At 38.7% G+C, this 58,343-nt stretch overlaps 2 protein-coding genes across 3 annotated transcripts in view; both read left to right on the top strand.

Annotated features, from left to right (window-relative positions):
• Positions 1 to 644: 644 nt before the first annotated feature.
• KLHL23 (kelch like family member 23) lies at positions 645 to 16,883 on the top strand (the record flags this gene model as incomplete). Of its 2 annotated transcripts, XM_079135485.1 has the most annotated exons (4): positions 645 to 1,183; positions 2,071 to 3,285; positions 7,050 to 7,202; positions 14,847 to 16,883. In XM_079135485.1, 3 exons carry the CDS (start codon positions 2,073 to 2,075, stop codon positions 15,155 to 15,157), a joined length of 1,677 nt encoding a protein of 558 aa, XP_078991611.1. In that variant the 3' UTR covers positions 15,158 to 16,883. The 2 variants fall into 2 exon arrangements, with proteins under 2 accessions (XP_078991611.1, XP_078991610.1); XM_079135484.1 differs by lacking the exon at positions 645 to 1,183 and having other exon boundaries at positions 2,058 to 3,285.
• A 38,037-nt stretch (positions 16,884 to 54,920) lies between these two features.
• Positions 54,921 to 58,343, top strand: part of SSB (small RNA binding exonuclease protection factor La) — an 8,944-nt gene continuing 5,521 nt past the window's right edge. Inside the window, exons 1-2 of the mRNA XM_079135491.1 lie at positions 54,921 to 55,056; positions 56,589 to 56,663. Of these exons, the coding sequence (XP_078991617.1) occupies positions 56,598 to 56,663 (66 nt within the window). The 5' untranslated portion in view covers positions 54,921 to 55,056; positions 56,589 to 56,597. The remainder of the gene's footprint in view (positions 55,057 to 56,588; positions 56,664 to 58,343) is intronic.

The raw sequence follows: 58,343 nt of genomic DNA on the forward strand, positions 1-58,343 counted from the left end.
TTGGTCCTGAGGTGTGAAAGTAAGGGTGAAAATAGAGAAGCTGGCAGTAGTTGACCTAAATACCTGACTCTTGTAGTCCAATTGCAGGAGAGGTTCTGCTTTGGTTTCCTGGGGTTCATAGGTGGTTCAGAGTTCTGTTATGTAATGTCTGGCCATCTATTAATAAATTATGTCTCTCAGGCCATACTTAGAAACGCCCTGGTCCTCTAGTGGCGGTTCCATTCCCTGGAGGTGGCTGAACTGTAAGCTCCACGAGAGCCATGGGTCATCTCTTAATGCTCTATTACCAGTTCCCAGCCCTATCAGGTGCTGAAAAGGCACTTAATCAAATCTTGCCAATGAGCAAATGAATGATAAATGAAAATATTTTATATTGGTTTTTTATGGAACAAGAAAACGAACTTTTCTGATGCAGCACATGGGCATACTTATGTGAACAACTAGCTGTCTGTCACAGAAAAGCTTCTTCTAGCTCCTTGGGCTCCAACAAAGTTACTCGAATCCTGCAAAGGGACTTAGCCTTGGCCCTGGCTGCCCCGAGTTTTTCTTAAAGCTTCCAGGTTAACCCTTGATGTGCCTAGCCGCTCCATGGCTCCCTCCTGAGGGCTCTGCTGGAGGCGGGATGGCGTTTGTGGGAAAGGGCTGCTACTTCTAGCATTTTGAAGGCTGGAAACCTTTCGTTTTGTCCGGTTCTCTCCGCAGTTTCCCGCTCCCCACCATTAGGGTCCAGGCTGATGAGGAAAGGGACACACAACACACTCTCAGACGGTCTTCATTCGGGACTCGCTCAGTTTACCTAAGCGAAGACGCTCGAGAGCAACTGAGAGGCAGAGCCAGCCTGGAGAGGGGCCAGCCAGCGGCGGGCGGTCTGCTCAGGGAAGCCGTCCCACCTGCTGCGGGGGGAACCCGCGGGGAGGAGCCGCCCCGCCCCAAGCGCTGCGCTGCCGGGCGACCGGGGAGTTCCCGCAAGTGGACCCGCGCCCAGCCTGCGCGGGGGGCTGTTCGGGTGGAGGCGGGGGAGCAGCCGGGGCACCAAAATAGGAGCCGCTTGTGGGCTGGAGCTGCACTAGCAGGCAGCCTCCGCTGCGCTGCTTCCAAAGATGGTCAGAGGGTCCGGAGGCGCCCCCGCCCCCGCTCGCCGCTAGCCCGGGGCCAGCACCACGTCCCGGAGCCGCCAGCCGAGGTGAGTGCGGTGCGGACCCGCCGCCCGAGGTCACCAGGCGGGGAGCAAGCGAGGCAGGGAGCCGGAGAGCGAGGCCGCGCGGTTTTTCGAGCCCGCCCGCGGCTGCGGAGCGCAGACAATGGCCGCGCGAGTGCCGGGCCCGGCCGAGCGCAGCGCGTGGGGCTGCCCGAGGCGCCCTTCCCACACCTGTGCTCAGTGCTGGGCACAGGGACACCGGCACCGGCCCGCGGGCGTTGCGCGGCACCCCAGAGTCGGGCCCCCGCGCCAGGCCCGGGGCGGGGCGGTCTCCAGGCGGGAACGTGGGCCCCGGGGCCCAGGCGCGCGGAAACCCCTCCGGCGGGCGCCGGGACGGGGCGCGGGCTGGAGGCTCTGCCCCCGGGCCGCACCGCTTTTCTTCTCTCTTTCCCTAAGCAAAATGGCTTAGGATTTCTTTTCTTAAATTTCGTCTCCCCGCACATCCCTTCTGTGGCATCTCGATGTGATCTGAAAGGGAGACGGAGCGAGGGAAAAAGGTTGAATGGGGCCGAGCCGAGTCGGCCAAGGTCCGGCGGCGTGTGGAGTGACCCTTCTGACACTTAGTGTGTGTGATCTCCCCAGGGACCGCCAGCCTGAGACAGATTGCAAGCGTGAATGGGGTAGTAAATCAATATTTCAGAACCAAATCAACTGAAGAATCCGGGGACCTCATTTCCGGCTCCAACTACCCTGAATTTAAATGGACCACCATGTAAATTAAAAACAGTCCATCCACCTTTTGCATTTGTTACTTAGAATGCTGAACTTAGTCTAGTTTGAGTATATTTGATGCTAATCCAATTCTAGGGATTGTAGTAGCATTGATTATTTATGCAAAATGAAAAGACATTTGTTATTCATGTTTTTTGCAGCCATGGCTCTAAAAGGACAAGAAGATTATATTTATCTTTTCAAGGATTCAACTCATCCAGTGGATTTTCTGGATGCATTCAGAACATTTTACTTGGATGGATTATTTACTGATATTACCCTTCAGTGTCCTTCAGGCATAATCTTCCATTGTCACCGAGCTGTTTTAGCTGCTTGCAGCAATTATTTTAAGGCAATGTTCACAGCTGACATGAAAGAAAAATTTAAAAATAAAATAAAACTCTCTGGCATTCACCATGATATTCTGGAAGGACTTGTAAATTATGCATACACTTCCCAAATTGAAATAACTAAAAGAAATGTTCAAAGCCTGCTTGAGGCAGCAGATCTGCTACAGTTCCTTTCAGTAAAGAAGGCTTGTGAGCAGTTTTTGGTAAGGCACCTGGATATTGATAATTGTATTGGAATGCACTCCTTTGCAGAATTTCATGTGTGTCCAGAACTAGAGAAGGAATCTCGAAGAATTCTGTGTTCCAGGTTTAAGGAAGTATGGCAACAAGAAGAATTTCTGGAAATCAGCCTTGAAAAGTTTCTATTTATCTTGTCCAGAAAGAATCTCAGTGTTTGGAAAGAAGAAGCTATCATAGAGCCAGTTATTAAGTGGACTGCTCATGATGTAGAAAACCGAATTGAATGCCTATATAATCTACTAAGCTATATCAATATAGATATAGATCCAGTGTATTTAAAGACAGCATTAGGCCTTCAGAGAAGCTGCCTACTAACAGAAAATAAGATACGCTCTCTAATATATAATGCCTTGAATCCCATGCATAAAGAGATTTCCCAGAGGTCTACAGCCACAATGTATATTATTGGAGGCTATTACTGGCATCCTTTATCAGAGGTTCACATATGGGATCCTTTGACAAATGTTTGGATTCAAGGGGCAGAAATACCAGATTATACCAGGGAGAGCTATGGTGTTACATGTTTGGGACCTAACATTTATGTAACTGGAGGCTACAGGACAGATAACATAGAAGCTCTTGATACAGTGTGGATCTATAACAGTGAAAGTGATGAATGGACAGAAGGTTTGCCAATGCTCAATGCTAGGTATTACCACTGTGCAGTCACTTTAGGTGGCTGTGTCTATGCTCTCGGTGGTTACAGAAAAGGGGCTCCAGCAGAAGAGGCTGAGTTCTATGACCCATTAAAAGAGAAATGGATTCCTATTGCAAACATGATTAAAGGTAAGTATGAATTTTGTTTATCCTACATTTTTTAGATACTTGGGATTAGGCCAGAAGTCATTTCTCTTTCAAGTAACTTTAAAAAAGATTATCACTTTGGGATGTTCTCCAAGAACTACAGTGGATTATATAGATAATGTTGCACAGAATGTTCCAGGTGAAAACATAGCCTCAGATAGCCCCCAACTTGTCTGAGAATTATGCATGCTACTCAGGCTAGAAAAGAAATATCAGGAAACAAATATAAGGAAATGTATAACCATTCTACTAACTACATTCTTTCTCTAGATCTTTTTTCAAGCCTTAAGAATTTATATCTAAGTCAAAGGCTAAATGAAGAGTCAGACCTGTAGTTTAATTGATTTGTCTTTTAATCTTTGTATTGCTCTTAAAACCCAACACTTTTCAGTTCTACATTTTAATGTTCAACTTTTTATTTTTTTCCTCTCAAAATATACTGATAATTTCTTAAAAGGCCCTTCCTTAAAACCTTGGAAGGTTTGTTCCCTACAGGGTGTAACAAAGTACACTCTCCTAAGAACTGGAGACAGATAACCTCTACTTATGTGATGCAGGCTCATCTCATAGAATAAAAGAAAGTGGCATAGGGCTAGGGGTATAGCTTAGTGGTAGAGCACTTGCCTAGCATGTGTGAGGCCCTGGGTTCAATCCCCAGTACTCAAAAAAAAAAAAAAAAAGAGGGAGAGAGGCATTCAGTATACTCCTCCTCATGTGGCCCACAGAGCAAAGTACACTGAGTCTCAGTATCTGTCTGATAAACTGTATTTTCTGATGTGTTTGGGAGTGTATTAACCTTGCTCTACTTTTCTCCTACGGGGAGAGAAAAGTTAAACTGAAATCTTATTTTACTACATTTACTCATTGGTACTGGGGAGTTGTGCAAAAACATCTGGTAGGTTGTTACTAAGTTTGTGTCATTTTGTTCCAAATGTTTTTTTCCCAGGCCTTTCTGTTTCTTTTTTGACACTAGTGAGGGTATGGGAATTTGACCTGCACTGGAAATCTGACCTGGTATGATCCTTGGATGACAAGCAGGAAGCCTGAGAGTGCAGTGGTCTTGTGATCAGGCACACTGCTTCTGAAGCTAAATTGCCTGGGTCTAACCCTCCCCTTTCTACTCACTGGTGAGGCTCAGGCAAATTGTTCAGTCTTCTCAGGTGCTGTGGTGCACACCTATAATCCTAGCGGTTGGAGAGGCTGAGGCAGGAGGATCTCGAGTTCAAAGCCAGCCTCAGCAAAAGTGCTAAGCAACTCAGTGAGACCCTGTCTCTAAATAAAATACAAAATAGGACTGGGGATGTGGCTCAGTTGCTGAGGGCCCCTGAGTTCAATCCCCAGTAAGCCCTACCCCCTTAAAATAATTGTTCAGTCTCTCTCTGCCCCAGTTTTGCATCTGTATGATGGGGATGACATCATCTTAGCTTAGGATCATTGAAAGGATTAAATGAATTGATACTTAAGAAGCACCTAGAACAGAGTCTGCAGATTGAGCTCTCAGTAAAGGTTAGGCCTGTTTGTCATGAATGTCATTATAGAAGAATATGCTCTAACAGGGCAGAAATAACTTTTGCATGACGTCAGGACCAGGTATGCCCACAGTTACAGCAATAGCTCCCAGGGTAGGAGAAGGGAGCTTAAATCTGTTGAAGTCAGCAGCTGGTTTTTAGCTTTGCCTAAGTTTGACCACCACTTAATAATTTGAGTGTAATTCTGAATGTCCTGCCTCTCCTACAAAAGAAATAAGGAAACTTGAAATATTTAAGTGGCTATTGGAAACGTGAAGCTGAAACCCGAATGTTTCAGCTTCTGTTTTGTAATGATGAAATAACAGTTTCAAGGGTTTTATACTTGGAGTGTATTTATTTAATGGTGCAAGTTTATATTATACTACTTTATAGAAATTTTTAAAAATTTTATATTTGAAACAGTGTTGACTGAGAAAACAAGGCTGCAGCAGATTATTTACTATAAAAGAAAGCTATATGTGTTTTTTCCTTGACCTTGGGTAGAATAGGAGACCCGTGCTCCCAAACCACCCCACTTGCCAGATGGGTCTGAAATTTTAGGGATTTATTCTTTCAACTTGAAGTTTTTTTGCTGGGGATTGAACTCAGGGGCACTCGATCACTGAGCCACATCTCCAGCCCTGTATGTATTTTATTTAAGAGACAGGGTCTCACTGAGTTGCTTAGCACCTTGCTTTTGCTGAGACTGGCTTTGAATTCATGATCCTCCTGCCTCAGTCTCCAGAGCTACTGAGATTACTGGTGTGTGCCCCCAGGCCCAGCCTCAACTTGAAGTTTTGATTCTTGTTTGTATTCAGTCAACCCAGGGCATGGTAACACTTACCAGTTATATGCAATTTTGACAGCTACTGTTCTGATGAGTAGACTCATACTGAAATTTTAGTTTTGCATTTTTCCGTGGGAAGGATAACATTTTTCTCAGTTTATTTTATAGTCATAGAGTAAACTAGCTGCTTCCCCTTAATGAGAGCTTAATTTGGGTAGGGATAAATTTCAAATTCATTTCCTTTTTTGATTTAGGGATGTGATATGCAGAGAAGAAATAAACATTGGCTATGTAAGAACTCCTAAGTCTTTCTTTTTCATCATAACTACCCTGTCTACTTTCATTTTGAAGTAGAAATGAATAAGATTAAACTGTACTTAGTTGGTGCATGACAGTGCTAGATAAAAGTTGGTTGAATGATTAAACTGACATTTTCAATGAAAATGGGCCTCATCATCTTTATTCCTCTTTTTTTCCCCCACTGAACCTGTTTCCTCCTCCTCCTAACCTTTTTTTTTTTTTTTCTTTTATTTGTACTGGGAATAGAACCCCAGGACAACCACTGGTATTGAACCACTGAGCTACATCCTCAGTCCTTTTTATTTTTTTATTTTGAGACAGGGTCTCATTGTGTTGCTGAGGCTGACCTCAAACTTGTGGTTCTCCAGCCTCAGCCTGCAACTTGCTGGGACTACAGTCATGGCAGCACACCTCACTTCTCTGAACTTTTCTGTGGTGTTTGGGATTCCCAGTTTTTCCCAGTTCAGGGTCGCACAATCAGTCTGCTTTGTCTTGGATTCATCAAGGCCTGTGTGTCTGACCTGTCTCCTGCCTCTCTGCCCTTCCTTCCATCCTTAAGCCCCCTTTTAAATCAGGCCCTCAGTGCTTTTCACCTGGGCCAGCACTTACGTCTTTCTGACTTCTGTCTTCCTTCCTTTTAAGTCCTCCTATCCTCTTTTTAAAAAGCTTACATCAGGGCCCTTTGCCCTGCACCTTCAACTTACAATGCCAACATTAATTCCCATATGACAACCCTTGATTACCTCCTACCATGGTCAAACTGGGCTACTTGACAATGCCTAATAAGCCTTTATGCTTAGAATGACTTCTTCTCACCTCTGCTTGCCAAGGCCCTATTTACTAAGGCCGAGGTCAAATTCCGCTACTTTCTGCTATGATTTCCTTAGTCAAAAGCAATGTCTCTTTGCTCTTACATTCACAGTAGTTTGTCTCTTTTATGGCACTTTTTCCATTCCATAACTGTGTTCTAATTATTTGTCTCATCCTTTTAAAGAACATAAGAACCTTCCTATTTCATTCTTTTATTCCTCATAGCACCCAGCACATTATCTTGCTTAAGAACCATTAGTAGTAACAAAAACAAAAAACTTAGTATTCATTGCAAAAGGATGAACAGTTTATCTAAAGATGTGATTTTAATTGATACACAGGTGTGGGAAATGCTACTGCCTGTGTCTTACATGAAGTCATCTATGTCATTGGAGGCCACTGTGGCTATAGAGGAAGCTGTACCTATGACAAGGTCCAGAGCTACAATTCAGATATCAATGAATGGAGTCTCATCACCTCCAGTCCACACCCAGGTAACAAAATACTGTCTCAAATAGTACAAGTCCTGGTGTAGTTTATCAGCACAAGGAGGGCAAAGAGTGGGCTAGAAATAGAAAGTGTTAATTTTATCACAGACTACAGATGGGTATAATTTGTAAAAATTTGTTTGTAGTTGTGGATGGACAGCATGTGCTTGTTTATTAATTTTTTTAACGTGGTGCTGAGGATCGAACCCAGTGCCTCACATGGGCAAGGCAGGTGCTCTGCCACTGAGCTATAGCCCCAGCCCCACATGGGTATAATTTTAAAGCCCAAAGGATTCATAATCCATCTAATGGTAGTCATGATTATATTCTGACTAGATCACATCTACGAATATTTTCCTTGATGTGTTTATAGAACACATTTTAAGACTGTGGTTAAAAGTGGTAAGTCCCTTTTAAATTTTCTTCACTTGCATTCTTTCTTGTGTTTCCTTTTCCTTTGTTACATGCTTTCTCTCATTTATTATATGCACTATATAAAGTGCACTTTTTATATAGACAATTAAAAAGCATTAATTTGTCCAACAGATAGTCAATAAGGTTATCTGGAGATTAAAATTCAGCAAGTGATTGTTGTTACCCTCTTTTCAAATCGTGTTCTTTCTGAGTTTCAGTTACTGTTCAGCACTGATTCCTGTGATATGTAGAGCCCTGCACTGTGTTACCTTTACAGTCATAGAAGCGAAGTGTATCTGCATAAGGAATGGCCTGTCTTCTGTGATGGCTTTATTCTTTGACTCGTCTTTTTGTAAAAAAGCTCAGGAGAGCATAATTTTAGTTGGGGTGGGGGCAAGACTCACTGGTAGAACACACGCTCAGCATGCATGAGGCCCTGGATTCAACCCTCAGCTCCAGTAATAACAAATTTTAGCCTATTACAGTTATGCCATATGTTTAAATTATTTTCACTAGGCAAAATTTATATCATATCACCATATTACTTTGAATCATTTTCCTTGGAGTATCAGGCTTTCATGTGGATTGCTGGAGAGAGCAATTAAAATCCACAAGGTTGAATCATCTGAGAATAAGTAAATTGCTAATCTTCTTGAGTACATACTGTAGATCAGATGCTGGCTAAGCACTTTGCACATAATATTATCTTAAATTCTCATTGTGACTCTGAATAGGTATATCATTTATCTCTGAGTTACATATTTGGAAATGGAGGTTTAGAAAGAATAAGTAGCTTGGCCAGAGTCAAGTCTGAAAGTGGTGAGTCAGAATACACCTGATGATCTAATTCCATAACCTGTGCCATATTCACTAAGAGAGCAGACCCTCTTGCTTTTGACCTGTGCAGCTTCTTCCACGTCACCCATCATATGTCTCATCTCATAGTTCAGGTGGAGCACACCTGAATCTGGTGCTCCAGCTCCATAATGCTGTAGGCTGTACTTAAGAAGAAACTGCAGCTGCAGGCTGCCCTGTCTCTGAAGACATCAGGGAATATGTAGATTCTGTCTCCTAGTAGTTCAAATGCATCATCCTAGGCTCAGCACCATTTTTTTTATTACTATTTTTTTTTTTAAGTACTTGTAATTGAACTCAGGGATGTTCTACCACTGAGCTACATTCCCAGCCCCTTTTAAAATTTTATTTATTATTTTGAGACAGGGTCTTGCTGAGTTGCCAAGGCTGGCCTCCAACTTACTAACTTCCTTCTTCAGACTCCTAAACTACTGAGATTATAGGCATGTGCCACCACATCCAGCTCCCCACCACTTTGTTTTCCTGGTATGACCAATGAAATTATAATGAAAATTAAAAGTAATAGGTTACATGGAGTAATAGGTAGCACTTACATACTCAATAAAATGTGATAGGCATTAACTGTTCCAATAATTTTATATGTATTTATCTGTTTCTATGTACCAGCTTCACATTACTATAATGAGATACTTAATCAACTTATAAAGAAAAAAGGTTTACTTAACCCACAGTTTGGAAGTTCAAATCCTAGATTGGTTGGCCCATTGATTTGTCCTCTGATGAGAGCGATGGAATGACAGTGCAGGACTAGCCAGGGTTCCACTATCTCTTAGAGGGGCATAACCACATTGATCTGAGGACTTTCATAAGGCCTCACTTCTTAAAAGTCCACAGTTCCTTGCACTATGTCTGCTCTGAGCACCAAGTCTATACATATAGTTCTTTGGGGAATAGTACCGATATTCAAACCATTGCACTATTTAACCCTCAGAATAATCTTATGAACTAGGTAGGTACTGTTTTCTCATTTTACAGGCCACTGAGGCACAGAGAGAGACATTGCCCCGTCAGCCAGCTAGTGCTTATTAGAGGTGAAGTTCAATCCCAGAGTTTGGCTTGAAACCCATGTTCTCAACTTCACTATTAATCTCATCTGAACCTCGTAACTTTACAAGTTAGATATTACTCAGCCTGTTTTGTGGTTGGACATATGTAAGTTGCATATAACCTATTAGCCACTTGAAAAAGAGTCAAAAGGCTGTGTGACCTACATCTAGAATTAGAAGCAATGGAAATTTCAGTCCAAAATTATTAAATCATATTATAAATCACTAGAAACATACAATTCCTCTTGTAACATTTTGGTACACATGGAATTCTTTCCTGATAAAATGTAAAAACCAGATACCAAACTAGCACTTTGCATGATATGTTCTGTTTGGCTTTCACAGTGCTTAAAAATATTTTTGAACTGGCTTATTACCAGAATTTAAAATTCAGATTTCATATAAAAATCTGGACTTTAGAAAAATTGGAAGATCTGACAACTGGACAGTGTTCCTTCCTGGCAGCAATCACTAGAGCCGGATAATAGCTGTTGTTGTTAGCTGAGACTTGTTTTCTCCATTTTTACCCCAGTCCCTCCAATGCTGGTAACATCTCAGATCCAGGAGGCCTATGCTGTTGCTTTTTCTTAGCCCAGGCATGCTTCACTCAGACCCGTAAGCTTCTGAAGGTATTTGCATCTGCATCTACTGAATTATAGCAAGGTGTGCTTCTTACATGCACTCCAGGACACCTCCTGAGGAAGGAAAATATCAGTTTTGAGCCTGTCATATGTAGATACATAGCTTAGATGGGGAGGAAATGATTACTATTGTTTTCAAAAGGTAATAAAAATGTTATATTTTACCTTAATCCCTTTAATGGGCAGATTTTATATAATTGAAAAACATGGAACTATAACTTCATTAAATTCATGATAACATTGAGGCCCTCCATTTGGAAAGATAGAATTCTAATAGTTATATAAAACATAGAGATGATTAAGTACTAGTCTCTATTGCCACAGGAACTGAGAATCTAATAGCAAATAAACATTTAGCAGGAATACAGAACAGTCTTTAGTAAGTTCTATACAAAGAAGTGCTATTGAATTGAGAACATTGAGAACTTGATTCTAATTAAGGGAAATCTGGCAATCTGAGAATGCTCCCTGGAGGTAGGTATTTCTGAGCTGTGCCTTACAGAATGGCCACAATTAAAGAAGATAGTTTCTGAGTAAACACACACACACACATACACTGTCCTACAGGAAGTCAGTTGAGTGAAGGAAGGCAGAAGGGAAAGTTTCGGGTATATTCCACCACTTGGGAGAAGATATGAACACATGGAATGGAGATCATAGAATGGAAAACAGGATGGGAGAGTTCAGTTTAGGACCATATCTGGAGGGCTTTGAGTGGCAGTTTGGAGAATTTAAAAAGTGGAAAACTGTTGAAGTTTTCAGAGCAAGAGATGTGGTTCTTCTTCTTCTTTTTTTTTTTGTGGTACTGGGGTTCGAACACAGAGATTTATACTTCCTAAACTTATACTGTATGCTTTACCACTGATCTATATCCTCAGCTCTCATTTTGAGAACTCCTTTTAAGACATATTGGGAGGGCTGGGGATGTAGCTCAGTTGGTAGAGTGCTTACCTCGCAAACACAGGCCCTGGGTTCAATCCCCAGCACAAAAAAAAAAAAAAAAAAAAAAAAAGATATATTGGGAGAAAGATAGTAGGAAGGGATATATGCTAAGACTAATATGTAATAAGCCAGGTGACAAATGCTGAAAGTCTGAAGAACTGGTAGGAGCAGAAAAGTGGGACAAATGTGAGGAATGTAATAGATTCAAGAGCTGATTGCTTCCTTTGAAGACTAGATTAGGAGAGAATAGAATTGACAGTAATCCCAGGGTCTGTGACCAGTTGCCTGGGAGGATGTAGAGTACTGAAGGAGCCAATAGAGAGGGATAAGAGGGGAGATGTGAGCTTCATTTGAAGTGGAGGGTTGAAGGGCTAGTTGGATAACCCAAAAGGGCTGTCCAGCAATCAGTGGGAGATGTGGATCTGCATCTAAAGAGGAAGGATGTGACTGGATGTTGAGATCTGGGAATTGTTTGCTTGGATGATTCCATGAATGAGATGCCTTTCAGGGCAGGACCAACAAGACAGCTAGGGGCAAAGTCTGGGAACCAGCCTTGGGTTGGGGGATGATCTGAGGATGAAGAAGCAATACATAATAAAGGAGAAGCACCTGTACGCAGAGAGTTCTCTCCTGGCTTTGCGTGAGCAAGTAGCTCAGGCTCCTGGCCTTACTTTCCAATAAAATAAGGAAGTTAGACTCCATAAGTTTTACAGACCCTTTCAGTGAGAATAGCCTTAGGAAAAAAATTTAAATCATTTCATTTGGATGTTGTGGTTGTCTCTGAATCCGTGTCCTTTTGTACATATCACTTAGTTAACACTGGATATGGACTATCATGTGTTTATGGGTAATATTCGTGCCCAAACTCTTAGAGCCATGACAGATGGTGTCATTTCCATGCTTGATTTGAAATCGCTCATTCATTTGTTCACTCGTCCATTTGTTTTAACCGATAGTTGCTGAGTATTTCCTATATTCTGTGTCAGGATCACAGTGAACAAGACACAGCCCCTTTGCCCCACTAGCTCAGAGGAACTGACTGACCAAAAAAAAAAAAAGGAAGTTATAGCCTGGGAAGAAAAAATTCCATTAACAATAATGATACTGTGTTGACTTTAGGTAACAGGAAAAATTATGAGGAATTATTTTATTTTAAACATTTTTTATTGCTATGGGAAGATTGAGATACATCTGTTAATAATAAGATCACCAATTGAGGATTTTTTTGGTAAATCGAATAACTTAAGAAAAGCCTAGTAAACTTACAGTGGAATCATTTGCACCAACTGCTGCATCATTCTTTTTTTTTTTTTTCCTGTACTGAGGATTTAACCCAGGGGTGCTTTACCACTAATCTACATCACTAGCCCTTTATTTTTTATTTTGAGACAGGGTCTCACTAAGTTGCTTAAGGCCTCACTAAGTTGCTGAGGCTGCCCTTGAAATTGCAGTCCTACAGCCTTAGCCTCTGGAGCTGCTGGGATTTGAGGTGTGCATCCCTGCGCTTGGCCCTCACCATGAATTTTCACAGTAATTCCATAATCATTCATAGTGAAAGGATAAATATAATTTAATGTAAACAATGTTTCACAGGTACTTGAAACAACTAAATCCTGTAAGAATTCTGCATGTATATAATTAGAACAAGTAAGTTTTTAAGGGATAGAATCTTTATTTTGTTGATATCAGAAAATTGAGAACAGTACATACAAAGAAAACTGTTTATCTTCTGAGATGTTTCTTAGCCTTCAAAACCTAGATAGCAATAACTTTACTGATAAGGTATTATCTTCCATTCTGTTTTGTTTTTTTTTTTTTTAAATAGAAGTTAACCTTTTTCAAGGGGGTAGAATCTTTATTTTGTTGATATCGAAAAATTGAGAACAGTACATACAAAGAAAACTGTCTGTCTTCTGAGATGTTTCTTAGCCTTCAAAACCTAGATAGCAATAACTTTACTGATGAGGCATTATCTTCCACTCTGTTTTTTTTTTTTTTTTTTCTTAATAGAATTTAACCTTTATTTTATTTATTTGTTTTTATGTGGTGCTGAGGATCAAACCCAGTGCCTCATGTGTGCTAGGCAGGCTCTTTACCACTGAACTATAACTCCAGCCCCATTATCTTCCATTCTTGAAGAGGAACTCACATTTCTGTTTGTACATTCTTTCTAAAGAGGGGCTTGCCTATAAGCTTCTCACAGTAGTGTGGGCATGCATTGGATAGTATAAGAGGATACAATTTAGAATTTTTTCATTGATCATGCAGAGTCCTTACAAAGTGCCAGACACTTGTCATTCTCCATCTGTGAATAGAGCAGTGGGCAGGACAGAGCTCCTACACTGCTCAGAAGGGGTGAGACAACAAGAATCATGTGAATTGATGATCAGTGCTATGGGGAGAATTAAGATGTGATGAGATATGATGGGGGCAGTGGCGCACACCTGTAATTCCAATGACGCAGGAAGCTGAGGCAGGAGAATCACAAGTTCAAAGCCAGCCTGTTAAGGCTGGCTTAGCAAGGCCCTCTGCAACTTTAGTGAGACCCTGCCTCAAAATAAAAAATAATAAGCTGGGTGCAGAGGCCCACACCTGGAATCCCAGGGGCTCAGGAGGCTGACGCAAGAGGATCAAAAGTTCAAAGCCAGCCTCAGCAACTTAGCAAGACCATATCTCTAAATATAAATATAAAAAAGGGCTGGGGATGTAGCTCCATGGTTAAGTGCACCTGGGTTCAATCCCCATGCCGAAAAAACAAACAAAAGTGAATGACTGTGGGCTGGGGTTGTGGCTCAGTGGTAAAGCACTTGCCTCACACATATGAGAGATTGGGTTCGATTCTCAGCACCACATAAAAATGAGTGAATGAAATAAAGGTATTGTGTCCATCTACAACTAAAAAATATTTTTAAAAAAAAATGAATAACTGGAAGGATGACAGGTAGTGGCAGGAAAAGGTCATCTGAATCAGGTGGCAGGAATTGGATTTTTTTTTTTTTTTTTTAATTTCAGGTGTCAATAGACCTTTATTTTATTGGTGTATTTACATGTGGTGCTGAGTCTTGAACCTAGGGTCCCACACATGCCAGGCAAGTGCTCTACTGCTGAGCCACCGCCCCAGCCCCAGGAATTGGATTTTAAATTTCTGTTTTAGTCAACTTTTTTGCTGCTGCCACCAAAAGACCTGGCAAGAACAATTTTAGAAGAGAAAAAAGTTCATTTGGTGCTCATTGTTTCAAAGGTCTCAGTCTATAGATAGCTGGCTCCATTGCTCTGGGCCCAAGGAGAGGCAAAACATTATGGTGGAAGAGTGTGGTGGAAGAAGGCAGCCCAGGCACCAGCAAGTAGAGTGTTCTGCTCTCCAAAGACAAAATATATACCCCAAAGGCACACCCCCAATGACTCACCTCCTTTAGCCACACCCTACCTGCCTACAGTTACCACCCACTTAGTCCCTATCAGGGGATAAATGTATGGATTAGGTTAAGGTATTTGTATAACCTGATCACTTCATCTCTAAACTTCTTTGCATTGTCTCACACATGAGCTTTTGGGAGACACCTCATCTAAACCATAGTAGCTTCAGTATGTACTAGGGTGTGTCAGATCAAAATATCACCAATGCTCCGTTTGTGTGTGCTAAATTGTAAAGGATTATTACATCACCACACCAGGGTAACTCTTATTTGTTATCCTAATAAAAAAATTGCTCTTTTCTTTTGTCTTTAAAGAATATGGATTGTGCTCAGTTCCATTTGAAAATAAGCTCTATCTAGTTGGTGGACAAACTACAATCGCGGAGTGCTATGACCCCGAGCAAAATGAATGGAGAGAAATAGCTCCCATGATGGAGAGGAGGATGGAGTGTGGTGCCGTCATCATGAATGGATGTATTTATGTCACTGGAGGATACTCCTACTCAAAGGGAACATATCTTCAAAGCATTGAGAAATATGATCCAGACCTTAATAAGTGGGAAATAGTGGGTAATCTTCCAAGTGCCATGCGGTCTCATGGGTGTGTTTGTGTGTATAATGTCTGACTAGATCTGCCAGAATTGACCAAGTAACCACTCTTTGGAGAGGTAGTAAAAAGAGTGCAAAGTTTAGAGTCTCTTGCTTGTCATTGTGGTCTGGCATGTGATGGGAGATTGGTCAATTTTAATTCCTGACTCTACTCCCAAACCCAGTGTTTTATGGTCAAGAAAAATCTTATGTATATATAGTTGAAGCAGTGGGGTTAACCCCTATAATCTGTGCTTTTCAAAAGTAGTATGGGATATTTGACACTTGGTAAAAGGTAAAGAACGTTTATACTGAATCTTTTCCTCCTGGTAGCATCAACACTGGGTGTAGGTAGAAATCATTCTATATACTATAATGTCTCTTAAGAGCCTATGATATCACAGGTAGCGTATGTTAAGTTTTTGTTTAGCTAGCAGGAATTTGAAATTTAAAGAGGGAATCTTCTCTACCTCTACAAAATCAACAGTTAAAAACATTTCCCTTTAAAATTATTTAGAATATTGACTTACTTTAGTTTTTTTCCTTTGTCATATATATAATTTATTGTTAGTATTCTTTATTTACTGACTACCAGAGATATACAAAATACTGTGTAAAAGATTATTACTATTGAGAGTTTACAAACTAAAATTAAAAGAACAAGTCTGAAAATTTGTAGAGAAATAGACAAATATTTGCTGATGCTGAAGGCTATTTTTAATTTTCAGCTTTGATATAAATTGCTAGTTAAGGGGTCTATAAGCATGTTGGGAAATCTTTTTTTAAGTATAATCCTTTTTTGCATATAAAGTTGAATTTTAGAACCAGAAAGCATGTAGATCAGTTGTGATATAGTAGAAAATATATTAATGAGAAGAAACTTGCATTCATTTTCCAGTGCTGTCATTAACTAGGTTTTGTGACTTGAGTCCCTGATGTATACATATTGGCACTGATGGTCACATATGTATCTAGGTACAGATCTCCTTAAGCCTTGCAGCTAGAGGAGACCAGGGTGGCTGGAGCCTCCCAGAAACACCCTTGTCCATCTTCCCATGTGCCTGTAGCAGGGTCCCTCCTCTACCTGCCATAACTTAAGACAAGTTGGGAAGCACCGCTTAAGTTAATTCATATACACTTTTAGTTATTTCTGAGACTGTCTATTCCATACTCTCCTTTTTTTAAGGGACAATAATTGTTTTTCACTTTTAATACTGAAGTTTAAAATTATGTCTCATTTAAGAAAAAAAACTTCTAGACACTGTTTAGTTAATTCATTTCAGATGAAATTTTACATAGATACAACCATTTGGGAATGCAGTGTGCTACTACATAGCAAGGACCATGAAATGACTGTATCCTTTGCTCCATAAATTCTGTTTACAGATTTTTAAACTAAAGAATAATACAAAAAACAAAACAAAAGCATGAGGATATTTGTGTCTACTTTATTTGTAATAGTGAAAAATGAGAAAAAAATCTACATGTCAAAGAGAAAGTCGGCTAATAAAATAATGAAGTATACTGATGTAAAAACAATTATTTGAAAGACTGTAGAAACATGGGCATGTCTATGATGTGATAAGTAAAATAAGCACAATACAAAACAGTATGCACACTCTGGCTGTGAAGTCTTTATGCATGTAGACAGTAATATGCAAAATAAATTTGTTGTGTTACTGTGAGAGCATATGGAATGATTTTTAATTTATTTAATTTTTTTCTTTAGTATTTGTATTTTCAATAAAAATAAATAAATCACTATACATGATTAAGACTGCTTGAATTTGGAATAATTGGGTTGAAGAACGTCTGAATTAGTGAAACAACTGAATTAAAGACTATTTCAATCTATGATTGAAGTATAGACCATTTTCTTGCTCTTGAGAACATTTAGTAATTAATGCTTACTAGTAATATGTTGCCTGGTTGTGTTTAGAGACAGATGAGGACAGTTTCAGTCACCTCCACCTCCTTTACCAACTTACCTAGATTCTGTAAAATCTTAACTCCAACCTCCTCGGGGAATTCTTTCCTGAATATATCAGCCACGGTGGTAAAACTCCATTGTCATGTTCATAAAATTTATAATTTATGAATGCATAGTAGATTTCTTGGACAGGTTTGAGATCATGGATCAGTCTTTTTCTTTAGTATTCTCAAGGTCCAGCCATTTTGCATACATATCTAGTATGCTTTTTTTTTTTTTTTTTGCGGCGCTGGGAATTGAACCCAGGGCCTTGTGCTTGCAAAGCGAGCTCTCTACCGACTGAACTATCTCCCCAGCCCTTTTTTTTTTTTTTTTTTGGGTACCAGGGATTGAACTCAGGAGTGCATAACCCCTGAGGCACACCTATAGCACTTTTTATTTTCCATTTTGAGACAGTGTCTTGTGAAGTTGCTTAGGACCTTACTAAGTTGCTGAGGCTGGCTTTGAACTTACGATCCTCCTGCTTAAGCCTTCTCAAGGCACTGGGATTACAGATGTGTGCCACCACACTGGCCCTAATATACTTTTTTTAAGGATGAAAGAATAGTTATTTTTTACAGAAAAGCATTCTGGAGGTGATTGAAGCATCTTGAAAATGGTTTGTGATCTGAGGCATTTAACTTGACCTTGTAAAACATTCTTTTTTGCTGTTGATTTATATGCAGAACGAAGGATTAAGGAAGGTACACAAATTCGGGTCAGGTATCTCAAGTTTCAAATCACTGCAGTATGAATGGAGAACATTTTACTGCGTTTAAATTTAAAAGCCATTGCTCTGGGAGGGCAGACGCTTATAAAATTGTGGAGATGATTTTAAGCATGACTTAATTAAGATGACTCAAGTATTCAAATTCTAAGAATTGCTATTTCTCACAGGTTTTATTTTTAACTGAAACTGAAAGAAAACATCTAGGGTGCTTGCTTAAAGGTATATTAATCCTTGTTTTCATATTCCTGTAAGTATATGTATCTGTGTTATGAACTGAATGTGTTCTCCCTTAATATGTTGAAGCCCTAACCCCCCTATGTGAGTGTATTTAGAGATAGGGCAAATATTTAATGGAAGTTATAAAGTTAAATGAGGTCTTGAGGATGGGGACTTCTTCCAGTAAAATAAGTGTTCCTACTAGAAGAGACACTAGAGAACCTGCTTATGCTTGTTCTTGTTCTTGCCCCTACCCCTGCCACCAAGAACTCAACCATCTTGGATCCAGCTTCCAGAACTGTGAGAAAATAAACGTCTGTTGCTCAACCCACCCAGTCTATGGAATTTTGTTATCGCACCTTGAGCTGGATAATACCACCTGCAAAGGAAACTGCCCTTTATATGATGCCTTAAGTTAAGCTGGGTAACCCAGTAGACAACCTGTCCCCATACCACCCATCCTCCCCCATCCTGTATGCAGAGCAACTCAAAACACCTATTTTACCTATCTTATTAGTCTGAAAATGTTTAAAGCCCAGTAATCTTCATTTTTAGGTCACAGTATACACATTTTGGAATTTCTTTCCTCCTGAAGACCATGTCTGCATGGTCAAACTCCCTTCCCATGGGACCCTTATCCTTGGACTATTGTAGCCTCTCATCCTGATGGTTTGAGTGAAGAGAAGTGATAGAGAAGCTATTGTGACCAGAAATGGGGATGATGGTGATATCTTGCTTCTAGGCCTTGCAGTTCCATCCCTGTGTGGTCCATAGTTTGGTCATGTGAACCAATAGGTCCTTTATATTGTTTTGAGTTGTGATTCTCTCTTGCAAGCAAAAAAGCAGAAACATGTCAAACAAGCTGGGCTGGGGAGTAGCTCAGTGGTAGAGCACTTGCCTAGCATTCAAGAGACCCTAGTGTTTCATCTCCAGCATTGCAAGAAATAAAAAAATAAAGTATACAATTCAGTGGTCTTTAGTACATTTAAAAAAAAAAAGGGCTTTTTCCCTTGTTAAAAATGTAAATATTTTTGAAAACTATATTCATTTTCATGCTGTAAATACCGCAAACTAGTCACTTAACACAATATAAATTTAGTATAATTCTGTAGAATCGAAGTGGGGAACAGGTCTTGCTATGTCAGTATTAACAACCTTAACTCTATCTGCAGCCTCCATGGCCCTTTGCCATGTAACCTCACAGGTTCCAGAAATTAGGACATGATGTCTTTAGGGGCCCATTCCGTCTACTACAGATGACATATTAAGTCTTATCCTGACTTAGTTTCATTTGGATGAATTTATCTTGTGTTTTTCTGACAGAAGTGGGTAAAAATCAAAACAAAACATGAGGGGTCCCAGAGGCTCATGAGAACTGCAAGGTACTGTTAGGTTAAAAAATAAATAAATACAAAGGGGGAGGGGCAGAAGAAGAACAGTTTAATGCTAGGAAATAGAGTTCCATAAGACAACATTATTGGGCAGGTTGTGGCCCAGTGGTAGAGCACTTGCCAGGCACATGTGAAGCACTGGGATCAATCCTCAGCACCACATAAAAATAAATAATATAAAGGTATTGTGTCCATCTAAAATATTTAAAAAGACAAGAATATTCTTTTTATAAAATTATAAAATATCACTACTCATAAACCTTCATTATCACAGTATCACAGTAGTAAAGAACGTAACTGCACATTTGAAGGGCTCAATATAAAATTAATTCCATATCTGAGAGATTAAAATTTTTAACTTTTATTGAAGGCAATAAATAGAGCATCACCTAACTAGTAATCCTCAGTAAAATCAGGGCTACATGAATTATAAAAATATAAGAAAGAAAACAATATATGACAAATTTCATGGACAATGTAGTAATGAATATAAAATTTCTTATGAAAAGCTCTCATGAAAACCAGGGGCATTATCCTAGTCTCTGAATCTGAGTTTCAGTGGTGTGTTGAAGTTGTAAGTCATGAACTGTTAACTCTTTAGTCCTCTGAATTAAAACAATATTATCTTTGGGGTTTCACTGGGGTGGTGCTGAGCATCTTGCTCATCTTGCTAAATCCCTGGTGAATATCATAGATTTTAGCTGGCCACATCCTAAGAGTATTCTGTATTGGCTTAGGAAGAGTCACTGTAAGTTGTGCCCTGATATATATACAACATTGCCAGCATTTCACTTCTACCTTTGAAATTCAAACATGACCACAAGATGGTATACCTAGAAGTGCCTTCAGAAATTCTTATTAGGAATCTGAAATTACCAGCACTGAATAAATAGTCTTCCTAGGATACAGCCAGTTATCATCCCCCACTCCCAACCTTTACTGACTAACATTAATGAGGCCGGCTGGGCCCGTGTAATCTGTGAACCCTTAGCAGAGCCTTTCAGATATGAAATAATATATCTTTCATTAGATATATTTTATCACAGATAAATTTTATTTCCAGTCCTCCTGGACAGAGATATATATTCAAAGTGGTATTTCTGGTTTCCCAAACATGTATTTCTGCAACCCTATTCTATTCCTTTAACTTTTTCCTCCTCCCACTTCCTCATTGTGGAAATGAGTCACACTTTCTTCCCAGTTGAGAGATTATAGGACCTTACAGACATTTGAGATAAAACCTTTGCTAATTTTGGTATGATTTTTTGAAAAATGTTCTTTACCATTAAATATTATACAAATACAAATATCCATATGAAATAAATGTATTGCTTAATGAGTTATTAAAGGACAAAACCCCTTTGTAGCTGGCATCCACATTAGGAGACAAGACCTTGCCCTCATCCCAGATGCCCTCCCTATGTACCCCCCAACCCTATCAATAACCTCTGACTTCCTATAGTCATATTTTCTTTCTTCCTCTGAATATTCTTACCTGTATCACTATTTTCCTGTATCATAAAAAATTACTACAAACTGGATGGCTTAAGACAACAGAAATTTATTCTTTCAAAGTTCTGGGGGTGGGCTGTGGTTGTGGCTCAGTGGTAGAGTGCTTGCCTAGCACATGAGAGGCACTGGGTTCGATCCCCAGCACCATGTAAAAAAACAAAAACCTGAAGTTCTCAGGGTGGAGGCCTGGAATCAAGGTGCCAGCAGGGCTGCACTGTTGGAGGCTCTAGGGCCGGATCCATACTTCACCAGCTTCTGCTGGTTGTCAGCAACATTCCTTAACTTGTGACCACATCAGTCTACATTTTCCTGGTCCCTTTTCTTTTTGTGTCAAATCTCTCTTGGCCTAACTCTTATAAAGACACTTGTCTTGCAATTTAGGACCACCTGGATAATCCAGGATGATTTTCTCATCTCAAAATCCTTTACTTTATTACATCCTAATTTAAGGTAACATTCATAGGTTCCAGAGGGTAGGAATGGCATGGCCAGGGTTTGGGGGCACCATTCAACCCTCTATATCACCCATGTGTAATCCCTAAACACTGCTTTTTAGCTTTGCTTTGTTTTTGTCTTTTAACTTTTTTATTCTATGCTTCCTATCCATCTATTCTTTTTTTTTTTTAAACACCTAGCATTGAATGTTTGAAGAAGTAGGATCATATATTCTACTTCCCCAACATTGGGTTTTTAAAATTATGTTCCTTTTGTGTAGTTTAGCATGTTCCTGTGTCCTCTTCATTTTCTATAGGTTCACAGTTAAGTCTAGAGGCCTATTCAGATTCAAGTTTGATTTTTTGTTGTTGTTAAGACTGTTACATAAGTGGTGGTAGTGTGTTTGTCAAAAGACATTGATTGTGTCTTTGTGCTCTTAGTGGCCATAGAAGCTCAATACCTAGATCCTTACCTCATTAGTCAATGCAAAAATAGTGATTTCCAATGCTATCTTCTCTTCTTGGTGTATTTGCTGAAATACTTTTATAAAGAGAAAATTTCCCTCATTTACTAATTGTTTAACCAGAGGCATAGTTTGTGTAGGAAATGCAGGATAAATGCTTGAATCTTGCCTTTGTTTACCAGTTTGACAGATTAACAGTTGTTAGCATCCTTTATAGGAGACTATAGATTTAGTAGATTTATTGTTTTTTAAAATCATTTTGAACTCATGGATTTAAATATACTTGTCGCTTTTTAGTCCATTGTACTTTTACTGATGCTCAGTTTATTCCATCATGAGCCAGTGGATGCTTCTACAGATTGTTTTTTGTTTGTTTGTTTTGCTTTGCTTTGCTTTATTTTATTTTGAAATACAGTTAAGTTACCCAGGCTGGCTGCAAGCTCACGATCCTCCTGCTTCAATCTGAGTAGCTGAGCTCACATGATTGCACTGCCATTGCCAGACTTTCTAATCATTTTTGATAGTTTCTTTGCTGTATGGTATAAGATGTTCCTAGATCATTTTGTACATTTCCTGCCTTAAACCTGGAATGAACTGTTTGTCCAAGCAGCCCTGGTTTCTTTCAGTGAGAAATGATATTTCAATATCATAGTCTGACATTAGGGTTGCTTATTGCTACTGGATTGTTTATTCTTTTTTTTTAAATTTATTTTTATTGTAAACAAATGGGATACATGTTGTTTCTGTTTGTACATGAAGTAGAGGCATACCATTTGTGTAATCATACATTTACATAGGGTAATGGTGTTTGATTCATTCTGTTATTTTTTCCTTCCCCCCACCCCTCCCACCCCTTTTTTCCCTCTATACAGTCCCTCCTTCCTCCATTCTTGCCCCCCTCCCATCCCCCATTATGTGTCATCATCCACTTATCGACGAGATCATTCGTCCTTTGGTTTTTTTGAGATTGGCTTATCTCACTTAGCATGATATTCTCCAATTTCATCCATTTGCCTGCAAATGCCATAATTTTACTATTCTTTATAGCTGAGTAATATTCCATTGCATATATATACACCACAGTTCCTTTATCCATTCGTCAATCGAAGGGCATCTAGGTTGGTTCCACACTCTAGTTATTGTGAATTGAGCTGCTATGAACATTGATGTGGCTGCATCACTGTAGCATGCTGATTTTAAGTCCTTTGGGTACAGGCTAAGGAGTGGGATAGCTGGGTCAAATGGAGGGTCCATTCCAAGCTTTCTGAGGAATCTCCACACTACTTTCCAGAGTGGCTGCACTAATTTGCAACCCCACCGGATTGCTTATTCTTTCTAGGACTAAAATAAACTATGCAATAATAATAACACAAAGACAGGAGAGGGTTTGTTAGAGTTAACATTCTGTAAGATCCAAGCAATATCAAGGAAGTGGTAAAGACACCCTAGTGTTTGCCTAACCTCTTCTGCCTAGCAGCTGTAGCCTCTTTTTCCACAGAATGAATTCTGGTTTTTCTCTGGGCACAATGGCACAAACTGTAATCCCAGCAGCTCAGGAGGCTGAGACAAGAGGATCATGAGTTCAAAGCCAGCCTCAGCAATTTAGCAAGGCCCTGAGCAACTCAGTGAGACCCTGTCTCTAAATAAAATACAAAAAGGGCTGGGGATGTGGCTCAGTGATTAAAGTCCCCTGGGCTCAACCCCTGGTACCAAAAAAAAAAAAAAAAAAAAAATGTATTTTGATTTTCAAGATCACTGGAAATGGTAGAATTAGATTATCATTTTATAACTCATTTGCTTTATTCTACCATATGCACATGAGCACACGTGCACACACACACACACACACACACACACACACACACACACACACCATTCTCAGAATAACAACACATGCAATGTGGTTATAAAATTTTAAGAATTTTGGACTTCTTAAACATTCCAGTCAGAAAGCAGATGAGGTCAAAACTGGCAAACTACCACCTGGGATTTGCGATTCTATTCAAGCAGAATGAAAGAATGGTAAGGAATTCTAGCCAGACAGTAAGCATGCAAAAAATTAAATAAAAAAATATAAAAATTTTAGAGAATTTTGTTCATCTTTTTGTTTGTTTACTGTTGTGGTACTGGAGATCGAACTCAGGCACTCTGCCACTGAGTGGCTCTTCTAGTCATTTTTTTAATTTTGTTTTGTGACAAGGGTCTCACTAATTTGTCCCAGCTGTCCCTAAACTTGCAATCCTCCTGCATCAGCCTCCTGAATAACTGAAATTACAGCTGTGTGCCACCATGCCTGGCTATTCATGATTTTTTAAGGTCTTTAAAACAGTCTAGGGCTGGGGTTGTGGCTTGCCTAGAATGTGCTAGGTACTTGGTTCAATCCTCAGCACCATATAAAAATAAATAAATAAAATAAAGGTATTGTGTCCATCTACAGCTAAAATATAAATATATTTTAAAAATAAAATAAAATGCAGTCTTTATTTCTCTTCCATTTTTCTATCTTCCAGTTTCCTTCATAAGGCATTATTCATTCTTGGGAACTCAGCCAAAAGTTTATAGGCAGACTCTTCCAGATAACATAGAAGGTCTACATCAACATAAAAGAGAAAAAAAATTATTTTCTAGTATGTTTAAGTACATGTATAAACCCAAAGTTATTAATCTTAAAATATGTCGATTTCATCTTTTAACCACATTTTAAATTTTTTAATTTGTTCTAATTAGTTATACATGACAATAGAATGCATTTTGACACATCATACGTAAATGGAGTATAACTTCTCATTCTTCTGGTTGTACATGATATAGGATTTGTCTATTTCTTCTTATATGTCTACTTAAAAAAAAAATTCAAGATGGGTGAAGTGGTACATACCTGTAATCCCAGCTACTCTGGAGGCTGAGGCCAAAGGATCTCAAATTCAAGGTTAGACTGGGCAACTTACTAAGAACCTGTCTCAAAATAAAATAAAAAGGACTGGGAATGAAGCTCAGTGGTAAAGCACCCCTGGGTTAAATCCCCAGTATAGATAGATAGATAGATGGATAGATAGATAGACAGACAGACAGACGTTAAGATAGGGTCTAACTATGTTACCCAGCCCAGCCTTGGAACTCCTGGGCTCAAGTGATCTATCTGCCTCAGCTTCCAGAGTAGCTGGAAATAGAGGTGCATACCACCACACCTGGCTTCCAAAAGTAAGCCTAACTCATTTTTTAAAATTTATTTTTATTGTAAACAAATGGGATACATGATGTTTCTTTGTTTATACATGGAGTAAAGGTATACCATTTGTGTAATCATACATTTACATAGGGTAATGGTGTTTGATTCATTGTAATTTTTTCACTTCCCCCGCACCCCTCCCACCCCTCTTTTGCCTCTGTACAGTCCATCCTTCCTCCATTCTTGCCTCCCTCCCACCCCCACCCCCCATTATGTATCATCATCCACTTATCAGCAAGATCATTCATCCTTTGGTTTTTTGGGATTGGCTTATCTCAGCATGATATTCTCCAGCTTCATCCATTTGCCTGCAAATGCCATAATTTTATTCTTCTTTATAACTGAGTAATAGTCCATTGTGTGTGTGTGTGTGTGTGTGTGTGTGTGTGTGTGTGTGTGTGTATATATATATATATATCTCACAGTTTATTTATCCATTCATCAATTGAAGGACATCTAGGTTGGTTCCACAGTCTTGCTATTGTGAATTGAGCAGCTATGAACATTGATGTGGCTGTATCTCTGTAGTATGCTGATTTTAAGTCCTTTGGGTATAGGCCAAGGAGTGGGATAGGTGGGTCAAATGGTGGTTCAATTCCAAGCTTTCTGAGGAATCTCCACACTACTTTCCAGAGTGGCTGCACTAATTTGCAACCCCACCAGCAATGTATGAGTGTACATTTTTCCCCACATCCTTGCCAAGCCTAACTCATTCTTAAAGAACTCAGAAAGACAAGGTGATGGAACCCATAATTTTTGTCTCCTTGAACAAGAAGACACTTCTCACAGAAGGCTCGAAGCAGGAATTGCACACTGTTCAAAAGCCCTTAATCCAAACATTGACTCAGTTTCACGAAAATCAAAGTACACAGCTGCTTTATGAAATCATTGGAAAGGTTAAACCAAAGTTGTGCCTAATAAAAAAATCATTTCTCTCTTGGCTGTAATAAACTTCCGTCCTTAAGTATATTTTGCAACTTTGTATTTCCTATTTGAGTTTTTGTCTTGCAGAGTTTGAAAAGCAGCTCTAACTGGGCATCTTTCCATAGTGACATCCGCCTTCTGTAAGCCTTTGTGCTTTTATTCCATAAGTTCTAAATAAAAATGTTCTGGGCCATGGAGCTGAAACTTTGAAATTTTTTTCAGTGAGGAAGCTCAAAGTTTGATGAAAAAACAACTGCAAAACTACAACAAAACATGTGTGTAAGTAGCATAATATCCTGTGTCATAAATTCAGGATCAGAAACAATCCGATCCTTTCCTTTTTTTTCCCCTTTCTTGTCTGTAAAAAACCCAAACATTGAGAAGAATTTAAAAGGAGAGAAGGGAGAGTCATCTGCTCAGCTCTCCAGTGCTCAAGGCTCAACTTGCAGAGTAGCTTTACTTCTTCTGGAGGATACTTTTCAGTTAGCCAGGAATAAGGATGGATGGATGGACAGAAGAAGTCAGTAATTTTTTTTCAATTTATTTTGCACTGAGGGAAAGGAACCTGATACAGCTTATATGTACCTGGTGCTAGGTGCATTTTATATTTGTTGCTCCTCAAAATCATAGAAATAATGGGTGAGCACACATTCAAAGCCAAAATTGTATGTCTCAAAGTGGTATTGAGTACCTATACCTCTTTCAAATCCTATTTGTTAGTAGATTGATCATAAATTAAGTGTTCAATCTTTTAGTCAGTCCAAATGCATTGTATTTATTTAGCTGCATAAAACGAAGTGATTTTCATAATTTTACCTAAAAAAAAAAAAAAAAACCTAGTCACATTTGATTAAATCAGCATGTAATTGTGTGCCTAAGGGAAAATTCAAATAAATAGAGTAAAAACATCAGTACAAGGAGAGTTGTAGTAAATGGCAAGTTTCATCTTGAAAAGCTATTCGTCTGCCTCATTTTCATTTCCTGTGCTAAAGAATATTCCCTGGCAACCTCCTCTGTGCCAGGCCAGGCTCTGATCTCTGTAAAACAGAGTGAGACGCTATCCCTGTTCCTAGTAGAGCCCAGCTGGCAGGGCATAGGGGCAGTCAATAGTAAACATGCAGATAAGCTAGCTTTTAAGACTGATGGTGCTAAAAGAAAGTGAACCAGTGCTAAGAGAATAGAGCGGCTCAAGTGGGACAGCCTAAGGGGTTACTTTTTCCAAGTTGATTTTTTTTTTTAAATTTTTTGGGAGGATAAAGCTTCTTCTAAATTTTGTATTTGTTCTTTTTAGTTATACATTACAATAGAACGTATTTTTTAAATAAATAAATCTTCATTAAATCCTATCCAGAAACAAACCAGAACCTTTTATGCCTTGGATCTTTTTAAATTGCAATAATTTTGTACAATTTATTAGATTTGTATAGTTTTTTTATTGTAAACAAATGGGGTACAACTTGTTTCTCTGGTTGTACATGAAGTAGAGGCATACCATTTGTGTAATCATACATTTACATAGGGTAATGGTGTTTGATTCATTCTGTTATTTTTCCTTCCCCCCACCCCTCCCACCCCTCTTTTTCCTCTATATAGTCCATGCTTTTTCCATCGTTGCCTCCCTCCCACCCCCCATTATGTATCATCATCCACTTATCAACGAGATCATTCATCCTTTGATTTTTGGGATTGGCTTATCTCACTTAGCATGATATTCTCCAATTTCATCCATTTGCCTTCAAATGCCATAATTTTATTATTCTTTATGGCTAAATTATATATATATATATATATATATAACAGTTTTATTTATCCATTCATCTATTGAAGGGCATCTAGGTTTGTTCCACAATGTGAATTGAGCAGCTATGAACACTGATGTGGCTGTATCTCTGTAGTATGCTGATTTTAAGTCCTTTGGGTATAGGCCAAGGAGTGGGATAGCTGGGTCAAATGGTGGTTCCATTCCAAGTTTTCTAAGGACTCTCCACACTACTTTCCAGAATGGCTGCATTAATTTGCAACCCCACCAGCAAATGTATGAGTGTATTTTCTTCCCCACATCCTCACCAACACCTATTGTTGCTTGTATTCTTGATAATTGCCATTTTAATTGGGGTGAGATGGAATCTTAGTGTAGTTTTGATTTGCATTTCTCTTATTACTAGAGATGTTGAACATTTTTTCATATGTCTGTTGATTGCTTGTAGATCTCCTTCTGTGAAGTGTCTGTTCATTTCCTTAACCTATTTGTTGATTGGGTTATTTGTATTCTTGGTGTAAAGTTTTTTGAGTTCTTTATAGATTCTGGAGATTAGTGCTCTATCTGAAGTATGAGTGGCAAAGATTTTCTCCCACTCTGTAGGCTCTCTCTTCACATTGCTGATAGTTTCCTTTCCTGAGAAGAAGCTTTTTAGTTTTAATTTATCCCAGTTATTGATTCTTGCTCTTATTTTTTGTGCTTTGGGAGTCCTGTTAAGGAAGTCTGATCCTAAGCTGACATGATGAAGATTTGGACTTACTTTTTCTTCTATAAGGTGCAGGGTCTCTGGTCTGATTCCAAGGTCCTTGATACATTTTGAGTTGAGTTTTGTAGAGGGTGAGAGATAGGGATTTAGTTTCATTGTTCTGCATATGGATTTCCAGTTTTCCCAGCAGCATTTGTTGAACAGGCTGTCTTTTCTCCATTGCATGTTTTTGGCACCTTTGTCTAGTATGAGAAAACTGTGCTTATGTGGGTATATCTCTGTGTCTTCTAACCTGTGCCTTTGGTCTACCTGTCTATTTTGGTGCCAATACCATGCCATTTTTGTTACTATTGCTTTGTAGTATAGTTGAAGTTCTGGTATTGTGATACCCCCTGCTTCGCTCTTCCTGCTAAGGATTAATTTAGCTATTCTGGGTCTCTTATTTTTCCAAATGAATTTCATGATTGCTTGCTCTATTTCTATGAGGTACATCATTGGGATTTTAATTGGAATTGCCTTGAATCTGTATGGCACTTTTGGTAGTATGGCTATTTTGACAATATTAATTCTGCCTATCCAAGAACATAGGAGATCTTTCCATCTTCTAAGGTTTTCTTTAATTTCTTTCTTTAGTGTTCTGTAGTTCTCATTGTAGAGGTCTTTCACCTCCTTTGTTAGATTGATTCCCAAGTATTTTATTTTTTTTTTTTTTGAGGCTATTGTGAATGGGGTAGTTTTCCTAAATTCTCTTTCTGAAGATTCATCACTTATGTATAAAAATGCATTAGATTTATGAGCATTGATTTTCTATCCTGCTACTTTACTGAATTCATTTATGAGTTCTAGAAGTTTTCTAGTGGAATTTTCTGGCTCCTCTAAATATAGAATCATGTTATCAGCAAACAGTTTGAGTTCTTCTTTTCCTATTTGTATCCCTTTAATTTCTTTGGTCTGTCTAATTGCTCGGGCTAGAGTTTCAAGGATGATGTTGAATAGAAGTGGTAAAAGAGGGTATCCCTGCCTTATTCCAGTTTTTAGGGGGAATGCTTTCAGTTTTTCACCATTTAGAATGATATTAGCCATGGGCTTAGCATAGATAGCCTTTACAATGTTGAGGAATGTTCGCACTATCCCTATTTTTTCTAGTGTTTTGAGCATGCAGGGGTGCTGTATTTTATCAAATGCTTTTTCTGCATGTATCGAAATAATCATGTGATTCTTGACTTTAAGTCTGTTGATACGGTGAATTACATTTATTTATTTCTGGATGTTGAACCAAACTTGCATCCCTGGGATAAAACCCACTTGATCGTGGTGCAGTATCTTTTTAATATATTTTTGTATGTGATTTGCTAAAATTTTGTTATGAATTTTTGCATCAATGTTCATTAGGGATATTGGTCTGAAATTTTCTTTCCTTGATGTGTCTCTTTCTGATTTAGGTATCAGGGTGATATTGGCTTCATAGAATGAGTTTGGGAGGGTTCCCGCCTCTTCTATTTCATGGAATATTTTGAGGCGTATTGGAATGAGCTCTTCTTTAAAGGTTTTGTAGAACTCAGCTGAGATCCCATCTGGTCCTGGACTTTTCTTTATTGGTAGGCTTTTGATGACTTCTTCTATTTCGTTGCTTGAAATTGATCTATTTAAATTGTGTATGTCCTCCTGATTCAGTTTGGATAAATCATATGTCTCTAGAAATCTGTTGATGTCTTTGAGATTTTCTATTTTGTTGGAGTACAGATTTTCAAAATAGCTTCTAATTATGTTTTGTATTTCAGTAGTGTCTGTCATTATATTTCCTTTTTCATCATGAATTTTAGTAATTTGAGTTTTCTCTCTCCTTCTCTTTGTTAGTGTGGCTAAGGGTTTATCAACATTGTTTATTTTTTCAAAGAACCAACTTTTTATTTTGTCAATTTTTTTGATTATTTCTTTTGTTTCAATTTCACTGATTTCAGCTCTGATTTTAACTACATCCTGTCTTCTACTTTTGGTGTTGATCTGTTCTTCTTTTTCTAGGGCTTTGAGCTGTAGTGTTAGGTTGTTTATTTGTTGATTTTTTTCTTCTTTTATTGAATGCACTCCATGAAATAAATTTTCCTCTTAGTACTGCCTTAGTAGTGTCCCAGAGAGTTTGATATGTTGTATTTTTATTCTTGTTTACCTCTAAGAATTTTTTTATTTCCCCTCTCATGTCTTCTGTTATCCATTCATCATTCAATAGCATATCATTTAATCTCCAGGTGTTGGAGTAGTTTCTGTTTTTTATTCTGTCATTTTATTTCTAATTTCAGTCCATTATGATCTGATAGAATACAAGGTAGTATCTCTATCTTCTTGCTAACAGTAGCTTTGTGGCATAATGTATCATCAATTTTAGAGAAGGATCTGTGTGCTACTGAGAAGAAAGTGTATTCACTCTTTGTTGGATGGAATATTCTATATATGTCTGTTAAGAATAAATTATCGATTGTGTTATTTGTTCAATTTTTGTTTGGAAGATCTGTCCAGTGGTGAGAGAGGTGTGTTAAAGTCACCTAGTATTATTGTGTTGTGGTCTATTTGGTTCCTGGAATTGAAAAAGATTTGTTTCACGTACATGGATGAGCCACTGTTTGGGGCGTAGATATTTATGATTGTTATGTCTTGCTGATTTATGCTTCCCTTAAGCAGTATGTAATGTCCTTCTTTACCTCTTCTGACTAACTTTGGTTTGAAGTTCTCATTATCTGATATGAGGATATCCATCCTCTGACTTTTTTGCTGAGTCCATGTGCATGGTATGCTTTTTCCATCCTTTCACCTTTAGTCTATGAGTATCTCTCTCTATGAGATGAGTCTCTTGAAGGCAGCATATTGTTGGGTCTTTCTTTTTAATCCATTCTGCCAGTCTATGTCTTTTGATTGATGAGTTCAGGCCATTAACATTCAGGGTTATTATTGAGATATGATTTGTATTCCTGGTCATTTGGCTTATTTTTGTTTTCTCTTTTATTTGGTTTTCCTTTAGGGTAGTTCTTCCCTTTGCTGAGTTACATCATTGTTTTTCATCTCTTCCTCATGGAATATTTTTCTGAGAATGTTCTGTAGTGCCAGCTCTCTATTTGTAAATTCTTTTAGCTTTCGTTTATTATGGAAGGATTTTATTTCATCTTCAAATCTGAAGGTAAGTTTTGCTGGGTATAAGATTCTTGGCTGGCATCCATTTTCTTTCAGAGCTTGAAAAATGTTGTTCCAGGCCCTTCTAGCTTTTAGGGTCTGGGTTGAAAAATCTGCTAATTTTTCAGCAGATTTGGATATCTGCTGATATCCATATTGGTTTCCCCCTGAATGTAATTTGATTTTTTTCTCTCACAGCCTTTAAAATTCTATCTTTATTTTGTATGTTAAGTATTTTTATTATAATGTGCCTTGGTGTGGGTCTGTTGTAATCTTGTATATTTGGAGTCCTATTATAAGCCTCTTGTACTTGATTTTCCATTTCATTCTTCAGGCTTGGGAAATTTTCTGATATTATTTCATTGAATAGATTGTTCATTCCTTTGGTTTGTTTCTCTGTGCCTTCCTCAATCCCAATAATTCTTAAATTTGGCCTTTTCATGATATCCCATAATTCTTGGAGATTCTGTTCATGATTTCTTACCATCTTCTCTGTTTGGTCACCTTTATATTCAAGATTAAATATTTTGTCTTCAGTGTCTGAGGTTCTGTCTTCCAGGTGTTCTATCCTATTGGTTATGCTTTCTATGGAGTTTTTAATTTGGTTTATTGTTTCCTTCATTTCAAGGATTTCTGTTGTTTTTTTTTTTTTTTTTTTTTCAGAATCTCTATCTCTTTATTGAAATGATCTTTTGCTTCCCGCATTTGCTCTTTTAACTGTTGATTGGTGCAATCATTCAATGCCTGCATTTGCTCTCTCATCTCATCATTTGCTTCCCTGATCATTTTAATTATGTACATTCTGAACTCCCTTTCTGACATTTCTTCTGCCATGCTGTCATTGGATTTTATTGATGCAGCCTCTAGGTTTGTTTGGGACATTTTCTTCCCTTGTTTTCTCATATTGCTCAAGTATCTACCCCTCTAGTAGTGAAAATCTGAGACATTGCAGTTTCCCCGCTATTGACTTATAGTGTCCCTGTAGATTTCCAATAACTCAACTCCTAGCCTTCAATAGCCTGAAGTTTTGGAGGAACTTGATAATGCAGTGATCCACAAAGGAAGCTGCCCCTCTAGGAGTGGTGGCCTCCAGATGGGGTATATTCCTTGCTAGTGTGCAGAGGCGCCTCCACATGTTGACCGATGGTCAGCTGAAGGGTCACTAGAATGCAGGCTGGGGCCAGCTGGGGCTGGTCTGGGCCTGGGTCTCTGGTTCTACCGCCCAGGTGGGGAAGCCTCACCCAGCGGGGAAAACTCAGCCGACCGGGAAGTCTTGCTGGGTAGCTCTGCTCTGCAAAGTTCCCTGCTGTCTATATCCACCATCCTGGCCAGGGAGCCTCGCCAAGCGGGGAAGACTCACCCGGGGGCTCTGAGCTAGTCCCGAGTCTCTCAATACCTCCTCTTCTTGAATCCTGAGTCCTGGAGTGACATGGAATGCAGTCACCCTCTAGTCCTCCATTTGCTATTCCAGTAGAATGTATTTTGACATATTATGCATACATGGAATATAACTTCCCATTCTTGTTGTTGTGCTTGATGTGGAGTTACATGGTCATATATTCATATATGAACAGGAAAGTTATGTTGGATTCATTCTACTATCTTTCCTGTTTCCATTCCCTCTCTTTCCCTTCATTCCCCTTTGTCTAATCCAGTGAACTTCTATTCTTCTCTCCTCTTCACTCATTATTGTGTGTTAGCATCTGCATATTAGAGAGAACATTCAGCCTTTGGTTTTTTGGGATTGGCTTATTTCACTTAAAATGATAGTCTCCAGTTCCATCAATTTACCAGCAAATGCCATAATTTTTTTAAAATTTATTTTTATTTTTACAGACTGCATTTTGATTCATTGTTCACAAATGGGATACAGCTTTCTGTTTCTATGGTTGTACACAATATAGATTCACTTCATTCATGTAATCATACATGTACATAGGGGAATGATGTCTGTCTCATTCCACTATCTTTCCTACCCCCACTCCATCCCCCCTCATTTCCCTCTACACACTCCAAAGTTCCTTCATTCTTGTCTTACCCTTCCCACACCCACCCCTGCCCCCATTTTATATGTTATTAGAGAAAACACTCAGCTTTTGGTGTTTTGGTATTGACTTATCTCACTTAGCATGATATTCTCCAATTCCATTCATTTATCTGCAAATGCCATTATTTTATTTTTCTTTATGGCTGAATAATATTCCCTTGTGTATATATACCACCGTTTCTTTATCCACTCATATATTGAAGGGCATCTAGGTTGGTTCCACAATCTAGATTTTGTGAACTGAGCTGCTATAAACATCGATGTGCCTGCATCACTGTAGTTTGCTGATTTTAAGTCCTTTGGGTTTAAGCCAAGGAGTGGGATAGCTGGATCAAATGGTGGTTCCATTCCAAGTTTTATTAGGAATCTCCATACTGCTTTCCAGAGTGACTGCAACAATGTACAAGTGTGCCTTTTCCCCCACATCCATGCCAACACCAATTATTGCTTGTGTTCTTGATAATAGCCATTCTAATTGGAGTGAGATGAAATCTTAGGGTGGTTTTAATTTGCATTCTCTAATTAGTAGGGATGATGAGGTGATATTTGTTGATCACCTGCATATCTTCTTCTGTGAAGAGTCTTCCCAGTTCCTTAGCCCATTTATTGATTGGGTTCTTTGTATTTTGGGTGTAAAGATTTTTAAGTTCTTTATAAACTTTGGAAATTACTGCTCTGTCTGAAGTGTGTGTGGAAAAGATTTTCTCCCACTTTGTAGGCTCTCTTTTCACATTATTGATTGTTTCCTTTGCTGAGAAAAAGATTTTTAGTTTGAAACTATCCCATTTATTGATTCTTACTTTTATTTCTTGCACTATCAGAGTCTTGTTAAGGAAGTCTGGTCCTAATCCAACATGATGAAGATTGAGGCCTACTCTTTCTTCTATTTGGTGAAGGGTCTCAGGTCTAATTCCTAGGTCCTTGATCCATTTTGAGTTGGATTTTGTGCAGGGTGAGAGATAGGGGTTTATTTTCATTCTGCTGCATATGGATTTCCAGTTTTGCCAGCACCATTTGTTGAAGAGGCTATCTTTTCTCCATTATAAGTTTTTGGCACCTTTGTATAGTATGAGAAAACTGTATTTATGTGTGTCTCTGTGTCTTCTATTCTGTACCATTGGTCTACCTGTCTATTTTGGTGCCAATATCATGCTGTTTTTGTTACTATTGCTCTATAATAGAGTTTAAGGTCTGGTATAGTGGTACCTCCTGCATCACTCTTCCTGCCCAGGCCACGCTGATAAGATGACATTGGTACATGCTGAGGCCTAACTAGAACATTGGAAACAGTCAGTACAAAGGCCCTGTAGCATACATACTATAGATTCTTCTGTACACTTGTTATATGAAGGGATTTTTTTTCTTAAATTTGTTTTTTTTTTTTAAATATCTTGTATCTACAAATCAAGGAGCAATTATACTAATAAATGCATGTACTAACTAAGCACTTGATTCATAAGAAAGGCAAAGGGTGAATTTTTATGAAAACAAGTTCATTTTCTTCAGATGAACCTGGCGTTTAGGATTAAGCAAAGACTACAAGCTGACTCATACAACCACACTTGGTCTTCCACAGTGATACTCCTGAAGTGCTAGAATAATTAAATTCTTTCTATTTCCATCAGGGGTCCTTTCTAGCACTCTGAAAATCAGAGCAAACCTTTTCATACCTTCTGCAATTCAGTGAAGTTTGCATTGCTCAGAGACAAAGGAGTCCTGGACAGGAAGAATCTTCCTGTTGGTAACTGTTAGCTCTATTTTTACAGTAAACACATTCCTTTAATGAAAATAGAAAATGTTGGTGCACTGAGTGTTTTTTTAAGGGAAACAATGCAGAAGAGTGGGGGAATCAAAAGATTACTAAACAACCTGTTATTAATAATAACATGTTTTATGAAAAATATTTTAAACTCCTATATCCTGTTTCTTTCCTGTCTGCCTTTTATAAAGAAATGCTCACTACAGAGAGGCATGATGAATTTAACTGGATTGCCACCTTACCTGGGGCAGAAGGTAGAGACTAAGTTTTATTTATTTTTGGATCTTTAGGCTAAACACATAGTATCACACCATATATATTTGTGCAATTAAAAATTTTGGGAGGGCTAGGGAGATAGCTCAGCTGGTACAGTGCTTGCCTCGCAAACACAAGGCCCTGAGTTCGGTCCCCAGTACTGCAAAAAAAAAAGAAAAAAAAATTGGGGGGCTGAGGTCGTGGTAGAGTGCTTGCCTAGCATGTGTGAGGCACTGGGTTTAGTCCTCAGCACCACATAAAAATAACTAATTAAAGAAAATAAAGGTATTGTGTCCATCTACAACTAAAAAAATATTTAAAATTAAATTAAATTAATGGTAAGGGAGGGGAGAGAGGTTGGGAGGGTAACAGGAATATGAACTGAAATTTAATTCCATACATGTATGATTTTGTCCTGATGAACCCAACTACTATGTAGAACTATAATGCTGTAATTTAAAAAAATAGTTTAAAAAATCTCACCACCCGTCATAAAGGAGGAGTTGAACACCCTAGTGTAGAAAAGTTCTGAAGGACCCCAATTCTCAAGACAATGGCAGAACAGCAATAACTTCGGAGAGGGCACTCTTCCCTTTGCTGTTCTCTGCTCACGCACAGCCCACTGTCTCCCTGGAGAGTGCTCTCTGCTTGAGCCTCTCTGTACTTTCACCCTACTCTTGCTTCACTTCCACTTCACCTTCACTTACAATAAAATAATTTTTTGCATGAAAAAAAATTAGTGTTAAGCTAGACAGGAAAAAAGGAAAAGTAAAAGGTGGGAGTATCTCATTGAAATTAAAAGGGAGATCAGTAGAGGAAATGGACCAGGGGATGGAAGGAGGAGAGGGAAGGGGAAGTGTTGGGGAGCGATACTGACCAAATTATATATTTATACTCTATGCATGTATGAATATGTAACAAAATACCATCATTGTGTACAACTATGTGAGCCAATAAAAAATGTGGAAAGAGAAAAAATGATGGCTGGGGGATTAATATTAAACCATAATTATTCTATACTGCCTGGCAATACTTGAGTTCAATTTTATATGTGGGTTTCTCATTGTTTTCCCAGAATCTACCTACAAAATTCCCATGAAGAATGGAATAGAGACTTCCCAAGCCCAGTTATGCAGTCACAGAAAATGAGTGCCTGCCTGACTGTGGACATCACAAGAATTTCAAGGCCCAGAATCTGTAAGGCATGACTCACTGGGTCTCAGAATGATCTCTTTATATATGGTGATATAAGTTGTGTCTGAACTGGGAAACTAGAAGTCAGGTATCTGTTATTCTCTGTTCCTTGGCTTGATGGAGATCTCACTCTGCAGAAATGGCAAGAAATGCAAACTGTATATATGCTCTGGTGGATACAAAGAAGGCAGTGGAAAGCCACATTCACCCTGCTGCATCTATATCTTGTTTATATTTTTTGCTCTGCTTCTGGGTTCATCCAGAACTAAGAAAAATCAACTTGAATGGAATCCAAGCTTTTATTCTCTCCCTTCTCCAAACGCAGACTAGATTTCAGTTCTCAGTTTACATTATATTGCCCAGCTGTTTTGATTGTAAATACACATGTTTAATAAAAGGAGATAATTTGTGCACAGTATTATTTTAAGAGAAGCTATAGGAATATGCTTCTCTCACAATGAGCTATCTAGTGAGGGAGACAAAATGTATAAAAGCCATTACCATCCAAAACAATGTCAAAGTCATGGGGTCTAGGACCTATGGTAGAACCAGAGGACGTTTACTCCATTTAATACACCAGTGTAGAAATCAGTTTTTGCAAATTATAGTTTTTGTAGAATTTTAAATGTAACAAAAGATTATCTAGTATGGCATTACTTGATTAAGCTAAACTAGACTTTATTACTATACCACTGTACCATGCACATACATGTCTTTTGAGGTCATGTAGAAGACAAGAGTACCTCAATTTCTTTTCATTTTTTTTTTTCTTTTGGTACTGGGGATTAAACTCAGGGGTGCTCAACCACTGAGCCACATCCCTGGCCCTATTTTGTGTTTTATTTAGAGACAGGGTCTTACTGAGTTGCTTAGTGCCTCATTGTTGCTGAGGCTGACTTTGAACTCACAATCCTTCTGTTTCAGCCTTCCAAGCTGCTGGGATTATAGATGTGCGTCACCGTGCCTGGCTCAATTTCTTGATGGTATCTGTTATGGCTGTTTACTCACCTTGTAGGTAATGACATTTTCTTTCCCCTAAACATCTACCTATGCTGTCATTGTGGCCTGAATGTGGTATGAGGGGGTCTCATTGAGTTGAAGCTCAGAGTTTCTGTCCAGGGACTTAGGCTTTCAAGGTTGGGAGAATAGAAGGAGAGTATGTATCCCTGTACCAGAAGCAAGCATCACTGAGCTATGATGGCTTAGGGGTTATACTGGGTGAACCCTAACATGTTGGTCCTAGATATGATGTGTGTTCTATGGATGTAGCAAGGATTTGTGGGTTGTTTCTTATAAGACATGGAGGCCAAAACCGGGGCTTAGAGTCTTTTTTTAAAAAAAACTTTATTTATTTTTTATGAAGTGCTGAGGATCAAACCCAGTACCTCACAAGTGCTTGGCAAGTGCCCTTCCACTGAGCTACAACCCCAGCCTGGGACTTAGAATCTTAATACACAAAAACAGCAATAAGTTCTACAGTTGGGGAAGTAGCAGGTACTATAGTAACACAGAAGAGGGGCCTCTTCTCTCAAGAAGAGATATCTGAACTAACACCTGAAAAGGACTTTGGCTTGGCTTGTTTTCCCACCCATCCGATAACCCCATGATGCCTCGCCTCCCTCTTTTTCAGTCAGTAAACCTCAAATCTCCCCAGTCATCCGTCCTCATTCTCTCATTATGCTCAGTGCAGGTCTCAGTCTAACTAAATACCCCACCATTCCAGGCCCTCCAAAACCCTTCCTACATGCTGTCAAGAACCCTGGAGCTCCAGACCTGTGATAAACATGCTTCCTCAATGTTTGTCCTTCATTGGTGTTTCCTGTGACTCCTTGACCTCACTGTGTGCTCTGTCCATCTCCTAAGGACACTGGCTCCATGTAGCTTTTTCAAATGACTCAAACGCTCTCACATCCTGTATACTCCAAGACCAGAATGCAAGGTATGTTTTTTCTTCTTTGATTTATTGCTACTTTTTTTTTCCAGGTGTGCCCACTTGGGCTCTTGCCCATGGCCCTTTGCCAGGATCAAGTCCACAATGCCCTCTTCCCTACTCCTCCTCCTCCCTTTGCCCATCAAAATGCCACCTCCTCAAAGGAGATATTCCTCATCTTCCCTCAACCAGATGGACTTTCTCTCCCTATTGTGTCTTTTTTAAAAAAAAAATCGTAAACAAATGGGATACATGTTGTTTCTCTGTTTGTACATGGAGTAAAGGCATACTATTCGTGTAATCATACATTTACATGGGGTAATGGTGTTTGATTCATTCTGTTATTTTTTCCCTTCGCCCCCATCCCTCCCACCCCTCTTTTCCCTCTATACAGACCCTCCTTCCTCCATTCTTGCCCCCCCCCATTATGTGTCATCATTCGCTTATCAGCGAGATCATTTGTCCTTTGGTTTTTTGAGATTGGCTTATCTCACTTAGCATGATATTCTCCAATTTCATCCATTTGCCTGTAAATGCCATAATTTTATTATTCTTTATGGCTGAGTAATATTCTATTGTATAAATATACCACAGTTTCTTATCCATTCATCAATTGAAGGGCAAAGTCCCCAGTTCCTTGTTTCCACTATCTAATGATCTCCTAATCACCCCACTCATTCACTGAAGACTTAACACCTGGTTTATGGTCTGCCTTTTCATCCTGACTCTGGTTGTCATTTTTATTTCTATGGTGTCTCATCCATTATCCTGTAGGCTCTAATCCACTAACCTCACCACTTGTTTTATTGACTGTTCATTGTGTCTATTCTGTCTTCATTCTCTCCCTTATCCATTGATGATTTTCTATCATTTAGAAAAGCAACTCTTTTTTCATATTCACCTGCTTTGATGAGTATATCTCCACACCTTCTCCAGTCTGCTGCAAAGTAGCTGAATATTTGGAACAGTGCCTTAACTTTATGATCATACAGCTGAAACATGCAACTTATCTGTTCCATTATCCTCAAAAGTTTTCCCCAGTAAGATCGATACTCATTCTTTGAGTCAACTATTTATAACCTTTTCTTTTTTAATCCTAAACAAGGCCCTGGGTTCAGTGCCCAGCACAAAAAAAAAAAAAAAAAAAAAAAAAAAAAAAGCCACCCCTTCCTCTTTTGTCCTCTCTTTCACAACATTACTGAAAAAAACATAGACAACTAAACATGAACTGTATTCTAACCCTCACCTATACCAATGTATTCATCTGTTCCACATATTATAACAGAAACATCACTGCTCTCTCTAAGGCCAGGTTTGTCAAGCTCTGAAGCCTATCTTCTCTTATTTCTCAAGGACAATGATCTTGTAATTGTCCCCTCTCTCATGGATGAATAATTTCTCCCTTTCTTGTATGGACTTTATGATTCTTAAATTATCACCTTTTAAAAAAAGTCCTATAAAAATCCTCAGTTGATCTTAGAACTGTTTCCAGGAGAATTCCATTCCTTTCCTCTCTTTTAAAGAAAAACTTCACCAAAGAATAACCAACCCTTCTCTGTTTTAGTCCTTTCTCCTTGTTCACTGTTCAACCTATTCCAGGATTTCCATCCCCGTCACATCACTGAAACAATCATAAAGTCATCTTTAACTTTTATGTTGCCAAATCCAGTGGACACTTCTCTTTCCTCATTTTACATCAGATCTTGTGCAAACTGACCTAAGCCAGCTTGACTCTTTTCAATTTTTAGGTTCTTTTTGTAGATATCAATAACCTGCTGTAGGTGCAGGTGAGACCTTTTCTGAATTTGAACCAGACACTTGATGAAGGACATGCTAGAAAACAACTGTTTAGCCTCCCCTATGACCATAAAATACTGAACTTTTTGTTCTCCCAATTTTGTTCCCCAGAATATCATTTCCAATTATTCATTCTGAGGTTCTGGCTATTGGTACCAAATCCCTAATTGCCCCTTGACCATTTCTGGTGTGACTTCACATCTCACTGCAGGTATAGATAAATTTCAAAAACCTTGGGTTTCTATCTTATGAGCTTCTCTAAAATTTTTAGATTTCTCAGAAAAGTTTTCACTTGGGATTTATCATTTGTAAATGCTTATTCATTTTGATGATTTTTCAAGATTGAATAAATTGTTAGAATATTGTATGAGAGACTGTTGCCCTACTTGGTTGGCTGAGAGGACCACCCTTTTTACTAGAATTTACCAGTTCAGAGGTTTCAGAGAACGGTTACTTTCTCAGATGGTGCAATTTAGTGCCATCATCAGTAATGTTGGACTTGCAGTCAAATTAATTGGTTATTCTTGAAGAATATTAAAAAAAAAACACCTCTTTCTTGTATATACATCAAGGAGAACACATCATGAATGTGGTAAATGTTTTTAGGTTTTCTTTTTTTCCTTTTTTTTTTTTTTTGTTGTTTTTTCAGTACTAGGGATTGAACCCAGGGACTCTCTCCTACTAAGCTCTAGCTCCAGTCCCTTTTGTTTTATTTTGAGGTAGGGTTTCACTGGCCCAGGCTGGCCCAGGATTCCATCCTCCTGCCTCAGCCTCCCAAGTAGCTGGTATTACCAATGTGCACCACAAGATGCATATACCTGGCAATTTAAAAAAAAAGAAAAAAGAAAAACAGAATTCCATCTGATTAATGTGGAAAGAATGATATACTATCACCATTTTCCCACTTCAATGAAAGGCAGTAATTATCAATAACTAAATCATTAAGTAAGAGGATATTGGGGAACTTTACAATGATGAATCAGGCTGACAACATTTATTTATATTTTAGTGCTGGGGATTGAACCCAAGGCCTTGCCCAGGATAAACACATGCTCTCCCAGGCTGACATTTGAAATCACTAATTTTAATATTTCAAAGAGACAGTCATTATGTGCCTGCTGATGTGATGCAATAAGAGCACAGTACTATATATGAAGTATTCCTCCCAAAATATTTCATGTAAATCTTATCAACCCTCTAGACCTAATTTTTAGGTTGTAGGTTAAATAACATAGATAGTACAATCAATAAAATCTAGAATGTAACAAATTCTATAGGAAAAACGGATCAATTTCATCAAGAAATAAATGGAAGAAAAACAAAAGATCCAATAGATTAGAAGAAATTTAAGAGCACCTCAACAATGTGATGTGTGAAAAGCATGTAGATCCTGGTTTGATACATATACAAACATAATGGATGAAATAAAAATGTGGCCATTTGCTCTAAAATAATCCCCTGAGGGCTCTAGGAAAGTGGGTAACATGTAGATAAAACAAGACATAATTTACCGATGGATGTGAAAGCTGGGTAATAGATATTAAAGGGATTAAACTATTTATATTATACTTTATACTTTTTACATAAGCTTGAAAATTTCCATAATAAAAAAGTAAATAAAGTTTTAATTTTCTTTTTAATTGCAGGATACTCAGCTGTTCCTTTGAAAACTTTTTCCAAAACCTTGGAATAATTTATTAGTAATGTCTTTACAATACTTCATCTGATTTCTTTCCTTAGGGCCCTTGAGATTTTCTCAGAATTCCTTATAGCTCTTTTCAAGTTAATTACTGCTTCTTTTTGTTTGTTTGTTTGTTTGTTTGTTCTATTTCGTTATACATCACAACAGAATGCATTTTGATTCATTGAACACAAATGGAGTACAACTTTTCATTTCTCTAGTTGTACACGATATAGAGTCACACCATTCATGTAATCATACATGCACACAGGGTGATGGTGTGTGTTTTCTGATTACTAAGGTAGAGTTCTCTCTTCTGGGATTTTTCTATGCTTTGTGGTCAGTTATGCTCCACAGGTGCGGATTAAAGCACTCCTCCCAGTAGGAGGCGCTGTTGTCAAAGTTTGGTTTTGGTATATCTGTCAGAGCTGATTTCCCAGGTCTTTCTACACTTGCTTCAGTATCCACACTGCTTTCTTGGGTGTCCTAGGAATCACAGCGAAATTCTCAAGAAAATTTGCTTCTGAAATGATTTTTTCACCTGCCAAAGTTGTTTGGGCCAGCATTTCCTCCACCCTACAACTTACCCATCTCAGCCGGTTTTGGTTTTGTTCCCGCTCCTTTAATGGGTTTCCAAATTTCTTTACATATGTGTATGATTCCTCATAGAGAGGTCGCTTCATGTTCTAATTTGATTGCCTTGCTATTATGGTTGAAGTTCACCCAGTGCCTGTTTCTGTAATGTGTATTCTGAAGAGGCTAATATTAGAATTTGTGGGGCATGATGCTAACTGCAATTTCAGGGTTTTTTGTTTGGTGTGGTTTGGTTAGGTTTTGGTACCAGGGAATGAACCCTGGGGTCCCTTAACCATTAAGCCACATTCTCAGCCCTTTTCTGTATTTTATTTAGAGATTGGGTCTTGCTGAGTGGCTTAGCACCTCTCTGAGTTGCTGAGGCTGGCTTTGAACTTGCAATTCTGGTGACTCAGCCTCCTGAACTGCTGGGATGACAGGCATGCACCACAGGGCCTGGTCTCAGGGCTTCTCTTTTTTTTTTTTTTTTTTAATTAAAATATTTTTTATTTTTACAGACACATTTTGATTCATTGTACACAAATGGGGTGCAACTTTTTATTTCTATGGTTGTACACAATGTAGATTCACACCATTCATATAATCATACATATATATAGGGCAATTCTATCTGTTTCATTCTACTGTTTTTCCATCCCCACCCCTTCCCACCCCTTTTTCCTGTACACCATCCGAAGTTCCTTCATTCTTCTCTTCCTGCCTCATTATATATTGTCATGTACTTATCAGAGAAAACATTTTGCCTTTGGTTTTTTGGGCTTTTGGCCTATTTCACTTAACATGATATTTTCCAACTTATCCATTTACCAGCAAATGCCATAATTTTATTCTTCTTTATGGCTGAGTAATATTCCATCATGTATATATACCACAGTTTCTTTATCCTTTCGTCAATTGATGGGTATCTATGTTGGTTCCACAATCTAGCTATTGTGAATTGAGCTGCTATGAACATTGATGTGGATGCATCACTGTAGTTTGCTGATTTTAAGTCCTTTGGGTATAAACCAAGGAGTGGGGATAGCTGGGTCAAATGGTGGTTCCATTCCAAGCTTTCTGAGGAATCTCCATACTGCTTTCCAGAGTGGCTGCACCAATTTGCAACTCCACCAGCAATGTATGAGTGTGCCTTTTCCCCCACATCCATACCAACACTTATTATTACTTGCGTTCTTGATAATAGCCATTCTAATTGGAGTTAGATGAAATCTTAGGGTGGTTTTAATTTGCATTTCTCTAATTACTAGGGATGATGAGCACTTTTTCATATATTTGTTGATCACCTGTATATCTTCTTCTGTGAAGTGTCTGCCCATTTTCTTAGCCCATTTATTGATTGGGTTCTTTGTATTTTGGGTGTAAAGTTTTTTAAGTTCTTTATAAACTTTGGAGATGAGTGCTCTGTCTGAAGTGTGTGTGGAAAAGATTTTCTCCCACTCTATAGGCTCTCTTTTTACATTATTGATTGTTTCCTTTGCTAAGAAAAAACTTTAGTTTGAAATTGTCCCATTTATTGATTCTTGCTTTTATTTCTTGCACTATGGGGGTCTTGTTGAGGAAATCTGGTCCTAAGCCAACATGATGGAGATTCGGGCCTACTTTTTCTTCTGTTTGGTGAAGGGTCTCTGGTCTAGTTCCTAGATCCTTGATCCATTTTGAGTTGAGTTTTGTACAGGGTGAGAGATAGAGGTTTAATTTCATTTTACTGCATATGGATTTCCAGTTTTTCCAGCACCATTTGTTGAAGAGGCTATCTTTTCTCCATTGTAAGTTTTTGGCACCTTTGTCTTGTATGAGGTTACTGTACTTATGTGGGAATGTCTCCGTGTCTTCTATCCTGTACCATTGGTTTACCTGTCTATTTTGGTGCCAGTATCATGCTGTTTTTGTTACTATTGCTCTATAATAGAGTTTAAGTTCTGGTATAGTGATACCTCCTGCATCACTCTTCCCGCCCAGGATTGCTTTGGCTATTCTGGGTCTTTTGTTCTTCCAGATGAATTTCATGATTGCTTTTTGTGTTTCTATGAGAAATGTCATAGGAATTTTAATTGGAATTGTGTTAAATCTGTATAGCACCTTTGGAAGTATGGCCATTTTGATAATATTAATTCTGCCTATCCAAGAACATGGGAGATCTTTCCATCTTCTAAGATCTTCCTCAATTTCTTTCTTCAGTGTTTTGTAGTTTTCATTGTAGAGATCTTTTACCTCTTTGGTTAGATTGATTCCCAAGTATTTTATTTTATTTTTTTGAGACTATTGCAAATGGAGTTGTTTTCCTCATTTCCCTTTCAGCTGTTTCGTCGCTTGCGTATAAAAATGCTTTAGATTTATGCGTGTTGATTTTATAGCCTGCTATTTTGCTGAATTCATTGATGAGGTCTAGAAGTTTTCTGGAGGAGGTTTTTGGATCCTCTAAAGAGAGAACCATGTCATCAGCAAATAGTGACAGCTTGAGTTCCTCTTTTCCTATTTGTATCCCTTTAATTTCTTTGGTCTGTCTAATTGCTCTGGCCAGTATTTCAAGAATGATGTTGAATAGAAGTGGTGAAAGAGGGCATCCCTGTCTTGTTCCAGTTTTTAAAGGGAATGGTTTCAGTTTTTCTCCATTAAGAATGATGTTGGCTATGGGCTTAGCATAAATAGCCTTTACAATGTATAGGTATGTTCCTACTATCCCTATTTTTTCTAGTGTTTTGAGCATGAAGGCGTGTTGTATTTTGTCGAATGCTTTTTCTGCATCAATTGAAATAACCATATGATTCTTATCCTTAAGTCTACTGATATGATGGATTACATTTATTGATTTACAGATGTTAAACCAACCTTGCATTCCAGGGATGAACCCCACTTGATTGTGGTGCACTATCTTCTTAATATGTTTTTGGATATGGTTTGCCAGTATTTTGTTAAGGATCTTTGCATCTATATTCATCAAAGATATTGGTCTAAAATTTTCTTTCCTTGATGTGTCTTTGCCTGGTTTGGGTATGAGGGTGATATTAGCTTCATAGAATGAGTTTGGTAGGGTTCCCTCTTTTTCTATTTCCTGGAATACTTTGAGAAGTATTGGAATGAGTTCTTCTTTGAAGGTCTTGTATAACTCGGCTGAGAATCTGTCTGGTCCTGAGCTTTTCTTTGTTGGTAGGCTTTTGATGGCTTCTTCTATTTCATTGCTTGATATTGATCAGTTTAAATTGTGTATGTCCTCCTGGTTTAGTTTGGGAGGATCATATGTCTCTAGAAATTTGTCAATGTCTTTGGTATTTCCTATTTCGTTGGAATATAGATTTTCAAAGTAGCTTCTTATTATGTTCTGTATCTCAGTGGTGTCCTTTGTGATATTTCCTTTTTCATCACCAATTTTAGTAATTTGAGTTTTCTCTCTCCTCTTTGTTAGTGTGGCTAAGGGTTTGTCTATTTTGTTTACTTTTTCAAAGAACCAACTTTTCGTTTTGTCAATTCTTTGAATTGTTTCTTTTGTTTCAATTTCATTGATTTCAGCTATTATTATAATTATTTCCTGTCTTCTACTACTTTTGGTGTTGTTTTGTTCTTCTTTTTCTAGGACTTTGAGCTGTAATGTTAGGTCATTTAGTTGTTGACTTTTTATTCTTTTCTTTAATGCGCTCCATGCAATGAATTTTCCTCTTAGTACTGCTTTCATAGTGTCCCAGAGATTGTGATATGTTGTATCGTCATTCTCATTTACCTCTAAGAATTTTTTTAACTCCTCCCTGATGTTTTCTGTTTTCCATACTTCATTCAATAGCATATTATTTAGTGTCCAGGTGTTGGAATAATTTCTTTTTTTATTTTGTCATTGATTTCTAATTTCATTCCATTATGATCTGATAGAACACAAGGCAGTATCTCTATTTTTTTGCATTTCCTAAGGGCTGCTTTGTGGCATAACATATGGTCTATTTTCGAGAAGGTCCCATGTGCTCCTGAGAAGAAAGTGAATTTGCTTGTTGATGGATGGAATATTCTATATATGTCTGTTAAGTCTAAGTTATTGATTGTGTTATTGAGGTCTATGGTTTCCTTGTTTAGTTTTTGTTTGGAAGATCTATCCAATGGTGACAGCAGTGTGCTAACGTGACCCAGAATTATTGTGTTGTGGTCTATTTGATTCCTGGCATTGAGAAGGATTTGTTTGATGTACATGGATGCACCGTTGTTTGGAGCGTAAGTATTTATGATCATTATGTCTTCCTGATTTATGGTTCCCTTAAGCAGTATGAAATGTCCTTTTTTATCCCTTCTAACTGACGCCATCCAGCAGCGTCGATTTGGCACGGGGGACAAACGAGTAGCAAGGCTCTTGAATTCAGAATGGTTTATTGTTGAATCAGGAAACCTGGGAATCCTGGCTCTCGAACCTGGAACCTCCAACCTCGAACCTGGAACTTGGGACCTCCAACCTCAACTTGAACTCGAACTCCGAACTCTGGCGCTTGAGGATAGCCGGCTTATATCCCCTCCAGGAAGTGAAAGGTAGGCTGATTCCAATTATGCAAGGATTAGGTGAGGAGCTAGCTGCCCAATCGTGGCAAAGGTCAAAACGAGCAGGCATGATCAGGAGCACTTGGGAACACTTGTGCACACGTTGTGTGCATGGACTTAACTGAATACGGCCAATGATAAATCACCTGGGTGTGCTTATGTTAATCAACCTCCTCACAGCCCATGTGACCAAAACAACTTCTGGCTGGCTGCCAGGCGCCATCTTGGCGAGTCCGCATGGCATAGCCCCCAACACTAACTTTGGCTTGAAGTCCACTTTATCTGAAATAAGAATGGAAACCCCCATTTTTTTACTTTGTCCGTGTGTGTGGTAAGTTTTTTCCCATCCTTTCACCTTTAGTCTGTGGATGTCTTTTTCTATTAGATGAGTCTCTTGAAGGCAGCATATCGTTGGGTTTTTCTTTTTACTTCATTCTGCCAGTCAATGTCTTTTGATTGATGAATTTAGGCCATTAACATTCAGGGTTATTATTGAGATATGATTTGTATTCCCAGTCATTTGGGCTTATTTTTGGTTTTTAACTTGACTTAGTTTCTCCTTTGAATGGTGTTTCCTTTAAGGTAGTTCTTCCCTTTGCTGACTTACATCATTGTTTTTCATCTCTTCCTCATGGAATATTTTTTCTGAGAATGTTCTGTAGTGCTGGTTTTCTGTTTTTAAATTCTTTTAACTTTTGTTTATCATGGAAGGATTTTATTTTGTCTTCAAATCTGAAGATTAGTATTGCTGGGTATAGGATTCTTGGTTGGCAACCATGTTCTTTCAGAGCTTGAAATATGTTGTTCCAGGCCCTTCTAGCTTTTAGAGTCTGGGCTGAGAAATCTGCTGATATCTATATTGGTTTCCCCCTATATGTAATCCGATGCTTTTCTCTCATAGCCTTCAAAATCCTATCTTTATTTGGTATGTTAGGCATTTTCATTATAATGTGCCTTGGTGTGGATTTGTTGTGATTTTGTGCACCTGGTGTTCTGTAAGCCTCTTGTATTTGATTTTCCATTTCATTCTTCAGGTTTGGGAAATTTTCTGATATTATTTCATTGAATAGTTTGTTCGTTCCTTTGGTTTGTATCTCTGTGCCTTCCTCAATCACAATAATACTTAAATTTGGTCTTTTCATGATGTCCCATAGTTCTTGGAGATTATGTTCATGATTTCTTACCATCTTCTCTGGGCAACTTTGTTTTCAAGATTAATATTTTGTCTTCATTTTCTGAGGTTCTGTCTTCCAAGTGGTCTAGTCTGTTGGTGATGCTTTCCATTGAGCTTTTTTTATTTGGTTTATTGTTTCCGTCATTTTGAGGATTTCTGATTTTTCTGATTTTTTTTTTTTTTTTAGAATCTCTGTCTCTTTGTTGAAATGATCTTTTGCTTCCTGCAGTTGCTCTTTCAACTGCTTATTGGTATTATCATTCATTGCCTGCATTTGCTCTCTTATCTCATCTTTTGCTTCACGAGTCATTTTAATTATGTATAACCTGAAGTCCTTTTCTGACATTTCTTCTACCATACTGTCACTGGATTCTATTAATATAGAATTTAGGTTTGTTTGGATCATTTTTCATGTTGTTCATGTATCTTCCCCTCTAGCATTTCAGAGCTGGGGTATTGCAGTTTCTCCCATATAGGCTTATAGTGACCCTATAGGTTTCCAAAACCTTTTCTTTAGGGGGAAGATCAATATTAGCAGTGCCCAGTTCAGACAGTATGCAACCCGAAAGCAAAGAGCCCCTATGAGGACATTAACAATATTGTCATAATAAACAGAATGAGTTCAATTATTATCTTCAGTATAACAAATAGATTTGCAATAAGGTCTGCAGTTTCTAATGGAGGACAAAGAGGATGGGGAGGGGTGTAGGATGTAGCTGTTAATGGGATGAGAAAAAAATATATAAAAGTTCTAGATCATAGAGTGAGAGTGTAATCAAAAGAAGTTGGTTGTTAGCATGGGAAAAGGGAGAAAAAGACTCTGAGGGAACAGGTAAACAAAAGGAAAAGAGAGCAAGAAAAGTAAAGAAATAAAAACTTAAAACTTTTCAATAAGGAGAAAAAAAGAAAATTTACGTTATAACAGTCATATAGTATTCAAACCTCCCAGTCTTCAGTAGCCTAATGTATCAGGGATTATTTTTAAGGAAAATAATACCAAATTAAAACCACAAAATTAGGTAGGGAAATGAATATAATAGATGAATAAGTCACAATAAAGATAAATACCATACAACAACACAAAATACAGAAAAAGTCCCCCCCACACCTTTTTTTATACTGGGGATTGAACCTAGGATCTCCAGTATGTTCTAGCTCCACTCCTGAACAACACAGTTGATTAACTGCCAGAAACATCTCTATAATAATTTTTTCTGGCTGCCACCATACCTTGCTATGTTTTTCTACATTTTGTTCAGTACAATCTTTGATCACTCTTTACACACAATAATTTTTAAATATTTTCTGTAGAGAGGGTATAAAGATAATGTTACCAGGGCCCAGGCCAGAGATTGCTGGGTTCGGACTAACTGGATTTTGTTGCCTGACTACATCAGAAATAAGAGAACAACAAAATAAAAAGGAAAAATGAATTTAATCATAGTTTGGCCAAAACTGGGAAGTCAACTAATCTGTCCTCATCCAACCTAAAGAAATATTACAATTTACAGAAACAAACGTCAGGAAATACACATATGTAGATACAGCCAGTCTGTGCTTACCTGAGATATGTTATAATTCCAGTTTTTCAACTTTCATGGTTGCCCACCAGGACTTTGGGGACAGTTTTTCAGCTTCCATTCTTGGCATGAGAAAGCTGAGATGGAAACCAGGAAATTTGGAAGAAAAAACAATTTAGGCCTTCTAATTTCAAAGGGCCCCCATTACAATAATTCAATATATCTACTAAAATAATTAGAATTCCTCTAGAAAGTTTTTTATTGTTGGTTGCTTAGAAAAGTGTCTGCTTGGAGATGAGAGGTAAATGTGCTTCTCCCCTCCCCCCCCCCCACAACTCTACACATCTGTGACTATTTTTTAATAATATCAAGTTTGCATGGTCATGGAACATAAATCAAACAAAATCTGTGGTAGTACATTTACAGGAATTTAAAAATACCATTTGGTTCTAGATATGTGATATACTGAAACACTGGTAATATGACTTTTTCTGTTTTTCCTTTATTGTGCTGTTGAGGATCAAACCTAGAGGCTTGTGCATGAGAAGCAAACACTCTATCACTGAGCTACACCCCCAGCCTTAGGAATTAAGGTTTTCAACATGCATTTTTAGCCATAATATTAATTTTAACTTTCGTTTATCAAAATAGCTATGGGGAGTATAATTTAATACCAGCAAAATGCTGAATTTGTTTAAATTTACTCTAAGAAATGGAGCTAAGAAACATGGTGTCATTTATAGTTGAAAATTTAATGCATTTGTACCATCAAGATACTATCAGACTGGGGTTGTGGCTGGGCTAGGGTTGTGGCTCAGTGGTGGAGTGCTTGCCTAGCATGTGTGAGGTACTGTGTTTGATTGTCAGCACCACATATACATAAATGAATAAAATAAAGGTCTATCAACATCTAAGAGATAGATAATTTTTTAAAAAGACACTATCAGTGTACGCCAATGCCTTGGAATAATATGAGTAACTTTTTATTCAAGCTTTTATCATAATCACCTATTCTTATATAAGCACCATATTTTCCTAGCACTTCTCAAGTTCTGATTATTCTATTTCCTGAACAGGCTTTTTTTTCCTCTCCCCTTTTATCTAATGTCCCAAAAAACTGGAATGCTAAAAGGTCCAATGTGGGACCCTCTTATCTTCACTGTAGTATAATTCCACTAGGAGAGCAGAGCTTATCTAATGCCATAACTTTAAGTATCTTCTATATACTAATAACTCCAAAATTTGTGTCTACAACTCTGATTTCTGCCTTTCATTCCAAACTCATAGATTAACTGCCTACTGGCATCTCTCCCTAGATGTCTCTTAAGTATTTCAAAGTAAATGTCCAAAATAAATAATACCATTACTCTAGATTAATTATTCTTAATATGAGACAGAGGGCAGTAATCACTTAGTATTTGGAAATGTAGATGGGATTTTTTATTGTCACGGTGACAAGATTGCTACTTTTATTTCTTCTAAAACCTCTTTTTTCTCAGCATTGTGCATATAAATTTCATCGGCCTCAATGCATGCAGATCTGGTATAAAATTTCATCGTTTAATTTTGCCACAATTTAGTTACCCATTCTTTTGGAGTAGATATTTAATTGATTTTCAGTTTCTTGCATTTACACATCATGCTGCTCTGAATATTCTTGAATTTTTTTGTGTGTGCAAAGGTTAGAAATCTCCCCAGAATATATTCTGAAGAGTGAACTTGCTATCAGCATTGCACATCTTAAATATTAGCAGGTATTATCAATTTGTCTTCTAAAATGATTGTACTAAATGTTTGCTGAGAAAGACGATCTTTTGGTACTGCTCTCTCATAGCGTAAGAGTCTTCTCCTAGGTGCTTTTACTAGGTTAAGCTTCCTGGTATGCTGCCAGCTAGCTATTTTCCCCAAAAGGTGGTCCCCTGGAGACCAAGACAAGAAAAGAGAGGCACAGCAAAGGACCAGTGACCTGATAAGACACTAAATGTTCATAAGTGTGATTTTTGTTTACAGACAGTACCTGCAGTTCTATGTAGCCTTTGTGGAGCATAAAGGTTACATTTGTTTAGGTGCCTTCTGTCTCTAGAAAGCCTGGATTTTTTTTTTTTTTTCTTTCTTTTTTTTCAAACTCCCAGGTTCAGGCTCCCTACCAGCATTAGTAGGCATGTAAGCAACAATCTCCCCTCTCACTCCTGGAGCAGAGGCCTGGCCACCTGCATTTGCCTGTCTGATGGCTTCCAGAGAAATCACCAGTGACACCTCTGTTTGCTCTAGCACCTCTAAAGGGTCCTCTGGGCCTCCTGGGTCTGAAAAGCCAGGCCTGAGCTGCAACCTCACAACCTCATCCTCAAGGGGCTCCGTAATCCCCAGTGCTGCATGTGGTGCTGGAGGAGCTGCAGGTCAGGGATTAGCGCCCAGGGCACATCCATGGGGCCATCAAGCTCTACACGCTGCACAAATACCCCATGGTGGATGTCATCCACTTCAAGTACCTGTTGAAGCAGGCCCTGGCAACCAACATGTGAAGAGGATTGCTCACCAGACCTGTCAACTCCATGGCCAGGAGTCCATTGGCCCCTTCACATTAGTTCCCAAGCACAAGAGGAAAACCCAGTCTAGGAAGACACCCACCCTTGAAATGCCCCAGGAGAGGCAGGGAAGCTCTTGCAAAGGGCTCAAGAAACCTAGCAAGGCACAGAAGGAATCTGCCAGCTCTGGCAAGGTAGAGAAGGCAGCCAAAATGCTGGGTGAGGAGAGAAAGGCTCCTCCTCCCAGATCAGGTTCTGCCAACCAGAAGGTTCCCAAAAGAGGACATGAGGCCAAGGACATGGAGGCCACTCAGGCCTCTTCCAGTACTAACTGATCAGTGGGAAGTCAAAGGTTCAAAACCCATGGCCAAGGGGCTGGGGTTGTGGCTCAGTGGTAGAGTGCTTGCCTAGCATGTATGAGGCACTGAGTTTGATTCTCAGTACCACATATAAATAAATAAAATAAAGATCCATTGACAACTAAAAAAATGTTAAACTCGTAGCCAAGCGGGTCAAGAATGGAGTTGCTTCCCCAATAACAAGGAAGATGGCACCAAGACCCCTAAAAAGAGAGCTTATCAGGGGGCTGAAGAGAAGCCAAGAATGGAAAGCAGCTGCTGCTTCTCTTAGGGTGATGGGTCCAAGACAGTATCTGTACTCCTGGTCAGGAAGACAGAGGGCCAGACAAAGTCTTCAAAGTCCTCCTCCTCCAAAGCACCCAACAAGAAGGTAGAAGCTGAGAGCTAGAAGCCAGGATGAACAGAGATGGTGATCTTGACTGAAATTTTATTCCTTGACAAATCATTACTCAATTTTATCATAACGTATTTATCAATAAAGACTTTGTTTTCTTTTTCCTTAAAACAAAAACAAAAACAATTTGCTCAATGGATGAATGGGAATACCCTGACACTCATATGATTGATACTGTTAAATACCTATATTCTCACTGATTTGGTTTAAAGGAGAAGTGAGGTTTCAATTGTGTTTGGCACAAACTAGGAACTAGAAAAATATGGAGTGAATAAAAGAGAACCTAATTAATCTGAATTTAAACTACCTCAGCACAATGCTATTTAATACCCCCCCTTTGGCCCAATGTAATGTTCATATTCAATCTACAACTGCTTTTTTCTAAATAAATAATATTTATCTGTTTTGGGATCACTGAAAATCCCTGAAATAATTTGACAGGCTTTTTTTTACCAATCTCATTAAAAAATTTCAAGAAAACTGAGGGAAAAATAGAAGATTGTCTCACCATAGGAAAGGGGATAACTCCTTTAAATTAAATGACTAGTAGGGAGCCATAGTGCGTGGCTGTTATATAAGAGAATCAGCTGGCTGAGATAGGAGGATTGCAAATTCGAGGCCAGCCTCAGCAACTCAGTGAAACCCTGTCTCCAAATAAAAATAAAGAGCTAAAGTTATAGCTCAGTGGTAAAGCACTTCTTTGTTCAATCCCCAGGACCTGGTGGGGTGGGGGGAGTAAATGACTAAAATTGTGCAAAAGGTACACAAATAGGGAACGGCTTTAGAAGAAACAATAAACACTAGATGATATTTTATTCTTTTCTTAATTTTTCAACAGTTTTTAGTTGTCGATGGACCTTCATTTTATTTATTTTTATGTGGTGCTGAGGACTGAACCAGTGCCTCACATATGTTAGGCAAGCACTCTGCCACTGAGCCACAACCCCAGTCCAACATTTTATTTTTCTAAGGTCATTTTTGGGAATGGGGTTTAAACTAACATGGGCTGCTCCTCTTACTGTATGGCCATCAATGCATACACATTGCATCATGTTTAATCCTCAAACAACTGCTTAAATAGGTAATAGTTATCATTGGCCTTATTTTATACACGAGGGATAAGTTAACTGACTTGCCCAAGGTCGCAGTTTTTACACAGGACCGATATTTGAATGCAGTGACTCCAGAACTAAGCTCTTAAACACTCTATTGTTTTCTCAAACTCCAGGATTCCACAAATCTTTGGTTTTTAAAAATTTCGCTTATTTTTTAGAACTACAACACGATGTGATTTAGATATATATTAAAATAATTTTTTTTGAAAAGATAAAACAGCAAACGATTCATATGAATGGAGGAGAGTCAGAGGAAAGGCTGGGATACAAATGCCCGTCCATAAACACTTAAACGTTTATCCCAACACCAATTATCAGCCATCCCTCAACACCCTGCAGAATGTTTCCGCCCAATCTCCTCCGAGTGAGGGCGGGACTCTGCAGGCCGTGGGAGCCGTGGGACCGTAGCGCATGCTCAGAGCGACGGCTCTGGCTCGTCCGTGGCCACGCCCACTCGGCCCGCAAGGGCTGCCGGGACGGCCCCCATCTTTGAGCGCGTTAGGCCAGCCGGCGGCGCTGCGAAGTAGAGGCGGTCGGTCGTTGTTAGTGAGCTTGTGGCGCGCTTGCAGGGCCCGGATCTTAAAGGTGAGCTTCTCGGTAGCTAATGAGAAGGTATAAAAGAGTCTGCATTGCTTGGTGCGCAACGGCGCGTCCCTTTCCTTGCTGCCGCCCGCGGGACGCATCTACTCCTCGCCTCCCGCACGTTCGGGCGGAGCGCCGCGTGGGCCGCAGCCGGAGGCGGAGTGCTGTGCTGCGGGCCGCGGCAAGGCTGCCGAGCCGGCCCCGGCGAGGAATGCGGGCGCCTGGGGTTCCCCACGTGGCCCAGGGGAGCCTGTGTTGCTGAGACGCGGCTCGGATGAGGTCTTTGGGTAGAGGCTGCCCACATCCCCCACTGCGTTCTTTCGGTTTCTTACCTCCACCGCTTCCCAGTCCCGCCCAAGGCTGATGTTTCAGCCACTTCTGTAAATTTCTGGGGAGGTCGGTGCTGGGTAAAACACCAGAGGGTTCCATGGGATCTGTGGGGACTGACTAGAAGCCAGAGAAGTTGGGGTCACAGATGTCTCCTGGGCTCTTAGAATCCTCCTCCATTCCCAACAGAGCTGCTTCTGTGTGAAATGGGTGAGCGTGGGTCGTATCTCAGTTCCATTTGTACGTTCTGGGAAAGTAGATCTACTGAAACGAAGTTGCAGAATTGGGTAGGCCAAAGAAGTCTCGGGGGGACTAAATAAGTTCGTTTATCTCATCGTTTGCTTTTTGAGAGATCCTACATTACCGTTGTAGGTGTGGTACACAAACCAGGGCTTAAGATCGAAATTCTGTAGTGGGCCATAAATATCCCCATTGCATGAGCTTCCATTGGGTATTCCGGTTATTAAATAGCAAATTCAGTGTATTTGGTGATGCTTCCAAGAAGTGTACCATCAATAACTCATCACTAGATTCGACGTTCTCGATGAATTCTCACGAATATACTTTTGTATCGTATGAACCTCTGGGTGGTTTAGTAGAGCACTAGAGGCAAGTAACTTGAAGTCAGACGACTTGGTTTGTGATTTCTAGCAAACCAGCATCACAGCTTTTTTTCCCCCTGCAGTGCTTATATCAGAAAACTGATTATAAAGTTAACCAATGTTAGTGGATTATTGAACACAACCTGTCTCCCACCCGCCCACCGCAGTGGTTTTAGCGTATCCACGTTCTCAAATTTGCATATATTTCTTCACGTAGTGTCTAATCCTCATAATTTGAATATTTAATTTTTTTCCGTGAAAGTTATGATACCTTAGTTGCTGATAACGTTTTTATAAGTCATCCATGACTAATTTTAAAAGAAACTACACCAAACATAGCAAGGAGAGCCATAGTGGTATACTGACAGATAAGGTGCATATATTGATCTTACAAGCTGCTAATCGTTGGGAATTTCCCATCACTTATTCCAAAGTGTAGCTCTGTTCAGATATTTGAGAACTGAGTAGAGAAACTGAATATGTGAAATTAGAAAATTCTTGACTTTTAAGAAAACAATGGCATATTAATTTCTAAACATTCTTTCTGGTCTTAAGTTTTGTGTTAAAAGAAATAATCATTTTCTACCAATTTGGGAAAATTTACAGATAGCCACAATGGCTGAAAATGGTGATAATGAAAAAATGGCTGCTCTGGAGGCCAAAATCTGTCATCAAATCGAGGTATGATTCTTATACTATTAAACTGCAAAAATAAGTTCCTTGGAGGGAAATTTAGGGCCTCAAATAACAAGAAGGATATTTAATTCAGTACATATCTTGTCTTTGATTCTTAGAATTAGATGAACATATAATAGTATACAGTTTTATTTGGGTGAAGCCAGGTTAGGAAACTCAAGAACTACAAAAGTATCCCAGTTTTTACTGGGGATAATAATAGTATCTTCCTCATAAGGTGGTAATCCTACCCTTTTGAAGTAATCAGATTAAAAGCCTTTGCTCCATACTCACACTAATTAATTTTTTTTTAATTTATTTTTTGGGGGACTGGGGATTGAATTCAGGGGCACTCGACCACTGAGCCATATCCCCAGCCCTGTTTTGTATTTTGAGACAGGGTCTCACTGAGTTGCTTAGAGCCTCACTTGCTGAGGCTGACTTTGAACTCGTAGTCCTTCTGCCTCAGCCTCCTGAGCCTGGGATTACAGGTGGACTTGTGCCCGACTAATGTAATTTTTTTTAATGGACTTATTTTTTAGAGCAGTGTTAAATTCATAGCAGTTTGTGTGAAAGTAAAGAGATTTCCTAAACATTCCCTACCAGTGTGGTAAATAGCTAACATAATTTTTATTTCCTTCCTTTTCCTCCCACCAATCACTGGATGTGTTTTGAGGAATGAAGTTTTTTATGCCATCAATAATTTATTATTCATTCCCCTCCTTAATATGTAGGCTCTTTCTAAATTTTAACTATAATAGTTCTATGATTTTGTTTGTTTGTTTGTTTGTTTTGTTGGGTACTGCGATTGAATCAGGGCCTCATGCACGCGAGGCAAATGCTCTACCACAGAGCTGTATCTCAGCCCTTGTAAATTTTGATTTTGAGACAGAGTTTTCCTGTGTTGCCGTGGCTGGACTTGAATTTGTGATCCTCCTTCCTCAGCCTTCCCAATAGCTGAAATTAAGGCACATGCCATTGTGCCTGCCGTGAATATTCCTCATATGAATCTTAGTAGACATGCTTACTGATGACTGTTAAGATAAAATTCCTAGAAGAAACTATTTTGACTTGAGTTATGTACGTTTTTTTTAAGTTTTGATATTTCCAGTTAACATCTCTACCTGCGTGATCATTTCTCTGTGTTTAGGCCAATGCTAGGTTTTGTTGTTGTTTTTTTTTTTTTTAAGAATTTTAGCCACTTTGTGGGGGGAAAATAATTTTAGCCAGTTTGTTAGGGGGGAAATGCTATCTCATTGCTATTCATTGTATTTTTTTGCTTAATAATAAGGTTAGATTTTTATGTTTATAATACACATATACTTTTTAGTTATACATGACAGTAGAATATATTTTGAAATATATACATGGAGGATAACTTCCTATTCTGTGGTTGTACATAATGTGACAGATACTTTTTGTAATTTTTTTAATGTCCTTATTTTTCTATAATTGTTCACTTTTTTTTTTTTCCCTCCATTCTTCTTAGTTTATAAAAACCTTAAACTACTTTTCCTTTCATGCTACTTTTGACATTCCAATAGTCATATTGGTTTTTTTCTTCTTTATTTTTTTTTGGTTTGGTTTGGTTTGGTTTGAAACCCGGGGGTGCTCAACCACTGAGCCAATCCCCAGCCTTTTCTATATTTTATTTAGAGACAGGGTCTCGCTGAGTTGCTTAGGGCC

This window comes from Sciurus vulgaris (assembly GCF_902686455.1).
Source record: "Sciurus vulgaris genome assembly, chromosome: 3".
In the NCBI taxonomy this organism is placed as follows: domain Eukaryota; kingdom Metazoa; phylum Chordata; class Mammalia; order Rodentia; family Sciuridae; genus Sciurus; species Sciurus vulgaris.